A 70,999-nucleotide genomic window follows, 5' to 3' on the forward strand; every position below is an offset into this window, starting at 1 on the left:
AGAGATAAAGAGAAATATTAAAATTGCTTGTGATATTAACAGAGTTTATCTATCGTGTAATAAGTCTTGTGGGTTGGAGAGTTTGTCTCAATAGCTATTAACACCATCAATTACTTATCATAGATTGTCATGGATTTGACTATTTTTAAATGTTGAAGTGGCTATATTTTTAGATGATTAGAAAGAGAATAATTCTTTCGATTATAATGTGTGTAAGAAAAGAGGATGACACAACATTACGTGTAATTGTTAAGAAGGAATAACTCCTTACATAACGAAAAATAGTGTAATTTCCATTCCAAAAAGTATAATTTTCCTACATGTGTATGGGGTCCACCCGTATCTCACCTGATTATTGCCAAACGCCTTCTGTAGGAGATTTTACAGTGTGCTAGAATTATTTTGCATGCATGTTTAATTCTCTTGGTGGACAGCAACTGCATGAAAATTTGTTTTTTGTTTTAATGAAAAAAAAGTTAATTACTGCATTAATAATATAAGAACCACCTCCCATTGTGAGTGTTTTAGCACTTTATTCAATTCAAAATATTGGTGTCATTGAAATAGATTTATTTGAGGAAAGTCTGATCATTTCTGTTGTCCATGTCTTTCTGTATGTGTGTGTGAGAGAGAGAGAGAGAGAGAGAGAGAGAGAGAGAGAGTAACAAGATTAACTACCGGCTATCACAGGGATACATTATGAAGACTAAAAGGGAATTTGTAGAATAGAAAGAGAGAAAGGACAAACAGAAAATTGTGAAATTTTGATCACACAACTGGAGAATACTATACTTAATTAAACCTTTAATTACTAACAAGCCTAATTAAGTAGACACCCAATAGGGCTCCCAATACTTTAACCATCCTTTCTCCTCACACTCACCACCACCCTCTTTGCACCTGCTTGGCCTTTTAAACTTGTCCATTCCCTCATCACCCCCAACATTCAAACTATTCCCATCCACCTCCTCACCTTCCATCAAGCACACAATTGATCTCTTCCCTTCTTCTTCTTCTTCTTCTTCTTCTTCTTCTTCCTCCTCCAGTTCTTCTTCTTTATTTTCTCCGACTTCTTCTTGATCTTGTTCTGCTTCCTCCTCATTGATGTCATTTTCACATGCTTCATTTTTACACCCTTCATTGTATTCATGAGTGGCTGCTGCTTCTCCTGAGTCAAAACTGGGAGAAAAGGTTTTTGAAAAGCACAATCGAAGATGGCCATTGCTCCTTTCAGCTTGGAAGAATGTATGACTTAAAGGGGCCTTGACAGCCTTCATGATCAGCCTACCATCTTCCCTGTGAGGCCTAACTTGTAGAGAATCCTCACCACTTATTGTTGTCAACGGAGGTGGGAAACCATGAATATTATTCACCTTTTTTCCACCCGAAAATTTAGGTTTATGTTGTCGCTCCCTTGGCACAGCATTCGATTCTGATTCAGGCATTGGTGAGAAAATGCTGAAGCTTTCTGTGATAATGGCGCCGGTCTCGCAGGCTAAGTCTTCGGTGCACATCTCCAAGCTCTTCTCATTTAGCTTGGTAACTGATGAGCTCCTGTAAAACCTAGGAGGGGTGTAATTATTTTCTTCGTCCACCTCAGCAGTAGGGTTTTCTAGTGAGGGTTTGGAGATAGCTTGGAGGAAACTCCAGCCACCCACCAAGTCAGATTTTTCGGAGGTGGCCTTATTGCTGTTGATTTCCTCATAATTATTGCATTTCTCTTCAGAGAAACAACCTCTGATTCCTAATTCTTGGGTGGGAATTGGAGAGATGTGATGAGCTACTGGTGCCGAAAACTTTAGCCTTAGGGTTCTTGGCTCCACAAGATGATGAGACTCCAGGCATGACTGCAGACCTTGGCACACGATTGTCGCCATATACGATGACAATTTTCACCAAAATTTTAAGTGGGAAATGACGTCTTTAGCTGGAAAATGCTATGAAAGAAGAGAGAGAGGGGAAATAGAGACTTCAGATGAAAGGTCTTGTTGTTTTGTGGTGTGTGAGAGACAGGGAAAACAGAGGACTCTGTTTCGGGTGTTTGGAAATTAGAAGGAAGAGAGGTTTCTGTGTTGTTTGGGGAGAGAGAGAGAGAGAGAGAGAGAGAGAGAGAGAGAGTGGAGAGAAGAGAGGAAGGAGGGGATTGAGCAGAGTGATAAGAGAGGGTGTGGGGTGGGTATTTGTAGTCCGAAGTGGAAGGTATAGAGCTCAGAAGGAGAGGTGACCCAGGTGGGCAGGGGGCCTTTTTTGCACCACTTGAATTATACAAATTTTAATATGGTAACACACTACAAATAGGCAAGAAAAGGAAATTTTAAAATAGTCCTAACCTTTAAGAGAGTGATTCAGGTTCACTATTTTTTATCTTTTGTACATTCCTCTTAATTTCAGTTTTTGTTTTTTCTTTAATTTGTTCAATCTGTCATTGTTTCAGAGGGGGGGTCTTTAATTTGTTCAATCTGTCATTGTTTCGGGGGGGGGGGGGGGAGGGGGGGGGTGTGGGGGTGGGTCTAGCGGTCCAATATTAATGCTCGTTCCCAACTTATTCACTTCCTAGCCTAGCATGTGTGAGGTTTTCACAAAAAGCTCTTGTGCAATTAGAAGTGAAACCGAAGTTACATTCTGTTTTGTAGGGTTTCCAAGATGGGACTTTTCACATTCTTCAACATACCCCCTCACTGAGGTCACTCTTTAGTGAGCCACATGTGCATCCAATCTTACACTAGTCACCTTTATGTTTTTTTTACTTTTGTTTAGGCAGCAGAATATGAAATGCTCACAATTGGAAGGGTCAGGTCAAGGTCGAGGTCATTGTTCAAAATAGTAATCATGCTGATATTATTGGGTTGTGTTTACAGTGCAATAAAGAATGTGGTTATTCAATATATGTTATTATTTGTCATGGCTAAGTTTTCAATGTAGGATTACATTATTCAATACTCCTCACGTAGAACTGTGTCTTTACTGGGCCACACAAGCAACTAATTTCACATCAATGACCTCTTCTTTCTTTATTCTCAAGGAGTGGAAAATTTATGGTCAGCTCTTGGTCATTATTGGAATGGTATGTCAAGTCCAGCTCAGTTATCATGTCATTGTTTCACCATCGGATCAACGATCCATTACTAATTATATCGATATTGTCTTAACTCAATCATCTATACAAATTGGCAAGTATTGAATTTTATCATAAAAGATTTCAGTGTAATTAGAAGTGGAACCATTCAATATAGTTGTAACTATCATGTCAAGTTTCCAACGTAGGATTACAATCTTCAACCCACTCCAATTGCTAGAAGCAAAAAAAGCGAAATGTGTTGGAGGTGAAAAATAGTGTACATAAATCATTTTCCAACTTTTTTTTAAAACTCCAATTAACTTTTTTGCTTTTAAACTTTGTGTTTTCTCTTTATTAATAATATTAAAATTTGAATTAATATGAGGATTTCGAAATTTTCAGCAGAAGATTTTTTTTTATTCTTTCTCAAATCTCATGTAGACTAAAATGTCCTTATATGGGCATGCATGAATGAATATAAAGAGAGAGACAGATGGAATTTATCATTTCTTCAAACTTAACATATTTTCCCATTCATTTCCAAATGAAAGCCAACAAAAGGGCAAGGGAGAAAAGGAATCCTCCAAAAATTTATTGACAGTGATATTGCTTTTTCTCTTTCTGAAATATAGTACTTACCAATTAAATACCTGAAATCACTATCTGCTGTCTGGTGACCAGTTTTTTTTTTTATGATCCATATGCCACACAAGTCTGGCATTAATAGTATGTAAATAAAGAGGAAAAAGAAATATATCAGCACACACCCTTCGACATTACTAGATTTGCACATATTTATATATTATGCTGACCGCAGATTGTATACACACAATCAACTTAGGAATATAGGGGGACATATTTTCTTGTACCAGATAACTTGCTATACTATTATCAGGTATCAGCTTATGTTTTATTTGAATGTGTAGTCCAAATTGACAATTTAACGACATAAAATACTAGACTTCTTGTCTCTTAAGATGCTCTTGTTGTAGAAAGGGATCACTTGTAGATACCTTTGGGTGCTAAAGGGGTGTCCTAAACTAATAATACAATGTCATAAGAAAGTTAAACCACATGAAACTATAATATTGGCTCGAAATGCCACCGTAACATTTTACAAGGGTGGGTGGGTGTAGGTACGTAAGTTTCCCCGTATTGCGAGATGGTAATATATAATGTACAGTTGTTCATAAGGGTTGATTCTTGATAGATGATCTGACCACAGAACATTACTATTATATGCATGTACAAGTAAAGCTCGACTTATAAACAATTAGTCTAACGAGAGAACATTACCCTAGATCGAAATCTACGTGTTATTCTATATACCAGGCCTAGATAGGAAGATTCATACTGCATGCATCAAGAGGGGGGGAAGACTGTCAGCGCAGCTGCATACATCAATAATTATGTTTGTAGAAATACAATTTAATTAATGTCAGCAGGGAGACACAATCCCACGGGCATATTTTCCTATGGATCTTTGAAACAAGGAGAGGGTGATGGAGTGAGTCCCACTTCAATATAACCCTGCAAAAACTAGCCTATCTTGTTCAAATAATGTCATAATATTGCCTCATGCCTGCCTGGTCGGAATATTTGTCAACGCAACCACTGAACATCATATTTTCGATTCGAAGTTTGCGACCTACCCACCACACAATTTCATTGAAATCATGTTTCAATTTGATTCAAACCTTGAAACTTGAAGGAATCTCTCAAAGGTAAGGCCTTTAATTAATTTTTTTTTTATTTTTCAATTTTAGTTTTTGAAAGGCCATGTGGTTCCAGTTTTTTTCTTTTCTAATCACCCAACTTGGTGGATTGTCCAAAAAAATTGGTTTGTGTTAACAATTATTATGTTCCTGCCGTCACTTTGCATCAATCCCACAAGGCCATAGAACCTGTACATGAATCTTAACTCCCTGTAGAGCCACTGAACTAACTGTACGGCCATCTTAGGTAGACATGTTAAAAGCTAGCTAAGTCCACTAGGTTACCCTTTTGTTTGTCGGCCGGCGAGGCTATGTTTGAATAAGAAAATTTTAAATTTTAAGGGATTGAGTCTAAATTAGTACGATGGATCAAAATGTAGATAAAGGTGATCAGTTACGCTTTTTATATGAACATCTCTCACATGTTTATGTATTGTAGATAAAGTCTTCTTTAGGATCGTAGGGGACTTTTTTCGCCAAGGACGGTTGCTCAGAAAGCACCTTGGGATTGCCGACGAAGGAAGAGTTGCTTGACCGCGAGGAAGGCCCTAGACAAGTGATAAAAGCGTTGCTAATTTACTCTATCTACATTTTACATTCCATTTGTTACTAATTTGGACTCAATCTCTTGAGACTTGAGAAATTCCTCACTCAAACAAAACCTAAATGTATCTCTCTCTCAAAAGAAAAACTTGAGTGGAGACTTTCGTGCCAAGTGGAAAAATGAGGAGAGACAGAGCTATGTACAGGCCATAAACTAGCATCCTCCTAAGCATGAAAGTCTAGCTCTGCCACTAAGCAAGAGTGGTTGGTACTACCTAATTAAACATAATATGCGTTTCAAATTTAATTCTTTATTCAAACTTCTTAACATTTTATGTTTTAACTAAACATTGCATGTATGTCACTCATCTTTCCACGTGACTGGAAAGTCCTCATGCTGAAACACAAGCACAACTGCAAAAGTAATCGATGTTGCCTATAGTTAAAACATAATGTGTTTCAAATTTCTGGCTATAATTCAAATTGCAAAGCACATATTATTCTAACTAAACACTGCATACATTTTGACCTAAAAAACACTGCCTAGTGCATACGTATCACTCATCCTTCCACGTGTCATGATGAACACTCTTTATATCAAAGTCCCCCAAGAAAGGTCTTAGATGGCTATAATTCAAATTGCGTAGCACATATTATTCTAACTAAACACTGCAAACATTTTGACCTAAAAAACACTGCCTAGTGCATACATATCACTCATCCTTCCACGTGTCATGATGAACACTCTTTATATCAAAGTCCCCCCAGAAAGGTCTTAGATCTCTCTTGGTCTAAAAGATCAAAGGCTTGCTTATTGACCAAATGGAAAACCAGCCCAAGCTAAAGAAGCTATAACCACTTGTGCGCGCGCACACAAAAACCCTAAACCATGTGGGAAGACAACAAGTGACCTACCCTAAACGCTAAAGCATACCTAGAAGAGTCTAGGACCATTGCCTAAAAATGTTGCTTTTAGGAGTACTGGTTGCTCCTACTAGAGGGCGTTTTGTGGTGGTGAATGATGTGGGTTTCCCAGTATAGAAATGCTGGACCAGAAAGCTGCGCAATTGGAGGAAAAGTAAAAAGGAAACCAGCAGGAGCATCGGGCAATCAAAACTTTTTATGTGTACCTGCTGACATATTATGCCATTTGCATGTTGCCTTGTGTGCTTATAACTTATATGTATAATATTATCAAAATTAGATCATACTGACGTCAAAAGTGTACTGTTTAAAACCATTATTTGTTTCATATTAATATATACCGACCTCTTCTGTTCAAGTACATACTATAAAAACATGCGTTCTCGTAATTTTATTTCACTATTTTTCTTTATTATTTTACATATAAATTGATATGAGATGTCCAAGAGCCTGAAGAGGCCAAGACTTTGCATGAGAGCGCATGCTGAGGTCGTCGAGCTGACTTTCTTTTAAATTATCAGTTGACAGATTAATTAACGAATAAATTCCTCATTTAATTACTAATGGGAGGATTAATTAAGTTAAGGATAGAAAAAGCATAATAATACAAGAAATCACTAGATGCTTTCCGTTTAGCTGTTTAGTGTATTGTTTAATGTTCTATAACGTCATTAGTTTTGTTTTTCTATTTAATTATTTTTAATTGCCATATCAAGTTAATTAACTTAATTCGGTGCATGTCTTGTTTCTCTCTTTTCCATGATGTAAAGAAGGCAATATCTTCCCGCAATTTATAAGAAAATGATCAGCATATGAATCTATGATTAAGAATCTAAGATAAAGCTAAAAGTGAATATATATGTATAAAATCAGCATAATACGTGGAGAGCATCATGCATTACTGTTCAAGTAAAGTTAATTTAGAAGGAATAACCAAACTCATGGATGCTTTCGTCACCTTTGAGATATTTTGGATCAAAAGTTGGAGCCATTTGTTCATGGGCAAAGGTCAAATACCATGTGCTATGATCATCAAATGCTGTTAATCCAAAATTTGAAAATTTGACCATCTATGTCATCTATCGGTTCAAGCTTATCTCATTTAAAAAAAAAAAGGTTAAATGCTCATAAAAAAGTAAATTATAAAATATATCTTGAGGTTGAGAGACACCAGCTGTATCAACCATTAAAAATTACGTATAACAAGAAAGAGTTTGTTCAAAAAATAGACGCAGCGGGTGGGAGAGACTCAAGTTGGCTAATTCATTGACAACAAATTTATCTCACAATTGATATATATGTCGAATACTACAATTTCAATTATGACGTATCATCTCACGCTAATCTTATTGCACTGTAATTTCATAGATTTCTAGCTTGGGGGCGTATATATGGCCATATGTAATTCGATCTAGTAGTAAATAGTCCCACAAAAACCAGAAAACTTAATTAAGAACCCTGATTAATTTATTAATAACCTTTTGGTATACCTCTAATTGATCGTACTTTTGTGCTTTCTGTTAGTTCAAAAGTTTCCTCATCAGCAAGCTAATTGAATAACAAAAAGGCCATCAAGTGTGTATCAGAATCTGTTTTTTTTTTTTTCCCTAATTAATTTTGTTGAGAGAAAAACAATAGTTCAAACTTTCTGCACCTAAAATTTTATGTGACATTTATGTGATCTATCTATTTAAGTGACACACGGAGTTTAAACCCACGTCATTATGCAAAGACTCAACTTCTTTCCATCATTATGGTAAAGAGCCACTTGCACATGTTCTTTAACTTAACTTATAATTAGTTTTTAATTTTTTTTTATTAAGGAGATAAGTTGAAAAATTAATACCGTTAAGTAAAATTTAAATGAATGACTAGATCTCAATAAATAAGATAGGTCACACAGAGACTACATAAATTTTAAATGAAGATTTGAAAACGAAAAACAAAGAGAAAAAATTGCATCAGATTCCATCATAGCTTTTTGAGATTTTGAATTGAAGAGAATCTTTAACAAAGAAAACGTTATCTCCCCTTGGCTTTAAGTGAAAGCCTAAAGTTAAGCCTTTGATTTTTCCAATAAACATCATTTTTTTCGGCTAAGTTATGCAAAGGTCTCTGATTAATATTGTGAGTTTAATTTTTTGTCTCTGAACTCTATTAATAGTTTTTTTTTTTTTTTTTTTTTTTTTGTCTTTGAATTATTTCATTTGTTGTATAGTAGTCATTTTCATTAATTCCGTCAACTTTTTTCGTTAAAATGAGGGATAAAATAAGGATTTCATCCAAAAAATAAGAAAATAAATTTTTCAAAGAGAAATACTTGGCTCCTCAAGAATTGAGGAGGAACCCTTAAAGTACTTTATAACCTATTCATAGAACTTCATGCTTATAATCGAAACTCCTTAAGAATTGACTAAATGATCTTAATTTTAATTGATTTTTTGTAGAAATGATCTTTAGATAGTGATTTATAATTTGAACAGTTCTGATCACAAGCATGAAATTCTACGAATAGGCCACAAAGTATTTTGAGGAGCAACTCCCTCCTTAAGGAGCCAACCTCTTTTCATTTTTAAATAAATTAGATTTTTTTTTTTGTATTAAAATACCACTATATCCTTAAATTTGACGGAAAAGAGATATATTTGATGGAATGACTATTCATGCAATGTAGAATTAAATTAAAAAAACTTAACAAACAAATATAAGAGTACAGAAACGAAAACTAAACATAAGATAAGTTAAAAAAAAACATTGTTACCATGCATTTTTTTAATTAAGGCTTTACTGAGAAAGACAAGAGGACCCAGTTCGTGGCTTAAACAAGCAACTAATTAAATGAAGCACTCACACACATACATACCTTTTTGACCCATGTTATCATGTTGGTGCCACGCCTTTCCCCTCCATTTTCAGTTTCTTCAAATTAATTATATACTTAAATAGCAGCTGAATAAAGCAATGAAAGCCTACGTAATCCATGCAAACATGTCATGCAAGTAATGGTCATAGTTTATTTTATTGCTAATCTAATGACAAAGTTAACAGTACACAAACATCAAGCCCATGAAAAAAGCTTTTAGAAGCACGCAGTAGTTAGTACACATACATAAGCATCGGAGTCGAATGTTTGGCTTTATTGATGGTGACTAAATAAACTTTTGACTTTTAATCTCGGCTTGCATGTTTTTCTCTTGGATTTGGTATTAAATCAACATGCTTAAACTAAAACAAGAATCGAAGAAAAATTGAGATATCTTGGATGCATGATATCTAGATTTATGTTTCTTAGTTGGTTTGGGATTCGGTTTTAGTATTGGATTTGGTATTCTAGGGACTTTATGTACCCATGACATCTATTAGTATAAATAGATGTATATGGGATAGAGTTTTGTGTGAGAGTTTTGAGAGGCATAAGTTTGTATACTTGAGAATACTTTGTGTTTGTGAGTTCTCTTGTATTTGTTGGTAATCAATAAAGTTTCCGTTGTTAAAGAGGTACTCCTATATTGAAGAAACTCTGAAATCGTTTGTGTTTTGTTTATTGCTTAATTGTTTTGGTTTAGTTTTCAACACTTTCTAGAGCTTGTAGTTGTAGTTTCGACTTTTAACTATGTTATCTGTTGATGCAAGGATTTAAAGAGTAATAATAGGGAGATCAATTTTTTTAGAGAAAATTAGACTCTACCACTTCTTTTTCACATTTTTTAAACTAAACATATTTGTAGGTTTTTAAGTTTTGATTAAACTTTTAAAAATTTAATTAGGGTGCTTTAATTTATGTCCACATCCATTTTCTAATTTAATTCATTTATCTGTTGTTAATGTACTTTTCTCAAAGTAAAAGGATATATACTCCTCATTTCTAGTTTATCCTTTAATATCACTTATTAATTCTTAATTATCTCCCTAAAAATCATAGACCATGTTTTCTGCTTTTTCGTTTCTCTCACCCAGTTCATCAAAAGAGAGATACATGCATGAATACTTTTGCAGGGGAGAGAGAAAGAGATAGACATAGAATAACTACTAAACATAAGCTGCAATTTGTTAGGGGGTATAGAGAGATTAGACGTTCATAAACAATGATCTATTTTATTGGCTTATGAATGTTCCGCAATCTTTATATCCACCATTATTGAATATGCACACATATTGCATCTTGTATCTCTTGACATGGATCACCACAATTTATTTTTCAAATAGAAACGTACCAATGTCAAATTAAAACGTACCAATATCAAATTAAAACGTACCAAAGTTAAATTAAAACGTACCAATGTCAAATTAAAACGTACCATGCAATTTGAAACGTACTCATGTTCAAATGAAACGTACCCACTATAATATCTAAAAGGAAATTGAGTCAATCGAAGAGAACTTTCCAAACGTACCATGGTATGTGAAAAATTATGAAAATATCGATACAAGGTGTGGTAAAACAAAAGGCTTACACTTTAGTGTTAATATTCAGATTTGAAGGTGTACAATATATCATACCCCACCATCTTCGATGGCAATTTGACATTGACATGTGCTATCAATTAATATGGTGTGGAGTTGGAAGAAAAAAGGTACGCAAGAAGCAGAAGAAAATATCAAGTCGTTTTTTTAAATTGTAAAAGAATTTCTATTGAAATTGAATACTGAATCATAACCACTAGAGATTTTATAGGTAATTGGTAAAGTGCATATAATGGCAAATCGTGTGGTTTTGTATTAAGTGGAACCTAAATTGTAGGAAAATGTTTAATCAAAATTCTAAAAGGCATGGATGTTTAATCTCAAAATTTCAAAAGCTAGGCATCTGTATCAAAATGCCCCAATTTTTTAATCAAGTTTGCAAACCAAATAATGTGTCACCAATAAGAAATAAACACGTTAGTCGACACTTAATTAACATTCAATCATCTATAACCATATCATTTGGTTTGCAAATTTGATTTAAAAAATTTGGTCTCCCTAGCATTACCTGAATTTGAATATCTCTTATATATCTGTAAATGGGTTGCTAATAATGAAAGAGAGTGAAGTGATATCTTTGCAAGATTTCTGCAAATTTTCAGATATATTTCAGCAATATCGATAGTTTCGGTAAAATTTTGGTACAAATTTTGGAGATTTTAGAGATATTTCAGTAAAAATTTAATAATAAGATTCTTTATAGTTGCTAGTCGGTATCTTAATTGTGTAATTTGAAATTGAGAGGCAATCAAAACAACATAAAATTTGAAATTGCCCCTAAAAACAATTCTTTCAAGTTTCAACAACAAAAGGAATAGAACAGATAAAATGTATTTTATACAACTTAATTCAAATTGAATTGGATAAAACCGTAGCATTGTGCTTGAAGTCAATTTCTTCCAACTTGCTTTCACTTTTTCAACTTTTATGCTACTAGTTAGCTTCTGTCATTAGATAATTTTAAACGATATTTCCACCGATATTGATTTATGTATGAATATTTCTCTAAATTTGGACGGCATAAGTGCCAAAGAAAAAAAGAACCTCCATGCGTCATTTGGCACTTTCACTTCCACTACCATAGCATTATAGTGGTAATAATTGAACTAAATTACTTGTTAAATTGTTAATATCCTTTTGCAGATAATATTAGGGTTTCTAGATGATCAAAGCCCAGCTAGAGTTTCTGTATTTGGCCTTAAAAAGTAGCTGTAGCTATTTAAAGTTTTATTAGAACAAAAGTAACGTTTGTAAGCACACTAGACTAGCTGACTGATGTGGAATAACACTACTACTATGTTAGGAAATTTCCCTCATCGAGTTATCCAAAAATTATAGACTTGGAGGATTAACTAAATATATGTCAACCAATCATGATTAAAAAATAGTAATAAAAAAAAATTAAACATTCCAAAGATTGTAGCTAGCATTAAGAAAGTCAAGCATATAATGTGTGGAGAACATACATACATATATATATATATGTGTGCACGCGCGCGTGCAAATGCTCGCATTCACAAAAATGACGTAGTTAACTCATAGCCTCATAGTTACTCGGTATGCAGGGTTATATATATATATATATATATATATATATATATATATATATATATATATATATGGTAGCTGCATCATCTGATGTTGTGATTTTTGTTTTGGTTGATTTTATGGTGTGACTAGCGATAGCAATTGATGGTGGAATGAGGGTGAAAGCATTGCAATGCTGCAGCAATGGAGTACATTTAAACCAGCTGCCACACACCGTAATCCAGAAAATAATAATAATAATATTTTACTTGAGAATTGTTATTAGCACTCTAAAAATCTCATTTGGTACTCCAAACTTTCTATAATTAGAAAGAAAAATACACTTGTGAGGAGTGTAGAATGAGATTTTTGAAGTGCTAATAACAGCTCTCTTTCACTTTCCAATTCTTTTCTTTCTCATGTTTGCTGATGCATATTTCACTTTCACTTCAACAACGAAGAAGCCAATGATAAGAAAGCAAAAAGCCCCTTCCATGAGATATTACTCCTTGCCTTGGATAAATAGAATCAAATGAATTGATATTGGTACGATCCGACCGCATGAATATAAATAAAAAACATTTTTCGGGTAAGCTTCGTCGCTCCGTGGTCTTCATAATAGAAGAGATATTTGTCGATATGTCTGCGCTATTTTGGAGAGATCGTCATAAATGATTGAAGTGTGTTGTTTATGGGTAATAAAATATTCAGGCAATTAAAAAAAAAAAAATTGTTATCAACTCTTCAAAAATATTATTTGCATTAACCACAAGGTGTGGTGCTATTGGCAAATTACCACCTTCACTTGGTGCATCATCTAAGAGCACTTTGTTGAGGCTTCAAAAATTAAGAAAACCCGGTAGCACCGACCCTAGCCTTGGTAGCTGTTTCCTACCTTCTCTATTTTTTTTTTCTCTACTCTTTGTTTCTACTGCTCTTTCCTCTTGCCCTTTACCCTGATCTATTCTATCCCTCTTGCCCAGTTGGTATCCCTCCTCTTTGTTCATCTTTATTTCGATTCTCAGCCATGAATATCGTGGAGATCGTGTGTAGAGCTCCGACGTTTTCATCGACTCAGGTGTTTCTAACACCACCACCTTCACCTGGTTATCTGCCTTTACCGGCAGCGTTGTTCACAGGCTTCCACAGACTTCATCCCGATAGTTGGCTTCCTTTGATCAGTTGCTAGCTATCCTTTCTTTGTGGTTATGCTTGTGAAGCAGATTGAGGTAGAATGCTGCATTTGAAGAGGTAATGCTCGACTCTGGACGAGGAATTGAATGACTCGAGGTTTACTATGGCGGTGGCTGATGCAGTTGATGTTTCTAGAGTCTGTAAATTTGTTTGTGTGTTTGGGTTTCAACGGTTAGTTGGACCCTTTGTACTCTGTTTGTCTTGGCCCAGTTTTTGCTTGTCCATATGTTAACTTTGGGCCTTTGGTTATGTTTTTGTTTGTTTCTGGTTTGTAATAAAAGTAGCCTTCAGCCAAAAAATAACTCTCCAATTTCAAGACAATATCGTCCATTTTGCTTGTTGATAAACAAATCTTACACGAAAAATATGTAGGCCTTGCATGAGACTTGTTTGGTAGGTAAAAGGGAGAGAGAGAGAGGGAGAGAGAGGGAGGGGGAGAGAGAAAGGTAAAACTGTATCTATTAGATTTTGGGATCTGAAGAGCGACGAAGGTGAAACGTAAGAAAAGAGAAACCTAGTTCTGTGTTGAAACTATAACTTATATAACTCATATCAAGATTCAGATTTACATGCGATCCTAGAAGTATCAAAATCTAAGAAAATTATAGAAGTATTATCCTTTGTTCGCACAGTTCTAGCCTCACTCAACAAAACATTAGCATTCTTCTCCGCCAAATTCTCCCCGTCCATCGAGTATCTCTCTTTCGTCTGTACAACACCAAGTTCAAAAACCCAGAAAACAAAAGACGTTAAGCGAGTAAAGAATAAAATATTGATACTTCTCACAGAAAAATTAGTAAAAGAAAAAAATATATACCTGAAGGACCAGCTGAATCGCCTTCTTCGGACTAATTACATCCCATAAGCCATCACTGCAATTCCAAATCCAGAGTTAATTTCCATCATCCATAAGCATTGTATTTTTCTCTTGTGCGGTATTGAATTTCAGAATGTAAGCTTTAAACAAAGTCAAATCGAAAGGCGCCCTAACCTGGCCATTATCGCAAAGGCATTGCTAGCTTGATTGATATGCACCACTGGGCTAATGTATGGTTCTGAACTGAAGCGGGAATCCTGCTGTTTAAGAAATTTGTCTCCAAGCATCCGAGCAAGGTTCAAACCTGAACATGTGAAGAAAAGCGTGGGCAATCCCCAACAACTAATCATGTAATTCACAAACAAAATGAAGTAATCATTACCACATAGTCGTGTTTCACCCTCTTTCAGAGGCACTCCCGTTTCCTGGATTCGGAGTCTTTCACCAGAACTACTAATTCTATGATCTTCGGTCATCTTAATCAGCTTCCCATCAACACTGCCACAATTAAATCATACTCAGTTTAAAACAGGGAATCACAGGTTTACTTTTATCCTAATGGAAAGACAAATAGACAAACACATACTTCATAACACAAGCTGAATCTCCAAGATTTGCACATTGTACAAAGAAACTGTCACTACCATCAGTCCAAACTAGAAGCAGAGTCGCAGTACAGCCCTGCAAAATATGGTCCCTTATATTTATGCAAACCGCAAACTTTAACTACTAGTAACAGAAACATCTGAAATGTATGAGAAAGGAATCAATTTTAGATGTGTGCGAGTCAACTGCTTTAGTTTCTAATAACACAAAAAGTGCAAACTAATGGACCAAGGTGAATCAAGTGAAATGGGAAACCTCGTAATGGTGATTCATGCATGTTTCTGTCTGTAAAAATGACTCCCTGAGAACATCTGAAGCATCACATACTGACAAGACCCTCTCCCTTTTTAGCGAATCCGATAAAATGTTGGCAATGATCTGAGGAAGAAGCCTGTAAAATAAAAGGACTATAAGGCAACTACAAAAGAATCCAGTACAAACATAGGACACTAAATTGTAAAAGAAATACTAACTTGCTAGCAGATATGGCGGCCTCTGCTCCACCATGTCCATCACAGATACCAAAAAGTCCGAACTGAAGGGCAAGAATTTAGGTGATATTAACTCGTTCAGAAACTTACAAAAGTATTTCAATAGAAGAAAACACAATGAGATAAGCTCTGAAACCTGATCAACCCCAGGAACAGGCCATTGATAGTAGCACACATCTTCCATTGGAAGCTTCTTCCCTCCACGACGCAGAGCCATGGGATCTGAAGCCATGCCAACTCCAAACGGGACCTGACTCTCAGTTTCCGATGCTATATGAACCTATAGGAAATTAGCAAATGTTATGTCAGCTATACAATACAATTTGTAAACACTAGATATCCTCGTTATAAAGCCAAAAACTAAGCGAATTAGGATAATAAATATAGAATAAACAACTATGATATCAAACAAAGCCTTACCCACAACAGAAAATAATATTCATATACAGACTATAGATCAGTTTTCTAAAAGGAACCTGTTTGTTATGTTCAAAAAAAGAGGCGCTTGTACAGAAATGAAAAGAAATCATTAAGGGGGTCATCTAAGTAGCACAGAATTTAAGCCTCTGTATCATAGAACGTTATGATGTAATGGTAGGTTTGTCCTATTATATTTACACAGGCAGGGTTAGAACAAGCGATCTTGGGTCTTGCACCTATTTTGTATACCATATGAATCCAAGTACTTGTATTCATTGAAACTTATATTTTCTGATATAAATTCTTCTCAGTTGCAGAAACAACATACAGCCTAAGTAAAATTAGATTAATGTGAGAAATTCACGGTAAACGTATCTATGTACGCAGCCAGAATGTCAGCTTTTCTCAATTACGTGTATGTTCTGCCTAATTATATTTAATTAGCATGAAAATGATCAATATTAAGAAAAAAAAAAAAAAAAAAACAGTAATGTTATACTTTCTAAATGCAGATATACATTTTATTTACTTCACTCAGATATAAGGCGCATTGACTTACAAACACTTTTGAGGTCGTTCCGAGTGTTAGTATGTCTCCACTTGCAAGCTCCATGGGGTTACCCCAATGTCTACTTCCAGAATCAGGATTATTGATTGGCTGAGAGTTCAGAAGTGTTCCATTCAGGCTGCCCATGTCTACCAGCTCCCATTTCATTTTCTGCAGCCAGTGATCAGGAATAACATAATTATTATACCACAAACACACAGATGCAATGCCAATAAGTTCAAAGAGGTAGTTGTTGTTATGCTTACATTTGAATTCCAGTTTATCAATGCATGCTTTCCTGACACCTCCGAGTCCTTCAATAATAAATCACTTGGAGGAACCCTTCCTAGGGTCATAGGAAGCCTGGAGGTACTTGTTGACTGTATGGAACAACGAAGTCCATGGGAAGGACCAGATATGACCTCCAGGTTGAGGCAGGTTCCTGCACTTCTAAAAGAAGAATATGATCACATGTTTTACACACTCAACTGTATAAAAAAACCATTAGAAGAATAAACACTTCAAACATGTGAAAGCGATAAGAAATTACTTTGATTCAAGGTATCCTTGGGCAGAACCTCTTGAAATCTCTCTTGTTCTGAACTCTGGCTACCGTTCTTCTGCTCTTCCACTAACTGCTGGATTGCAAATGGACGCTTCAGTGTCTGACCAACCAAAATATCCTCTGGAGCATCAGAAATCACGTCCAGGACCAAGCTATCACCTGAAACAAGTGAAGCATAAATGTCTGGTTTTGCTAAGGAGTGAAATTGCACTTAAATGCAACTAGTAAAAGAATTATTTAAATGTGGAATAACTTGATAAACTTAATTACCTTGAGCCAAAATGGGAGCTGCAGTGGGAAGCCTCGGCTTATGCACAAGTCCTTGTGGTCGGGGTGAGCGAAAATTCCCTTCACTTGGAAAGCATGCTCCCTCTAGATCGTAACCTCTTGGAAAATCAATGCCCTGGTTCCGGACCAGATCCGCATCATCCGAAACAAGGGGTCTCTCAAGCTCACCGACCTAAACGGAATTACAAGGTGTGAAAAAGCTTACGAACCATAGGGTAAACCAAATGATAAATCATATACCCAAGAAGCACTTGGTATTCAGGTATTCATTGAGAATACTAATAGAGACACGAGACAACAAATCATCTAGTGGGATGGCTTGGGTTTTCGAAGGGTCACGTAGCATCTGCCCTTTTCACCCCTTGATAGAGTGTGTAGTTTTGTTACTTTCTAGTCTCTTGTATAAAGCTCGTGCGCTAGAGCACCACACCTTGGCACTCGTTCAATTACTCTTTTCGCAATGTAGGCTTCTGATTTCATTACTTTATTGAATGTGACAAACCCAAAGCAGAAGACTAAACAATAGAAAACATATAATCATAGAATTTTCAACAATAGAAACCATCAACCACTTGAATATGAAATGAAGTAAACAGCTCTATACATAACATCAGCAAAAACACAAAACAACAACTAAGTTCTAACATTAACCCACAAAAGCTCAAATTCCCGGCTTCAAAGTCTTCAACTTTACCAAGATACGTAATATCAAACCCTAATAAAACTAGAGGGCACCAATGGAAGCACGAAACAAATTCAATTTTACGCATCAAATCATTGATCACGCTCAAATCACCACAAATGCTACTCACACATTCCGAGCTAAATTGATCAAAGTGGCACAAACCTACAAATCTTAGGCTCTAAGCTTTAACTCAAAATCCGAAACAAATAAGAAATTCCCATTAAAACGGAGGAAAAAAAAAAAAACCCGAAAACCAGTGATAAAACAAGGTCAAATCCGTCGCGTCAAAAAATTCAAATTTTCCTTCCTTTTTTCCTACGTTTTCTCAGCAGCCAAACAGAACATTACACTAATGGCGCGCTCTCGAACGGAAAGGAGGATCGAAACCGAACCTCTGAGAATTTCTGAATTGAAAAAAATTGGGGGAAAAAGTGGAAAGAAAAGAGGGGAGGAGGAGAATACCTTGATAGTGCGAGAACGAGAGGAGGAGGAGAAGAAGCGCCATGGTTTGCAGGCGAGGAAGATGAGGAGGAGGATCAGAAGAAGCATAAGGAGAAGAAGACCGACAATGCTCACTAGCATCGTCATCGTCATCGCTCTCTCTCCTCTCCACCAGATAGAGATTGCCTTTGAGTTTGCGAGAAGCTCGCTTTGAAATGGTCGCACATTTTTTCCTTCTTCTTTTTTACTTTTTCACCTTCTTTTTATTATTTACTTTTTTACATAAAACCCGTTGAGCAAGTTGTCTCTTATCATACAAAATGAGTTAAGTTATTACGTGAGAATATGAATTCAAACTTCGTCGGTGACTAGTTTAATAATTAATCGAATAAAATCTATTATTTGACAAAACAAAACAAAAAGTATAAAACCCAGTGAATAAAAATCGTTTATTCGGATTCGATCTTCATCGATGCCCCTTCTCATTAAAAGTAAAATTTAACTGTTTACCACACACGCAACTGCTATACTATAAAAGGTTCGATGTTTTAACATTAAGTATATTTCTTTTACGAGCAATAATGTGATTGTTATGACTCGAACTTGAAAGATAGTGGATTGAAGATTTTATTGAAAATGTTGGAAAATAATTTCAAATGTGAAAATAAATACTCTAAAATACAAAGGAATTTATATAATTTTTTGTGTTCACCGTAACAAATTTTTTATTAAAAAATTATGTTTTGATTTCACTAAACGAAATAATCATAAGATAAACAATAACTAAGCTTAAACTAATGATCATCGGACTAAAAGATCACTAAATTAACATTATAGTTCACAATCCTACTTCAAATGTCGAGGCGTTGCTTTGAATTGAAAAAAACCATTGTAAGAATTATATAATGATAAAAAAAAAAGCTCAAATAACAAAATAAAATTTTGAAAACTAACTGCAGAAACCGGTCCAATCCGAAAATAAATAAACAAATAAATATTGGTTAAAATAAAGAATGCATTTAATTTTGTCACACAGAAAGGGATGTGAGTGGGAAGGGCCGGTGGGGGATATTCTAAACTTTGTCTAAAGCTCCACATCACTTTTGTGGATAACCGGCACAATTGTCAGTTTAACAGGCCTCTCCTTATTTCGGATGGGGAACTTATATAGAATGGTTTACCGTTCAAGAACATATTGTCATGTTATAATAATATATTAGTAGATCGAGATGTTATGTAGCGGTTAACTTATTTTTGTAATTTGTTCTCCTTATTTCAAGAAAATTTTCAAAACGTTTGATATTCAATTGAGAACTCAACTTGTCATAAAATAAATTGAGGTACACAAAAAATATATATCATTTCCTCCATTTATATTATGGCATGTGAAATACCGCTTGAATACCGATACTGAGAAACAATCCGTCCCTCATTTCACACCCACCTCTTGGCTGCTTTGGACCAATTTGGCTTCAACTTTTTCAACCTAACCATAAGATAATCTTTGATATAATGTAAGGCAAGTTAATAGAATGTTATCACGCTGATATTTTGTTTGTGTTTCGAAATTAGATATGTAAGAGATACCAAGGCTAAAGAAGAATCCTATATTGTAACTTCATGTTTGGAAACTAACGACACAATTATCTTACAAAATAAAGGTCATTTTGGTTTAGAGAACGTTTGGAAATGAAATTTTACATGCACTTATTAGACATGCTCATTATCTCGCCTCATTTCACGTAAACCTTATCATATAACAACGCTACAACCCATCACGAGGTAGTTCAATAGCAGATGACGAATTTCATGTTCATATTTCATACGGCGTGTCTTGGGTTTCATTTTTGGCGTTAGTCAATCACACGATGGTAGCTAAAGAGAGACTAAAATGCCTCTGTGACCTGGCCCCCAAAAGAATAGACTACCGTGGTGAAGACTTACAGAGGCATTTCAGAGATATTTTAGAAGAAAGAACATTATAAATCACACAAATGCCTCATGCATTAACTTTCAAATGCATGCAATGGCATTATTTGCCATGAATTCCAAATTATGTATGCATGCACTCCTAGATCTCGTTATTAAGAAATTAAAAGGAAAATTAACATATAATAAGTATGATTAGTAATGTTCAGAAATAGTATTTATATATAGTTCACAAAATGTATGTAAATTGTTTAGTACCGAATGGGGAGGATATGTGGAGAAAGATGCAGCAGCTTTAGACATTTCCTTGTTGAGGATGCGCATAGAAACACAACGTTTCTTCTTCCAAACTCGATAAGCAACAAGTGTAGAATACTAAGATGAATGTTTAATGTGGAGAGAAATGCAAAACTGGTTTTAATTTATATTTAAAAAAAATTAAATACCTAAGGTGTAATATGGCCTTTATATAGAAGCCATATCGCCAATAATTATTTACATTCTAATATTTTAGATTTGATTTTAAGTTTTGCTTCCACTAATATTTGGTAAATATATTAGTTTTTATAAATAAAAAATTAAATTAGTTAATTTATTTATGATGAATATAATATAATTAGAGTATTTAACCTATATCTAATGGAAACAAGTTCACGGTCGAAAGTCTTATATAGTTATATAACGCTTCCAACGCTTACGATTTTCGATGTGGGATTCAACATTCTTTGTTAAGTTAACAAGAAAAATATAACCGTAAATAAACGCTCACTACCACTAACGTGCAATCCCATAGTCAAATGTGTGTTTGTTGTTGGAGGATATGAAAGCGAGTCTGCAGTTAAAGATCTCTCGCCTGACAATTTGGTCATCCCATCTCCGTGTACATTCTTCATTTCAAGATCAGACATTTTTTCTTCTGTTATCTCATCGAATTAGAATTTTATATGAATTTTGAAGGAAACAAAATGTCAATAAGACTTCCACCCACCCAACCCACTTCGCTCCGCTGTCGGCAAACCGTCAATAAAACTTACACCCACCCAATCCACCATTGGCACTCCGATATCTCCTTAGTCCTCACCCAGCCAAGCCCCTTTCTTTCTTCTTCTAAACTTCCACACTAGGTTCATATAAGAGGTTTTGATTCAACTCACTGCTTATCACCACCTTTCAGATTTCAAATGTGCAGGGAGACATCAAAACCAAGTTTGAAATGTGCAGCAAGGCACGATGTTTTAATTGGAATCTCTTAATTGGTTTATAAAATTAAACTGTAAATTATATAAAGAAAGAAAAATTAAGAAACGAAAAGAAAAAAATGGGTTAGTTTGGTAGTGGTGGTGGAACCACTTTGGTTGAAGGTGGAGACTGTGTTGCAATCTTGCATAAAGATGGTGAAGGGTGATGAAGATGAAAACAATGGGCCCAAAATGGATAGTTTTGCAGTTTTTCTTATTATTATTTTTCACTTAAAATGGCTCCGCATTGCAATTAAATGCTTTAAGTTGCGAAACAAGTGTCCATCGATTGGTGAACTCTCTTTAGCGGCAAGTCTTGCTAGCAATTCTCCTCTTTACATTTGCAATGATGAAAACAAAATATTTATATTTACAAGTTATACTGATTCTACAAAAATAGTTGAAGACAGTTAAACTAATTTTGCAAAAATAATAGAAGATGGGTTAAACTGATTATGCACAAAATGCAAAAATGGTTGAAGACGAGTTTAACTGATTCTACAAAAATAGTCGAAGATGGGTTGAACTGATTATGCAAAAATGATCGAGGGGTTGAACTGATGTTGCAAAAATGATTGAGGACGGGTTGAACTGATTCTACAAAAAATAGTCGAAGACGCGTTAAACTAATTCTACAAAAAAGGTCGAGGGGTTGAACTGATTTTGCAAAAATGATCGAAGACGGGTTCAACTGATTATGCAAAAATGGTCGAAGAAAGGTTAAACGTTGAAGATGGGTTGAATTGATTCTGCAAAAATATTTGAGGACAGGTTGAATTGATTATGGAAAAATGGTCAAGGATGGGTTAAACTGATTCTGTAAGAGTAGTCGAAGACGGGTTGAACTGATTCTGCAAGAATGGTCGAAGACGGGTTGAACTTGACACGCCCTGATCCCAACATTCCCCGAACACCAAGATGGACATGTGTTGCCCGACACCCGAGGGTGACGAAAGCCATTTATTGAATGCAAATGATGAGAACCATGAGTATATATGAGCCATTTATTGAATGCAAATGATGAGAGCCATAAGTATATATGAGACTTATAAATTTAAATATAATGAATATGCATTTAAGGAACGTGTTCAGAGCACACATCTAATTTAGAACACTAAAAGAATTAATATAAAAATTTAATGAACAAGGAATGGGTCCTACAACGAGAGGACTTGAAGATACCAATGTAGAAGTGTCTTGATGCCAAGATTGTACGCCTCGATTCTAAGTCCTGAAGGGGCGCAAAACAAACATGAGTGAACCAAGTTGATATATATATATATATATATATATATAATAAAACAGTTATCAACATACTAACCCCCAAAGTTTTATGAAAATATCAATAACATAATATGTAATAGGTATTCCGAAAACCCTAGCATGCCATAAAACCTTTCATAAAACGTATTTCGTATCTAGTGTACTAACTAGTGGTATCATAATCGACCCGAATGCCCCTACATCACCCAACCCGAAGGCTAATATAATAATCTTCATTCAACCTGAAGGCTAATATAATAATCTTCATTCAACCCGAAGGCCCCTACATCACCCGACCCGAAGGCCAATATAATATCTCCCGACCCGAAGGCCCCTACATCACCGACCCGAAGGCCAATATAATATCAGTGCTTAGAGGCAGAACAGTGACCACTAGATACGCACAAAACATTTGAATATAGTCTTTCCAAACATAGGTACATATATATCTCAAAAACATCTTCATAGTATAAAGTCATCCATCATCTATACTATACTATAAAGAAGTGTGTAAAAATATGTTCTAAATAGTATATCGTCATCCATTAGATACCCTACAAGAACATGGGTTCAATAGAAATATGATATTCCAAAATAATCTCAATATAACATGATAACCAATTTCTCATAAAACGTTCACAAAACGTATTCAGTAAATCATGATTTTTCATGTATGCATTTCTACTATTAAAACATGCATTTTAGAAGGGGTCCACTCACAGATACTTCGCTGTCAAATAGCCATGCAAACTAGCGAAGGCGGAGATGCCACAATGCATGCACCTAAGCACATAAATGATCCAATTAATAAAACTATATTAAAATGATTGAATTAGGGAAAACGGACGTAAAAAATGGATTCAGGAAGTCGAATTACCCTAAGAAGGGTCTCGGGTAAATTTTGAAAAAGTCAACACTGAAATATTCCGAGCAATATTCCTACATATATCAACTTGGCACACTCATGTTTGTTTTGCACCCCCTCACGACTTAGAATCAAGGCGTACAATCCTAGCATCAAGACACTTCCGCATCAATATCTTCGAGTCCTCTCGGTGTAGGACCCATTCCTTGTTCATTCAATTTTTATATTAATTCTTTTAGTGTTTTAGATTAGATATGTGCTCTGAACACGTTCCTTAAATGCATATTCATTATATTTAAATTTATAAGCCTCATATATATATATTCATAGTTCTTAGCATTTGCATTCAATAAATGGCTTTCGTCACCCTTGGGTGTTGGCCAGTACGTGACTATTCTGGTGTTCGGGGAATATTAGGATCGGGGCATGTCAAAACTGATTCTGCAAAAAATGGTCGAGGATTGATTGAACTGATTTTGCAAAAATGGTAGAGGACGAGTTGAGTTGATTCTAATAATAAAAGGATATAAACTGAGTCTGCATATAGTTTCAAAACTGATTATGTAGAAATAGTCGAGGATAAGTTGAGCTTTTGGCACATATTAATTTTGTTAGAGTTGTGAGGGTTAGATTTTATTACCGGGAGAGGATCTGGTCCGGATCTCTCCCATCAAAGGCCTAGGATCAAGTGATCTAGGCAGTTGAAATTTGATCCCACGACTACAAACATGGGTGAATGTAATACCCTGAAAATTTAAATATATGAAATATAATATTAATAATTATGAATATGTGGAGAAAATCGAAAATAAATCGATTTATGGTTATGAAAATTTAATTGAGGAATTTAAAAATTTTGTTACCGAAATTATTAGAATTTATGTAATTGTATTATTGAGATTTTATATTATTTTTCAAGAATTTATATTAATTTATTTGAATCTAGTTTCAAATTAAATTAGTTACGAAGTTTGAAGTTTGGAAATTAATTATCTAAAATCCGTAGACCTTTCGAGGTCACAATTTGTATTTTTGAATAGAGCTCGATCTCACAAATGTGTAGGCACAAACCGTTTGTGAAATGGAATTATAATGAAGAAGTTATTAACATCTAAAGTCAAGGATATTTTGGTAATTTTAACCTTCTTTAGAAGGCTCCATATTTTCTGGAGCCATGTGATATGCCACGTGTGTGGCTGGGATGAAAGGAAAAAAAAAGAAAAGAAAAGTGAGAGATGGACTGTTGAATGAGAAGGAGAGAAGAGAAAGGAGAGAACGGAGGAAGGGGACCGGCCAATCAGAAAGAGAGGAAATGAGGGGAAATGAGGGAGAAGAGAAAAAGGAAACCTAACCCCTCTTGGACCCGCCAACCCAACCCAGACATATCTCCCAATTTCGGCCACCGTTGATGACGGGACTGGTGCCAAAATGATCCTTACCTCAAACCCAGTCGTTCCCTCTACCAATTTCACCCAAAAATATAGGGAAATTGGCCTTGAATTTGGGAGAAACAGCATGGTGGGTGCGGGGGTTCTTACCATCGATCCTCCCATTTCTGAAACAAATTCCTTCAATGACCACCACCTATAGCATCGTCTTGAGCCCAAGAACAAAGCCCAAACAAGTTTGAGGGCGGCGGAGCTGTTTTGGAGTCGAATCAAGAACACTTAAATCAAGGGTTTCTGGAGGTTCAAGGGCGATTTGAGGTGTTTCTCGGCTGAATTGGATTTCGGCCCAGGTATGAAAGTTGTTCCTCTCATTGAACTCTACTTACCTGTAAAATTTGGTAATTTTTAGAGTTAGTCAGAAGATTGGGTTTCTGTTCACTGGAAACCGCCACCTACGACGGCGCGTGGCCAATGGACCGATGCTGCAATTTAATTACAAATTTTGATATTTTAAATATGATTTTGGTACCCATTGGATGTGTTTCAATCATTATAACTAATGTAGGATATTTCGTTTATTTGGAATATAATCGAAAATAAATTAAGATTGAATGGTGAACTACGAAATGCTTGATCTCGTTCATTGGTACGTAGGCAGTCTAACAGGGGTTAGATGCAGCCTTAGATAATCGAGACAAATCTTTGGTTGAAAATTTGAACTAAGAAAAGGAATTTGGTGAATAATGTGAGATTTAACCTTATGTTTTGGTAAATAAATGTTGATCATAAATTTTGTGGGGGAAAAATAAATTAAGGTAGAGAATCGTGATTAATGGTAGTTAACTAAACAAGAGTTTAGTTTGGGCCTCACCGATATTATTTTCCGAAATAAATATTTTAGGGCGAGGCGTTACAGGAGGCCTTTCTAAAAGTTATAATAATTGTAGCCGTTTGATCAAATTTCAACGGTCCGGATCACTTGATCATGGGCCTTTGATGAGAGAGATCCAGACCGGATCCTATTCCTTTATTAACAACCATAAAGCCTTGGGGGTATGACTGATATTTTAAAATATTGTTTAAATGTTGTTGGGCTGGGCTTTAATAGTTTTTTTGTTCTTATCTCTCAGTGACATGTTTAAAAACTAGTGGAGTTCCTTGAAATATAATCAAAATTTTTGTTTCTCTATATAAAGCTCCCTTAGGAGTTTTGTTATGTTTTTCTATTATTTTGTATATCTCGTGATGTTAATCAGGTCGCTTGTCTTTTTAAAAAATATTATTCTAGTTTTTTATATCCAAGTTTGGGAATGAATAGTTTTGCGTTGTCCTATGTACTATCTATGCATATTAATAAAGTGGATAATTAAAAGCTAAAGAAAAAATAATAATTTTAACGAAAAGTTCCCGGTATTGTTCACTTTAACGAAAAACTACATTTTTATACTAAAAAAATCAATCATAGTATTATTCACTTGACCCTTTATTTTGTTATTTTCGTTAAAATTCAAAGTTTTCAAGCCATTTTCATTAGTTTTCCTAAGAAAAAATGGTTTTTTTTTTCTATGAAAACAAAATAATTATTAAGCGGACATTAGCACTGTGTTTGGATAAAGAAATTTAAGATTATTAAGGAATTTCAAATTGAAGGAAATGGAACTGATGAAATTTTATTTTTTAGAATTTGTGAATTTTCTTGTTTGGTTAACCTAAAATAGCACATAATTTTTTATTCTTAAACTCTCACTCATAAAAATGACACATATTTACATAAAATTTAAACTTGAGAATTGGAGGTCCCAAATTTCAAGATATTTTTCCATGTTGAAATTCAAAATTTCTATATTTATGAATCTAAATAAGGGAAGTAATGCATTTCAATTTATAAATTCTAATTTTTTGATCAAAATTTCAAATTTATTTTTCTTGTCTAAACATACATATTGTAAGTTATTGGCGAGTGCGGTATTTCAAAAAGAAATGTGGGGTACAGTTAGAATTTCCCATTTACAAGCTCCAAACTCTATTTTTCAAGGATAATGCTAGAGAGATTAAATTTACAAATTTTATGATGCGTCATCAATAAAAATAAGCATGTTTATTAAACCTTAAGTAATAATTCAGTCATCAACTTCTATGTCATTTAATTTATAAAATTTTATATATAAATTTAATTTTTCTAACGCTATTCTTTATTTTTCGAGTTTATTTGCTTTGGACCAAAAACCCTGAACTATCTGTCAAAAAAAAAAAAAACCCTGAACTCTCAAAAAACCCCTGGAAAGGCGCGGTAAGGACCCAAACGACCACGTCGAACAGAAATGGGGAAGAAGAAGAGAGCCGAATCAGAAGCAGAAGCACAACCAGAAGATAACAAAGTCGACATTGCCAATGGAGATTCTCATAAGAAAGAGAAGAAGAAGAAGCACAAAGTCGACGGGGCCGCCGTGATACCCACCGTGAGCGTCGCCGTCCCCGGTTCAATCATCGATAACACTCAATCCCTCGAACTCGCCACCAGAGTATATTTTCTCTCCGTCCAAACGGATATTTGCTTTCTGCTTATCGTTTCACTTCCTCTTCAATTTGCTAATTAATTAATTTTATTTATTGCCAAATATTTCTCAGTTGGCCAGTCAGATTGCTCGTGCTGCGACGATTTTCCGAATCGACGAGGTTTTAATCTTTAAACTTGTTTATTTGAACTATGATTACCAAAATTAGAGGTTTAGGCTCTGTTTGGATTGCTTCGATAAGGGCTAAAAGCGCTTCTTGACAGCCATAAGTGCTTCTGTCTGCGTTTGGCAGAAAAGTTTAGACGTGCTTATGGCTCAGAGAACGATTTCTGGAGAAGTACCTACGAAAATGCTTCTTCAGGAAGCACTTCCAAGCTGGAAAAGCACTTGGATTGTAAACAAAAATTTTATCTTGTTCATAAATGAAAGCACTTTTAGCAAAAGCGCTCGCGCCATTAGTGGTTTCTATAGAAGCAATCCCAAAAGGCCCCTTAGTTATATCAGTTGATGTTTAAATGAGCATATTAGTCTATTTTGTTGTTGATTATTGTGTAAACAGGTGGTGATATTTGACAATAAGAGTGAGTCTGGCTCATTGCCAGAAGCTGATTCGGATGAGAATGAAAGTGGTGCTGCTTTTCTTGTACGAATCTTGAGGTACCTTGAGACACCTCAGTATTTGAGAAAAGCTCTGTTTCCGAAACACAACAGCTTAAGATATGTGGTGAGTTCTTCGATTATGCGTCATATGTTGTTTTTGTTTATTATCAGCTTGTATTCTTGACTTACATTGGTTTGATAGGGTATGTTGCCCCCGCTTGATGCTCCGCACCATCTGCGAAAACATGAATGGGGTCCGTTTCGGGAAGGTTAGATATTGAAATAATGCTTCTTCTAAAATACAAAAACTTGTCTGATACTTGCTTAAAAGATGACAATGTTCAAGATATTGAACAAGAACCAACATGATAAATGAAATGGTCCAGACTTCGGACTTACATGGGATGATGGGATTGTACCACTTAGTTTTGTTTAGTTGTTTGTTCTTTCTGTTTAGACCTATGACCAAATAACTTTGAGAGCTTGCGTTAAATGTATAGGTGTCACACTGAAAGAAAGACCTCCCAACCTTGTGGGAACATCAGTTGATGTGGGCTTGAGTAAGGTACTCTCTCACATTCTAGTTGTACTGCAACTTGATAGTTTCTTCCTCGCTTTTCCCTCCCGACTTAACCATTAGTTAATTTAATGGTGGAATATGCAGAATGTCATTGTTGATCAAGTACTTGATCCTGGAACCAGAGTTACTGTGGCTATGGGGGCCAGTTGGAACTTGGATGCTGGTAATGATTTTGTCCTGAAATTTTTTTTTGGCCTTTCCTATTCTCTCTCTTGACCATTAGTGGAGGCTTTTGCTGTTGACTATGAATCTTATGTGGGTATTGGCCTTTTCTATTGCATTGATCTAGATATCTCACGGCAGGTTGTCTCATCCTCAAAGCCTAGGGAAGAAGCAGGAACTTATTGGGGGTACAAAGTGCGCTATGCTTCCAATATTACTTCAGTAATGAATGAATGCCCATACAAGGTATTCATGCATTGACTCTCTCTCTCTCTCTCTCTCTCTCTCTCTCTCTCTCTCACTCTCTCACAGCCCCCTTCCCTTAAATACATGGTTTCTTATTAACCATTCAGATATGGCGTTTCTTTACCAACTTCTGTTATTCAATCACAGGGAGGCTATGATCATTCAATTGGTACATCAGAGCACGGTCAGATTATTAATTCCTATGATCTCACTATACCTACCTTCAGGTACTTTTCTCTGAATGTACTAACCATTAATAACATTTTTTTTCCTTAGATGCTCTGTATTTCGCATTATCTGGGTAGCTGGTCTTTAGCCACTGAAGGCAATTGTTGTTCTCTGTATGCTGTAATTTGATAGATGCCTACTGTAGTTTGTATTCATTGATTAGATTGCTTAGTTATTGGGCAGGCTCTTGTTGTACATGGGATGGAATTTCAGTCTCTTTCAATCTGTTAACCTCTTTCTAGATGCACATTCTTTTAGGGATATGGAGAAAAATAACATGATACTGCTTCCATTTCTTTTCTATAGGTACTTCAATTGTTACCTTACGTGGGTTCTTTAGTTTTCTGGTTAAGTAAGTTCGCCTGGCGGGTCTTCTCAGAGATTGGCTTTGGGGCAACCGTTTCATCTCTATTACAATATTCTATCTGTAAAGTTGCATTAAAGTTATTACACAGAAAATGAAAATTGTACAAGCGTTTTTTCAGTCAATATTTTTTTATTCGAATAGATGACTGTATTCAGTTGTGTTAAAGCATCATGGGTATTTGAATTTTCTTTTATAATCAGTTTTTTAGCAACATATCAGAATTCCTTTGATTTTTATTTTTAGACACTTTATATCTTCGTAGTATTACTTCTTGCAACTATATTACAAAAATTTTTTAGCATGAGGCAAATGTGAAATTAGATACTTGTTAATTGACTGAATGAATATTTTGGTAGGCATCTATTGATTGCTTTTGGTGGACTTGCTGGGTTGGAAGAGAGCGTTGAAGAGGATGCTAACTTAAAGGTACGGTTCTTAGGGCTTTAGTGTGATACTGTGAATTGATCAGGGCCTTGGTTTTACAACTTAAAGTAGATATTGAGTAGTAAAAAACAAACTAATTCGTACATCTGAGCAATCTAAAAGATTTGTTAGGACAGAAAACAGCCCCTTATGGACTTGTGAACATCTTTATGATCTTGGAAATGCTTGCATGAGGCAAAACATCTAGTGGCTAGCTTGACTGAAAGTAAAAATATAGAAAGGAAACAGTGATTGAATTCTGTTTTTATTGGATCTTTTTGCAGGCAAAGAATGTGCGAGAGGTATTTGATTTGTATTTGAACACATGCCCGCATCAAGGGAGTCGAACAATTCGAACAGAGGTACTTATGACGAACTCTTTGCTCTTCTGCTTATGGATGAAAAGTTCTTACTGAAAATACTGTGATACCATTTCGAATATTTGCTTCTTCATGAGCAGGAAGCCATTCTCATATCACTTCAGTATTTCCAAGAACCAATCAGCCGAGCATTGAAGAGAACTCGTTGAAGGACATTAAGAATTCCCACAGTTGTCAGGATCACAGGGAACCTGAAATCAAGTCACGATTCTTCCGCATTGTAACTTGGCTTCTAACGTCATGAAAGGCGGGAATGGTAATTTTGTGGCAGAAGATTATCCTCTTCTTTTTTGTTCATTTGTTTTTTCGCAACTAGTCGACAAGCTCAACCTTGAACTGCGCGATTAAGCGTACAATTTGTGATCCAAATTAAGCTGATAGGTTGGAAGGAAAGTATGGTCAGAAGCTTCAATGATGTTGTAGTCCGGGGTTAGTATTGAAGAGCTTTTGTATTGGCGCTTCGAGTAGGTGGATCGAGCGCAGCTAGTGAATTTCGGAGCATGAGCTCATTCTTTTCTTGTTGTAAACGTGTGAGACATTTTTTTTTTGGGTGCTGAAATGGTTACATCATCTTACAATTTGTTCATCATTTTATTGATGAAATCACTGTCCTTAAGAATATTTATGAGAAGTTTTAGTTAACTTTGATGTATTGTCGCCATCTTATTAGAATCTAAGAAAGCCAATAACCAGCACATGATGTTTTACTGCAGTGGGCGGAAAGTAATTATGTCTATGTATCTTGTGTAGGTTCGGTCTCCCTCCCCTATACAACTAATAATTTAATGCGCTTATGCTACTGTTTGTTAAAAAAAGAAAGCCAATAACCAAATATGGATTTCAAGTATTGTTAATAATACGATATTTTGAAAATAAAATTACTCTAATTTATAGAGGGGGGGGATTCAAAATTTTTTTTTTTTATCTTTTATTTTTGGCAATGGGGGATTCGAACTTGGGTGTGAAAAATGGGACGGTGTGTTTGCCATAACCAAACCCAACTCACATCTACCAAAATGGGATAGGTGATTTGGCTTATTAGTTTTGGATGTGAAAATGCAAAATATTAATATTTATTGTAGAATAAAAACCGAAAACTAAATCGATCAATTTGATTGGTTACAATTTCAAAAATGGTTGCTATCCACACATCATTTTTTACCTTCTACACACGTTAATTTATGTTCTTTGATCATTTCCAATTCATTCGATTCGACGAGAGAAATTTAGAAAGATATGTGAAAAGTAAAAGAGTGTATAGTCACACTTTGAAAAATAATCATTACCAAGATAGTCAGTTTGGGTAACGGTAAAGTGCATATCGAACCGCAAATAAAATTGGCTAAGCTCTAATAGGTCGATTTTGCCACTTCACATGTCTATCACATGATAAAAAGGTCAAATCCCATTTCATGATTTAAACGTCTTGTCCTTAATTGAAATGTTTAGCAAACTAGGGGGCTTCAATTATCAAAATTAAATCTACAAGTTCATAAGTGAAAAAAAAAAACCTTAAAATAAAAGTCAGTTGGAAACAAATGACATTACCCAAAAAATCCTTTGGAAAAAAAGAAGACCTCAAACATGGACGCTGTAATTTCTCCTCTAATAAAAAAAACCAAAAAAGAGTAGAAAAGGGCACAGCCGGTATAACTTAGGGGTGGTTTTGGTGGTAATGTACCAAAACCTCTGTACCAATTATCATACCAAATATTTGGTACGGTAAAATTTATTACCATTACCGTATCAAATTTTTGGTATATCGAATATCGGTATATCAAATAATTTGGTTGGTATGATATGCCAATGGTAATTGCCACTTTATTTTACGTCACTTAGTTTGTCCAAAATCTAATATTTTTTAATTAATGTAGAAATGTAAAAAATATAGAAAAAATATATAAACGCTCGTAATAACAAACTTTACAACTTTCGTGAAGAGCTTAACTTTGAAATTTGTCGTTATAATCATATAAATCATAGATTAAAATTTAACAGTTGATTGTTGTTTACAATTACGCTTCATTTTTCTCATCAAATTTTGTTTTTTTTTTTTTTTGGATTTTCTTTTTTGAAAACATGATTTATTAGAGGATGTAGGAAGATGAACGGTTTGGATTGTTGATATTATGTTCAGAGTTTTACGGTTAGTGAAAATATTACTTGATGTTTATAAAGCTTCTACAAACTATATGATATTAACTCATATTTCAGTTAACCGTAAATATTGAAACGTGATATCAAAGATCTGAACCGTTCATCTTCTTACATCCGCCAGATGATCATGTTTTCAAAAAACAAAATTTTAAAAATGAAATTTAGTAAGAAAAATAAAGCGTAAATGACAATCGACGGTTAAATATAAATTTAAGCTTTATAGATTATAGTGTTGGATTTTGAAGCTGATCTTTTCATGAAAGTTGTAAACCTTGTCACTATGAGTGATTGTGTATATATATATATATATATATATATATATATATATATATATATATATATATATATATTGAATGGAAATCTATGAGATTCATGTGGGATTTCTAGTGACTAGCATGCATATACAATTCAAAATTTATATACGAAAGCAACGGAAGCATGTCATACATTTTATCAAAGCTATAGTCATGCAAATCCCCTTCAAGATGCATAGGTTTATATAAGATGCATCAAAACAAAATTTATAAGAAGAACAAACTAGAGGTTTAGTTTTATACCTCTTGATCTAGATCTTAGACCAAGGATGGACCACCTTCAAGATCTTTGCTCCTCAAACTCCTTGAGCCTAGCCTCCCTCCTTGCTTCCTCCACTTTGTAAAGTAAGTGCTCCTAGGTTCTCTTCAAGTTTCCAAAGATATGAAAAACTCTAAAGATCCTCACCCACTTTGTAATGAGAAAGATGAAGGAATAACCAAAAGGGTGTATAGATGATTAGTTAAATCACCCCCTTGGTGGCCGGCCCTTTGTGTTCAAGAGAGAGAGCTTTTCTTTTCTCTTTTGTTGTTTTAGAACACATAAAAACCCTAATGAATCTTTCACTATAAAGTTCCTTTTATTACATAAAGAAACAAGTCAACAATTGACCTTCTCTCTCCCTCTCTTTGGCCGGCCATATGTGTTTGGTTTGGGCTTTGGGCTTTTAATTATTTCAAGTCATCCAATACTTGAATAAAAGCCCAATGGGTTTTGGCCCAATGAGCCTAATTAAACCCGAACGTTTCTATAAGCCCAAAACGATTTTTATCGCTTTTATGATTTCTTTAGACTTTCTAAATTAATCAAAACACTTAATTAATCCAATTAATTATTTCCTTCATCCATTAGTTACTCACTATAAGAGTGTATTGGTGAACAATCTTTTAGGTTCTAATTAGCAAGGCAGTGAGGTGATTGGCATCAATCCAATTGATTATCCAATCACTTAGTGAATTAAAACTTACTTTTAATTCACCTTCCTTTTGATGACTACATTTAATCATCTAGAAGAACTCACAAGCCATGAGTGACATCTAACCATATATCATGGCTACCCAAGCTAATGTAGAAGTTATTCGGATAACCTATTCAGTTGGAATTACAATGTAATTCGATCCTTCTCTAAAACAATACTCTCAATCACATTATTAGGGTATGGATTTATAATGTCAAACCCCTAATGTGATTATTCCTTCTTATATGATTCATTTGAGACGTATAGGAACGCTTTCCTTTATTACGCTCGATACTTCGGTCGAAGATTCCCGAATCATATCTTAGAGTATTCATCCTCTCTTATCGAGGATTAGAGATTCCTTGTTGTGCATTCACTTGCCTTCATGGCTAAGTGGCTTAACCCCAACGATGCCTTGAACACTCGCGAACGGAATGACTTTAACATAATCAAAGATTAAGTACTTAACCACAAGACAACGACGATGCCTCAGGTCAAAGGATTACTTACATTATTCCAACCATTAGAGTTACTTGCTTGACATGTGAGTAGACCTCCATGCAAGTACTCTCGTTCGATTGTGTTCAGTGAACTCATTCCCTTAATGAGCACCTACATACTTGTCTTAGTGTCGCTACACGAATGGGATGAGACTTTCCATCCTTCCAATTGAAGCGGACATAGTATGTACCGGTCTATGGATTGTCAGTATCCCTCCGACAATCCTATGACCAGGAACCTTTTTGGACATGATGGTTATGAGAAGAAGGTCTCTGTAATCTAACATCATTAGGTTACTTCTTCCATCGATCCATTGTCCATGGATTCACTATTTAGGACATATTTTGTTCATTGAGATAGTCCTAATTAGTATCTTTGCCTTCCGATGTATAAGAGTCATATATACATCAATTCATTGTCCTGAAAGGTTTCTTCCAAAGATTGACTTTCAGGGCATATTTCCAACATATATATATATATATATATATTTTTTTTTTTTTACACTTCTACAATAATTATTATTAATTTTACCCTCAAATAAATATATGAATAAATACATAATATAATATTAATAATATTGGTAGGTATGGTATACCATCGGTACTGGTTTTGGATACCAGTACCGTACCAAAACAGTATGGTACAAGTACCGTACCATTACAAATTGGAACAAATTTTTGATAATAATTTGGTATGGTATGCTTGGTAGGATGGTTGGTACGGTAATTTGATAAAAATTTCAACCGTAGGTATAACTGTCCCTATTTCTCATCCGCCCAGGGGTATTTCCGTCAAACAACAAAAAATAGAACCGTGTTTGGCAACGCCATAAGTACAATAATTCGGTCGTGATTTTTCCAATAAAACCCAAAGGAGAAAAAAGGGAGCGACAAAACCCACCCGAACGCCGAAACGAAGACAACAACCAAAGTAATCTGATAAACAGAGAGAGAGAGAGAGGGGGGAAGAGAGAGTGAGAGAGCGTGTGATATTTGTAAGGCAACATCTCACAGATAAAAATTCGTCCCCAAAAATAATTCATTTCAAAAAACGACCGTTTGAAATCAGATCGTATTTGGGAGGGGGGGGGGGTCCGTGCGTTCTTTCTCTCCCGCCAAGGTCCCCCATGGCCGAGCTGGACAGCAGCAGCGCCAGCCTCGACCACGTGCACAAGACCAAGTCCCTGATCTGCGCCCTCAACCTCCTCTCCCGCAACCTCCCCCTCCCTCCCGACCTATTCGACGTCGTTTCTTCCATCTATGAATGCGCCCCGGATGCCCTTCTCGACGGTGACGAGGGTTTGGTACGGTTTCTTCCCACTCCCTTTTGGCTTTTCCAAGTTTTGGGTTTTGGTTCTTGGGTTCTTGCCAATTTGGCGTCTTGGGTTGGTTTTTTGTGTGAATTAGCGGTTTGGCTTCGTTTCGATTTCAGGGTTTGGTTGAAGGTTGTGAAATATGAGATTTTGGAGGAAAAAGTTTCGACCTTTATGTGTTTAACTCAATTTAAATTGTTCACTGGAATAGGAAGGGGTTTTTTTTTTTTTTTTCTTGCAGCTTGTTTTTGTTTATCTTTTTGCTTCGTTGATTCGAAATTTAGTAACTTTGAGATATGTAATGCTTGCAGGATGGCCCTCATAGTTCTGCTTCAGAAGAGGACTTGTTAGCAGACCTTGAAGATGCACTGTTGGAACAACGTCAAAATTTCACCTCGGCTGCTTCATTAATAGAATCGAAACGAAAACGTTATGAAAGCTACATTCAGCATCGGTTAACCGAACTTGAAGGTGACTAGCTTTTACAATTTCATGAGAACTAATCACTGGTGTTTCACATTCCGTTGCTCATTTGCCATTCCTGCTAAACTTTATGAATGATATTTATTCAGCATCTAATAGCACTTTTGTATGTTTGGTAGAGTGGCGATATAATGTTTTATCAATAGGCTCCTAGTTGTTGTATGTAGAAATTTCTGCGCATTCAAACAATGTGAAGGAAAGAAAGAACAAAAGAAGAAGGAAAAGCTAAATATTTTTTATGATTGATCTGGTTGGCTTCTGTCCTCTCACCCACATTTTAAAGTAGATGTGAAAGTTACTGATTTGATTATAATGTGACCTCTGGGCCTCACCTCCTTTGCTGAAGAGGGCCAAGGTCAGGTTAGACTAGGTCTTGGGTCTGCAATTTTTTCCTGCAAAAGAACCATAGTGGTCATATGTTCATATCTTAACCTGCATTGCACTTAATTCGAAGACCACATCGTTTTTGCACCTTTGGGCCGTGTTTTAGCCAGTAATGTACTTAATTCAATGATCAGCCAGAAATTATTACTTCAACCCTATGAGTAGCGTTCTAAATTGCTTTTGGAGTCTCGTTAGTGTTTTTATGTGCAGTTATTGTCTAGCCTTACTTACTACTGATTTTGAATCAGAATTACCTTCAAGTAGAGGAGAGGACCTGCAGACAAAGTGCTTGCTCGAACTCTATGGGCTAAAGGTAAACTTGATGTGCTGAAATTATTTTGAAATTTCCATTTCAGATAGACACTTTTCGTTTTTGCCTGTGAGTCAAAAACTTTTATGTACCTTTTAGCATTTTCCATTTTCCTAAAATATACAACGGAAAAAGTCATTATTGTGATAGTTATTCAGAATGTTATGATTTATATTTTCTGGTACCGATGGATGACATGCATATGTCCTTGTTGGCAAGGACTTCTATTCTAGCAGCTTGCAGAATTGCAAAAGAAGGTTCGCTCTGAAGTGAGTTCAGAATACTCACTCCGTATGCATTGTGAGCATCCTGACAAAACATTGTTTGACTGGGGCATGATGCGATTGCGTCGTCCACTCTATGGTGTTGGAGATGCTTTTGCCATGGAGGCTGATGATCAGTTCAGGAAGAAACGAGATGCTGAGGTTCTATCCTAATACATGCTTTACTTATTTGAAATGGTCACACTTAGATGGGGATAATGAAATCTGGGTATTTAGAGTAACATAGAATTGACAGAATGGGGTGGCAGTCTTTGATTGATTGTATTTGGCTAGTAATTTTAACACTCCTCTTTTAGTCTTAGGCACTCCGCCTGTGAATGCAGAAGAAATTGTAAAGTATTCAGTTTGGCGTGCATATGGCGATAAGAGAAGTGCCAAAATTGCTGTCCTTGTTTTTTTTATAGGCTACCTTCTTTTGGTGTTAATAACGAGTAAACGTGAGGTTTAATTTTGTTGACATGAAGGCTATAAAATATCCGGGGCATTTCATAATTTTTTATATTTATGTTAAGTGCATCAGTGCATCCTGAAAGCTGCTGATACAGTAACATACCTTTGATGCAGCGCCTCTCAAGGTTAGAAGAGGAGGAGAAGAACAATATCGAGACTAGGAAAAGAAAATTCTTTACAGAAATACTTAATGCTGTTCGTGAATACCAATTGCAAATTCAGGCTTCTATGAAACGTCGGAAACAGAGGAATGATCATGTCCTGGTATGCTTTTTTGTCTTTTCATAATTATTACTGTTTTCTCTTCACCTGTAGCGTCTCGGTTTAAATGTATTGGGATAAACTCATCAAGGATTTTCATACTCAGTTTTGGAAGAGACCTAGGAACAGTCCTTATCTTTCACACAATCTTGATCTCCTACTCAGTGATGAGGCACAATATCCATGCTTACCATTAGATTGAAATCCGGGAACTGATAATTGAATCCGGATAAAGTACTTTATTTTTTGAATGTATGTTAGCTGTTGGATTTTGATCCAATAGCTCGCAAGCATAAATTTTCATGCTCCCCAAGGAGTAGGTGATGACTGTACACACTCACTCACACACACACACACACACCCACACATATACACACCCACACACCCATATTATATGTATACATCTGTATCAGAGATGCTTTAAATGGGGATCTCGTAAGCAAAAGGGATCACATGTGAGCCCAACTTCATCAAAACAGCAGTCTTTTAAATCTTCTTTACATCCTGAAGACAGGACTTGTTATATTAAGGGCCTGAACTAATACAAAATATGTTGGAATGGAATAAGGTGATTGCTATTCTTACTACATATTCATGGTGAAAGAGTCCTTTTATCATTATCTTATTTTGACAGAGTTGGCATGGAAAGCAAAGACAACGAGCCACACGGGCTGAGAAATTGAGGTTCCAAGCCTTAAAGGCTGATGATCAGGAAGCATACATGAGAATGGTTAAGGAGAGCAAGAATGAAAGGCTGACAATGCTTCTTGAAGAAACAAATAAACTCCTCGTTAATTTGGGAGCTGCTGTTCAACGGCAGAAAGATTCTAAACATTTAGAGGGTACTGAAGAAATGAAAGATTCTGAAGGTGATTTGACTGAGTTGGAAGAAGATGTGGAGCTCATTGATTCTGATTGTAATGATGACAGTAGTGACTTGCTTAAAGGTCAGCGGCAATATAACTCAGCCATCCATTCTATTCAGGAACAGGTAAAAGATAAAGTGTTATTCTTTGCCATTATAGGTTTCTTTTTTCTTTTTCACTCCATTGTTTATATTCCACTGTTGTACAATTTGACCTTTATAATTTATTTGTTTTAACTACTTTCTTGAATGGTATTGGTATCGGACCTTGACAGCTTTAATTTGGGCTTCCTAGGTCTTAGCATAAAATTAAGACACAAATCACTCATGTGGAAGTTCTTTTTGTGAACTTTATGGATTTATGAAAGCTCATGTTAATCAAATGAGCAACATGGCTTGAGTTACTTAATCTGTATGACAGGCATATGCTTTCTTTGTCTTAAGGATATTGAATTGACCCTTCTTTGGGAATTTCCTTGGCCTTCGACCATGCTTTCATTGTTAGTTTCTTGGCTATTATATTGTATGTGGGTGGGTTATGCTTATGAATTAACTAGTATAAGGGGTGGTCCATTTGGCTCATTTTCCGTGTGATCTAATTGAAAGCTTTTTAAAAGTTCTATTTGTGACAATGTTCGAATTGCTGAGTGCTTTGGAGTAGAGGATTTACTAATAATTAAATTCAACAGGTGACTGAGCAACCCTCCATGCTTCAAGGTGGAGAATTAAGGCCTTACCAGGTTGAGGGCCTACAATGGATGGTTTCCTTGTTCAATAACAATTTAAATGGTATTTTGGCTGACGAGATGGGTTTGGGTAAAACCATACAAACTATATCATTGATTGCATATCTCATTGAAAACAAGGGTGTTACTGGACCCCACTTGATAGTGGCACCGAAGGCCGTACTACCAAATTGGGTTAATGAATTTGCAACATGGGCTCCTAGGTATGTTTACAGGGTCTTTAAACAGTGATCTCTCTGTCTCTCTGTCTCTCTGTCTCTCTCTCTCTCTCTCTCTCTGTGTGTATATATATAAAGATATGATATATACCTACCTACATTCATGATAACATGAAAGAAGAATTATAATGGATCATTTATGTATTTTCTTCTTGACCAGTATTGCTGCCGTTCTTTATGACGGACGTCAAGACGAAAGGAAGGCAATGAAAGAAGAATTATCAGGGGAAGGAAAATTTAATGTGTTGATCACACATTATGACCTTATTATGAGGGATAAACAATTTTTGAAAAAAATCAACTGGTACTACCTGATCGTTGATGAAGGGCATAGATTGAAGAATCATGAGTGTGCTCTTGCACAAACACTTGCAGGGTACGTGCTACATGCCAATAGAGGCCTATTTTCTTTTGATGCTTTATATAAGTCTATGTTTCTTCTTTCAATTTTTTGTTTTTTACCAATTCAGTAGGGCTTATATATTAACCTTGTTATTGCCCCTCTAAGTGTGAGAACACTTGCTTCGATGCTTCATTTTATGCTTTTGCTTTCCAAATGGTGGTCATCTTGTCCACTCCTTGAGTAGTTTAATAATTTATGGCAATAAAAAATTTTTCGTTTTAAAAAAAGAGTAAATTGTAGCTATGGTCCCTTAACTTTAACTCAATTGGAGCAATGGTCCCTCAACTAAAAATCCATTACCATTGGTCCCTCAACTTTAATTCAACTGGAGAAATGGTCCCTTAACTTTAACCCAATTGTTGCAGTGGTCCTTCCAACCTAACTCGTTTTGACAAAAATTTTGATGTAGTTGACGAAAATGACCATAATTACACACTTTGATGAGTTGAGGGACCCTTATTATATAAATGGTCATTCCAACATAACTTATTTTGACAAAATTTTGACGAAATTGATGAAAATGACTATAGCTACACATTTTGATAAGTTGAGGGACCAATGATAATGGATTTTTAGTTGAGGGACCATTGCTCCAATTTGATTAAAGTTGAGGGACCATTGCTACAATTTACTCTTAAGAAAAAGGATTTATTTATTTTCTGTTTTTGGATGGGCAGAAAGCTGCTGTTTAGCTATTTATATCCTAATCTGATGATTCAAAAAAGCTGTTTATCCTACCTTTGGGTGAACAAACTTTAAAGATGAAAAGAAAAACTTTGTCCCGTTTTTCTTCTTTCCGAATATTTTTAACTTGGGTGTTTTCCGAATATTCTTAAACTTTGTGGGAATGCTGCTTTGTAACGATACATTTGTGGTTAAGTTTAAAGGTTGGTTGTAAAATTGGACTGAGATCATCAATGTACTTCCAAAGAAACAAAGAAAGAAACAAAGTTTTCGTGCAGATCATGTAAAAATCTAAAATGTATCTGACGGCAGCCAGAGCATTCCTAAACTTATCTAAATTGGTGGTTGCTCTCTGTTGTGTCATCATATGATTTAACGAACAAATCTAATAATACCAATGTGATTTTTCTCTGAGGGTGTGGTGTAGTTTTTTGTCCCCACTTCGTAGGCTCCCTACACTCATGAAATGTGAACTGAGACTGTTTACTTTGCAAAGGGCTTTCTCTGTTCAGGTAAAAGAAAGTCTCGGTCCTATATTTGAAGTTTGAACTAAGTCTTGGTATACTGATTTGATGCAAGTTTGAACTAAGTCTCGGTCCTATAGGTTCAATAGTGTTTGAGTTTTTATGAAGATTAAATGCAAGTTATTGCCTCCATTAGCAAATACATAAATGACTTGTGTTCCATAAATTTAATAATCTATTATCCTTTGAGTTCTTGACAGGTATTTTGGTTACTGTCTGCTGGTTTCTTTTTTTCCTACTTTTTATTTTTTATAATATGAAGGGTTCTTTAATTGAATTTTTTACTTGTACACAGTTACGATATGCGACGTAGACTTCTGTTGACTGGTACCCCGATACAGAATAGCTTGCAGGAGTTGTGGTCCCTGCTTAATTTCCTTCTCCCACACATTTTTAATTCAGTTCAGAATTTTGAGGACTGGTTTAATGCACCTTTTGCGGATCGGGGCAATATTTCTCTTACCGATGAAGAACAGCTATTGATCATTCGCCGTCTACATCATGTGGGTCTTTGCTCCCAGTTTCTGTTTATTTTGGTTTTGTGGACTTTTTTTTTTTTTTTTCCCTAAAAAAAATTGAAGCATTTCTTTATGTTGTAGGTTATACGGCCCTTCATACTAAGGAGGAAAAAAGATGAGGTGGAGAAGTTCCTTCCTGGAAAATCTCAAGTCATACTGAAATGTGACATGTCAGCATGGCAGAAAGTATACTATCAGCAAGTTACAGATGTGGGCAGAGTTGGGCTCGATAATGGTTTGTAGCTTTGTTGGAAATCCTCTACATTAATGTTAATGCGTTTCACCATTCTTCTTACCTGAATATAGGTTGAAACATTGTGATAGTTAACGTCCTTGAAAAGCAGTCTAAAATTGCAATGATTATTTATTCTGTCATAATTTACTGATGAGAACTTGTTTTTAGGTTCTGGAAAATCAAAGAGCTTGCAGAACCTGACAATGCAACTCAGGAAGTGTTGTAACCACCCATACCTTTTTGTGGGAGATTATAACATGTGGCGCAAGGAGGAGATCATCAGGGCATCGGGAAAGTTTGAACTACTTGATCGTCTACTCCCAAAACTCTACAAAGCGGGGCACAGAATCCTGCTTTTCTCACAAATGACTCGTCTCATGGACATTCTTGAAATTTATATGCAACTTCACGACTTTAAGTTTCTTCGACTGGATGGTTCAACAAAAACTGAGGAAAGAGGGACTCTGCTTAAGAAATTCAACGCTCCAGACTCTCCTTATTTCATGTTTCTCTTGAGCACTCGTGCTGGAGGCCTTGGTTTGAACTTACAAACAGCAGATACGGTAATAATTTTCGACAGTGATTGGAATCCCCAGATGGACCAACAGGCAGAGGATAGGGCTCATCGTATAGGTCAAAAGAAAGAAGTTAGGGTATTTGTGTTGGTTAGTGTTGGATCGATTGAAGAAGTAATTTTAGAGCGTGCTAAACAGAAGATGGGCATAGATGCCAAGGTCATCCAGGCTGGACTGTTTAATACAACTTCCACAGGTTGGTTGTACTTCAATTTCATGCAATTTTTTCTGCTATGATGTCATTACTTCTAGCAAGAAAGAACTAGGTTTTATTGACTGCTTCATTACGTTGCTTGCACATGCTTTCTACACATGCATCACGTTCGTACAAATGTAGTTTCATAATACACATGCATGTCATTCCAAAGTCAGAACCACTGCACTGAGTTGCAACTATTATCGATCTTGAGCTTGCTGTTGAACCCCGCATAAACTACAAGGTCAAAACTGTGTTTCTTTTTTCACTCACGGTAATGCAACACATGTGCATCAGAGATTGAATGGAAGGGATGTCTTGCACCTTGCACGGTTAAGATAAACTCATTTTCTTTATTTTCTGCTCCACTATGGCTGTATTCTGACGAAAGATATACCTTGTGTTTGCAGCTCAGGACAGAAGAGAGATGTTGGAAGAAATCATGCGCAAGGGTACAAGATCGCTTGGGGCAGATGTGCCAAGTGAGCGAGAAATCAACCGCCTTGCTGCCAGATCAGAAGAGGAGTTCTGGCTGTTTGAGAAAATGGACGAGGATAGAAGGCGAAAAGAGAACTACAGATCTCGCCTTATGGAAGACCATGAGGTTCCTGAGTGGGCATATTCAACACCTGATAAGCAAATTGCTACGAAAGGCTTTGACAGTGGCAGTATCACAGGAAAGCGCAGGAGAAAGGCGGTACAGTCTTATTCTGATGGCCTTAGTGATTTACAGTGGATGAAAGCTGTGGAAAATGGAGCAGACATATCGAATCTTTCAGGCAGAGTAAAAAAGAGAAATCACGCTCAATCGGATGGCGTTGTATTAGTTAGTGGTAATGCAGGAACAGAGGAAAAAGTTACAAAATTGATTCCAAATGTTCCATTGGTGAGAGAGGGAGATAGTGAAGATACCTACGCGTTGACCCCAGCCTCGAAGAGACACAAGTCTGAAGGGCCTAAAATAGAGAAACACGAAAGTCACGCAGCTGGAGGAAGTGGTTTGAATGGGCCCATCTTGACGTTCAAGATACATCGGAAGAAGAGATCAAGCTATGTTAACCCAAGTTCATCCTCTGATGGCAGAGGGCAAAATGCCAATGTCAGAGGAAATGGATGGGCTTAATCGAATTGGCTCAGCTAGTTACCTGAGCATGATTGTAGTTGCTGTCTTGTACATGGTCTTGAGCATTGACCAGCTTGCAGCTGCTCGGTTTACGCAAATGCTTCACGACTTTGTAGACTGATCTGGTCATGTGTGACACTGACTTAACCTCCATACATTCTGGTTCTTGTAAGAAGTCCAGCACGTAGAGCAGCAGCGTGAACTTTATGAGCTCGGAATTATTGATAGCACATTCCGATCTCTTTGTCAGGCTCAGTAGGATAATGTATCAAAGAAGAATTATGGTAGGAAAATGTATAAATTGATAATCTTTTGGTTTACAATTAATTAGAGATTGCATCCGTTTCAGAGAAGTTATTTTACAAGCAGAAACTTCTTCCTCGTAAAGTTTACGTGATTGCTTTTGAAAGCGATTTTTAAGAATAGATAACGCTTATGATGGCTTTTGGCTGATGAAGCTAAAAATGCTTATAGGCCATGAGTACTGTACACTTACCACGTATTTGTACCATCTCTCTTGTAGAAATGATGGTACAAAAGTAACATTTTTTATAGGTCAAAGAAACCTTCTTTGAAAATCAAACGCTTCTTCAAGAACCAAGTTCAAGTATTTTTACAAGTACTTTCATAAAAATTTCAACGTGTTTGTAATAAAAGCACTTTGAGCAAAATACTTACGATAAAAAGTGCTTCCTATAGAAGTAGTCCTAAACGAGCGAACAAACCTACTAGCAGTAAATGGCATGCGTTTAAAGCAACAACCCGCAGACACAATGTGGGAAAGAACAACCGTAAGAGTAAAGCATCAAGGCTGTGTTCCACTTCCATGAGTAAAGCCTCTCAGAGAAGAGAACAAAGCCTTTTCACTCATGGAACAAGGCCAAATCAGAATCATCAAATCACGTCATTTAACAGTAGTAATATCACATATTTCGTTCTAACGTCCCTCTAGGGAGACATCCGATAAAATTGGAATGATATATTCTGTTCTAACACCAGCAGCAATGCTTTGCTGCGTTGCATAAAATAATATCCAGAATAACCCTCATACATAGCAACATCAGAAATCAACTAGAGCCACATCTATCACAAAAAACAGGAACTAACAATGATTAACTGACTACACGACGATAAAAGAAGCAATTTAAACCCAATTCTACAAACACCCGTCATCACACAACTCTAAGAAACAGCTGGTGCCAACTGATGCATAATAAGATTCTATAGTCTTCCTAAAAGCTGCAAATACCCTCATCAGTAATTGATGTTAAAGAGGGTATTAACTCTGCGGAACCTAATCAGGAAAGAGAAAAACACCTAGACATAAGAGAGGACCTCTATTCCTCTTGGCCAACTTCAAGGTTTTTCAGTTTTGATTCCAATTCGTCTTCATTGCCTTCGCCCTCTCCAGATTCTTTGTCGTCATCTTCATCTTCATCTTCATCGTCGTCATCTTCTCCTTCAGGGTCATTCTCGTCCAAAGATCCAAGCATGTCGGGAGTTTTCTTGAATGCATCCTTCAGCTCATCAATGCCCTCATCAGAAATGAAATTTGCATTGATGTTGAGCAACTTAAAACCGGGCTTCTGAACCACAGCCTGCGCCAAAGCACGAGCCCCTGCTCTTCTGATTTGGTTGGTGTTGAAATCAACTTCCTGCAACTCCGCATGGCCCTCCAACACCTTGCTGATCTGAATAGTGCCTTCATCCTTAAGGCTGTTCTCACCTAAATTCAGCTTGGCCAGATGTGGTTTGGCTGCTATACAAGCTGCTATAGCAGGAGCAGCTTTAGCTGTTATGTCGTTTCCAGCAATGTCAAGGACTTCAAGTGCAGGAGCTGATTCCTTGAGAACATTGGCAATTGCAACTGCACCCTCATCTTCTAGGTTCAAGTAACTAAGGTAAATCTCTGTCAAATTGTCATGCTTGGAAAGAGCTTTACTCAATGCGACTCCACCTTCTACACCAAACATGTTGTCCCGCAAGTCCAGCTTTTCCAAATGGGTACAAGTCCCAAGTGCTTCAGATAAGGCAACTCCTCCCTCAGAGCCAACCCTCGTGGAGGAGCAACGGAAATTGTTCAATAGGGGAGAACGCTTGACAACCTCAGCAATAGCAATTGCCCCCTCATCTCCTGTCATATTATTATGAAAATGGAGGACTCTAAGCTTCTCTGTGGAAGGAATCAACTCACAAACTGCTCGAGCAGCTTCTTCTGAAATGCCATCATTCATCAAATAGAGTTCCTCCAAGTCACTTTGTGATTTCAGGAGTGCCCCAAAAGCCCGAACACCTTTCTCACCCAAGGCATTGTTGGAGAGATTCAAATACTTCAAAACACTACCTTCTAAGGCAGCGGCAAATATATTCATGATTTCAAGAGCTTCTGCCTCCGGTCTTCCTGCTATAAAATCTGAAAGGTCAACTTCTTTCAACTGGTTCTTAAGAGAAACCAATATGGGCTCAGCAACATGGGCTGCTCCGAGACCAAAGCTTCTATTGCTGAAGCATATTTTGGTGTAAGTGTTCCCTGGCTCCTTCAGTGACTTCAAAAGCTCCTCAGCTTCCTCAGCCTCTATAAAAGCCCGTTGGGCCTTCGATATATCAAACAAGGTCTCAGTGGGTGTGGTACCAGATGTCACTTTTCCATCCTCCTTGCTTCTAGGTCCTTTTTTGAGAACTTCAAGCAGGAGCTTACTGCATTCCCGGGCATAAAGCTGCACTGCAGAACTTCCATCCCCATCAGGTTCATTTTCATAGTTTTGATCTGCAGTAGCAAAAGCGACATCCTCAATTCGTTTTGCATTTTCCTCAGCCTCTTCCTTACTCAGACAGCCATACTTCTCAGTGAAAAGGGATTTAGAACTAAGATTGTTTATCATCCGCTCCACAAGCACTTTCCTTGTATTTTGGCTAGGAGGCCATAGTTTAATTGAAAATGGACGGCGTTCTGAATTCAGAGTTGTGGCATCCATTGCAACAAAACCTACAATTGCAGGCTGCGGTTATGTAAATGACACTCATAAACACTAAAATGAAAAGATAAGCAACCTACTTATGACATACATATAAAGTTCCAAGATATTAAATGATAACCATCAAGAATTTTCAGAATGAATGTTTCAGGATATGAGAGATAAAACTCCTATAATATCAGAAACAACATCCTTTACCCAACATAATTCTTGACAACAGAAAAAAAAAAATTAAGTTAATAAATGCAGATGATAATTATTGACCTAAAAACTGCGAAAGAGACTCGGAATTTAGAAAATAACAATGATGCAATAGAACTTCTCTTCCTCTTCACGGGAGGAGAAAATTTGTAACGCAAACAAAACTAAAGCACACAATTAAAACCTTCTTAACTATTATCATGCAACTCACTTCATTTTTAACTTTTAACCAATTTTTTCCCATATATATAGATTCCCCATATGTTATGTTGCCCCTTAATAAGCATTACCAATCAAGTTTCTTCACTTTCCCCCCCTTTCTAGCAATCAGAGGGTTTAGAGGACATTTCACTCAGACCAAAACAACGAGGAAATTTCACAGTTCCATTTGGTAAAAGGTACTGTCAACAAATGCAAATGATAGAGTGAAGCAGTGACTTTTCTGCTTCTTATAATCTAAAACATTGAAAACATTATCATACAATTAAAGAATCACCATACGGAAAATTTTTCTTCCATTATTTTCGGATAACTTTTCCCCCTACAACACTCTAGTCCAATCTCCATCTAGAAGGGTCATCAAAAATTGAAACCGGTCAATACGGCACACTCACAACAGATGTACTCTCTCTCATAAAAACCAAAGAGAGAACCTCACTGGGCTGCTCAATTATCCAATTATCATACTAGATCCAAAAGTTTACAGCCCTGCAGTCCCCGGCCACGGGATTGATTCCACTGCAGACCATGTCATTCATTCTCTCTTTTCTCATCTCCAATGCACACTCATATATATTACGACAAAAAAAATCATATCTGTAATTTTGGCTATAGCCGATGGATCCAACAATCTCATTGAACCAACCCCATTCTCCAAAACTAAACATAAAACTGTCAAATAACCAATGTCATGAACTTATTTATTGGATAAATGTCAAGGTACCAAAGAACTACCAATAAAAACCCACAAAGATTCAAACTTCCACAGTAAATATAATCAGCAACAAATATAAAATTATCAACTAGAAATCAAATATGCCAAATGAATCTGAACCCTCCAAGCAAAACAAAAAACAATCCAGAACAGATAATCAGTCAAAGAAAACGAAATGGGGTTCAGTAGCTTCATAAATTTCAAATTAAAGCCAGATTATCAAGCACAAAACGTTACCCTAAAACTGGAAAAGTAGGTAAAACCGAAGCAAAAGTTGAAGAGAAAGAAATGGGTACCTTTCTTTTTCTCTCCCGCTTTCTGGGTACTTTGGGATTTTCAGAGATTCAAACGGAGCCTTGAAATGGAAGAAAGCAATAGAGGGAAAAGAGAGTGGAGGGAAAAACTGAAAATTAAGGGCAGCGGAGTGCGTGTAGGTATTTTGGATTTATAAATATTTAGGGGAACATTGTGTCAATTATCATGCGCGTTTCCGGCCGCCACTTTTGATGTTTGGAAGGCAAGATAGCAATGTGACATATGCGGATAGGGTTTGGTTCCCAAACTGAATCAGAGAGAGTAGTATTATTTGGCAATTTCCTTTTTCTTTTGTTTGACGCAAAAATGAGTTTGTTGCAATGTTCTTCCCCCTTTCTTCATGCTTTTAAAGAAAAGTGTAAATACGTTTGGAAATACATGTATAAAATATTTACTATAAATACTTTAAAATTCAAAATACTATTGAATTGGCGGTCAATGAGTATAGGTCATCTGAATTTTTAAAAAGCGAGCGCTTATCTTTTCAATAGTAATATTCCATACGAGTGCAAGTGAGAGTACGCGGTTAAATTCTCATTTCAACGGTAACATTAAAAGAGTTTTTATATATATACGTAACAACTGCCGAAGAACGGTCAGCGAGATATTTACAATGACAAACCAAATTTTACAAGGAAACACATGAAAAATTAGATAAATCAACTACTGGAAACAAAATTTAAAAAAAAAAAAAAAAAAAACGCATAACAGCAGCAGCTCCAAATGCAAACCATCCTTACCAGTTCCACCGATATTAGTGGCCTCCCATGGCCATGCTCACCCACTCTTCCCTCTCTATCTCTAGGTTGCAATCATATTGAGTTAGCATGACAAGCCTGCAGTGTATGAGTTAAAATAAAATAACCCGATCTACGTAATAAGGTATCGTGTGCTTTGGGGCAACACACACAATATTGATGTAAGATGTTGATTTTTGTGTGGTACAAGAAAAACTTGCTATATAGGAGTGTTGGGAGTCGTAGGTAATAAAAGTAGTAGCTTTTCCAACTACATGTCATAAAAAGCTTTGCTTATAAAGCAATAATGAATCTATACAAATACGTATAACACGACTCCAAGTGGGTTAATTTTCTCCAAGAACGGGCTTAGAAACAAGGACCACGCATTGATAACGATGAGTTAAAATGTTAAACTCGTGGGACTATCATTTAGGTGCATTTGTTGCCAACTTTTCTAAAGTTCTTGAGAAACAAGCTAAAAAGAACAAGGGGAGCAATCGAAGGAGAGGGAAAGTTTGGTGTAACTGAATTTCCATCTTTTCTATTGATGATGGTAATTACAACTGTGGCATTTATAGATCACAACATAAGCCACTCTTATAACCGCCTTAAGACACAAGTACCCTTCTTTTAGTTTCACTAAGCTTTTGAAGCACCAAAAGAAGGTGTAAGATTATCTCCCCTCCTATTTGAACGATTACGGCTAAGGCCTGCAATGCTGCAAAGAAGCATTCAGGAGGCGGTTGATAACAAGGTTTTGAAAGAGGTTATGATCTTTGGCAGGTTTTGGTAGATGGACTAGTCCCTGGAAATGCTGCTTTCACTAAATTCATGATATCTGGGTTTTGTAAGTAGAAGCAATATACTAGTGTCCCAACTCCTGCACCAATTGCAAAGAACCGTGTCCTAGATAATTATACGTATCAGGAGGTAATCAATTAGGTGTGTAAGAAACGAAAGCGAAAGGGGCTTCAGGGTTTTGCGGGATTTCAGCGATCTAAAGGAACATGGGTATGATCGAGAAGGGATATCGTCCAAATGAGTACACGTACACAGCAATGCAATGACGCGAGGGCGCGTTTACAAGTGACCTAAAGTTGTCGTTGAATCGGTTAAATGAATTTTCTCTTATATGGTCTCCAAAACATGCCTGACAGGTTGATACCTATAATTTTTGGGCATTGTTTTCTGTGGGTGAAATGTATTTCATGTTTTGGCAAGGCCGTCATCAGCATTGTTACATGAGCGATGACATGAATGCGCCGTTCCCTCTTCATCCCTTATGCACAGAAAACAGTTGCTAACAGGTTGATTGATTTCTGTTATTCAAGTAAAGGGGAAACGCTTGCTTTGGATGTCTGGAGGCGTTACTTACACTTCATCTACTGGGATGCTCTCTCTACCCGACATCCCAGTCGACGAGTTATTCACAGATGTACGGTGGCCAGTTGGTTATATTCTTTGGGTGGAGGTGTTTGGGCGGGTTGGGGTTGAACAAGGTTTGGGTAGATGGTGGGGGAGAGGTAAGGGAGGTGGTGCAGGACAAGAGGGATGAGCTGGGCAACTCTGGGTTCCAACTTTCTGATTAGTCCGAAAGACCAGTTGAGATTGATCAAACGGCTACTTAACAGGGGTGAACTTTGATATCTGATCAAGATTTCCCAGAAATTTCTAAAGAACTTCGTTAGGCACATGAAAATACAATCATCAGACAATGGCACTTCGTTATCGAAGGCAAGCAGATGCAAAATTAGCATTTCGAAAACTGAGCAAGAAATCATGGCCAATTAAAGCAAAGGTTACAAGGATAGTAGAAGCTGGCTATACCATCTGCGGCTATAAAAACCCAAGACCAGGGTTTGAACATTACAATAAGCAAATGCATTTCCAATTTCTTCTAGGGCAAAGATCAAATGAAAATCATACCCAATTGACCCTAACCTTAAATACTCCAACTAGGGGTGCAACTTGGGTTGGGCCAATCCAAACCCGCCCATGTCCAACCCGACTTTAAACTGAACAAGTGGGTTTTTTTTTTTTTAGTTAATAACCCGCCCGAACCCAACCCAATTTCAACCCGTTCCTTGATTGGGTTGAGTTGGGTTGATCATTTGCCCGTCCATCCCCAACTCAACCTAACCCGACTAACCAAACCCAATCTAACCAAATTGTAACCCATATCAATTAATGCTCATACTACACCCAAGTGTGCCAAGTCCAAAAACCAACGCCCTTTCTAATAATTTTTTAATAAATTACCCTTTATAATTTACTTAAGCTTTTAGGGAATAAGAGGCTTTGATTAGTCAGCCCATATTCATAGTCTCTAAATCCTAAGCTTTATAGTAGATTGATTTATGAAATTAGAGTTAGCTAGCTTTGATGCTACTTGGTTTAAATTTTTTAGGAATTCTTGGAAACTAAGTTGTTACAAGATTAAACTTGAAAAAGTTGGGCGACCCAAACCCAACCCAAGTAAACCCTAACCCAATTAAACCCGACCCCAAACAAACCCGAATGAAACCCAACCCGAGCCTGAGCCCGAATTGTAAAAGTTGGTTAGGATTGGGTTGACCTTCCAACCCACCTGAGTTGCACCCCTAACTCCAACTACCCTAAACATGTTTGGTTCATGTTGTCCCGATTCGAGAAATACGGCATCCTGTTCCAAGTTTGGTTCCATAAAATTACAACTTCAATTGTAATTTCATAACAGCGAATAAGCTAATTAGGTTCACTAAACCTAAGCAATAAAAGGATGCCTAAAGTTAAAAGCTTGCCTAAGTTTATTTCTAAATCTCAAAGCAAAAACCCTGCCTCAATCAACTATAGTAAGAGTAAGAGCAACATTCTCTAAGCAAAGAATCGAAAACCCGAAAAACCAAACCCGGAAACATTCAATCATTCTTCAAAATATCACCAAATTATAACTAAGCATAAACATCCAGAACACTTTCAAAATCCATAGCAAATATTAAAACTAGGAATTAAAACAAAACACCGATTGAGATCAATTTCGATACGAAAGCGATAGAAATAACATAAATTGAAAAAGGGGCAATACTCTCAACGGTAGGACTTCTGGAACCTGGCTCTGGCACCGCGACCACCGAACTTCTTGGGCTCGCAGCGCCGGGGATCAGCGACGAGGAGAGTCCTGTCGTACCTGACCAGGATGTCCTTGATCTCCTTCTTGCTCTGCTCGTCAACGTACTTCTGGTAAAACGCCACGAGGGCCTTGGCGATGCTCTGACGGATGGCGTAGATCTGGGAGGTGTGGCCTCCGCCTTTGACTCGGATCCTCATGTCGACGCCGGCGAAGCGCTGTCGACCGAGCAGCAGGATCGGCTCGTAGGCCTTGAATCGGAGGATCTCAGGCTCGACGAGCTCGATTGGGCAGCCGTTGATCTTGATCAGGCCGCGTCCGCGCTTGCAGTAGGTCACTGCCACCGCCGTCTTCTTCCGACCGAAGCATTGCACGGACTCGATAGCTGGGGCCGCCATGGTGTTGCTCTCTAGGGTTTGGGGTCTCCTCTCCTGGGGGCTCTGTGTGTCTCTGCGCGCTACGAGCTTGGAGGCGCAAGACGGAAGTGTGGGAAATCTTAAATGAGAGAGAGATAGGGTTTTTGGTTGATTGGACGGCTGAGATTGTTTTGTGAAGCAACAGTAAGATGGGTACCGAGGAAAATGTATTTTTTCTGGACTGAGCCATTACATCGTTTCCGTCCGGCCCATCGTTAGAGGTCCATACTTTATGTTGGGTTGTAAAATTATGAATAATTCACACCAATGCATGCAACTTTTAATTTGGATTTTGTAAAACATGGTGCAAATGCCACTCATATTAATGTATCCATTAAAATTGACTAGATGAGATGTAGATGTCACTTTCTTTTTGGATTACACAACTAAACGAGATGTAGATGGAGCATTCTCAATGCAAACTGAGGATTAAGACGAAAATGTAACGAGAATATTAAGAATTTAGACACATTCGATCATAACAGTCCAAGATGAAAGCATAATAGCTCTAGCAATTAATAAGGTGAAGATGGATACAACTACTTTTGGATCCGAAATTAAAAGCTCTAGGAGTTCATTTTTCACAGGGATAAGGTATTTTCCAACAACAATTTTATGTGTGGTCTTTGTACTAAAAAAACAAACAAAACAGAGAGGAGCTGAGAGGAAAAGTAAAAATAACCATTCAAAAGATCGTTTGGGTAGGGCCTCTACAATCTATCTCTCGTACACCTCTGTACAAATGGTCCAAGGCATAGGTCATAGCGAGGGACAAATGGCATATCAGGATGTTGATGAATTGGTGGTTCACTTGGAAAAATCCATGGATCTATCGACTATGGAACATAGGGTCAAACTGGTTGGTGCGGCCCTAGTTAACAGACATCTGAACAAGTGGGATGTTAGAAACATTCTTCGGTCCCCTTGGAAAGAGCTTGGGGAGGTTGATGTCAAACGGGTCCGGGATAATACTTCTATCATAATAGTCCAAGATGAAATTACAACAACAAAGATCCTCAGCTAAGTACCTTGGGCAGTGATGAAACAAAACTTCTCTGTAAACAGATGGCCTCCAGAACTTGCCTTGGAGGAAATAAAGATGGAAATGGTTCCTTTTTGGGTTCAGATTCCCGAGGGGGGGTGCCTCTCTGCCTCACTTTAGAAACTAATGTATGACGCCTCTCTAAGGATATTGGTGAATTTTTGGAATTCGAGGATCCATCCAAAGCACGAGGGTTTCTATGGGCGAAGGTATTTGTCAATACCATAAACCCCTTAACCACTGGCTGTTGGCTACCAACGGAGAATAATAAGGATACTTGGGTGGAATTTCGGTATGATATGTTGCAAGATTTTTGTTACCAATGTGGGAGAATCAGTTATGCAAATACTAATTGCTCTTTCAAACCAATAAAGGGAGGTATTGCTGGGTTTGGGGAGTAGACCGAGATGACTCTAATTCTGGATGTGGCGGAATCCCCCAGATTTCTGACTATTGGTGTAGGGGAAAAAAGACCAGCAGGTCTAGTGAGAACTGGTACGAAGTTAGATACTCAGTGGAGCAAAGGTGCACTAGAGAAAGGAGAGAACCGGGAGAGTGGTAGTAGCTCTGCAGGTCTTGGGTCTAATGAGATGGCATAACACACCAACAAAGGAATGAAGAGATGACACAGGTTGGATAAGTCCGGGGAAGAGACAGAGACATACAAATCTTAGCGGATAATGACTGGAGGCTATCCTCACATGATCCATGAGTACTTATGGGCTTTAGGCTTGCAAGCTCTCCCCAATCACACATCCTGGCCTTACAACAAAGACATGGGTGTAATCCAACGGTCACTATACAAGAGATCTAGGAGGAGGATCTCAGAGATGGAAATCAGAACTCACTATTCGAAGAAAGTCGAGGCAAGCCAAATGAAGCGATGAGCATAGCAAAAGGACCTAGAAATGACCCAATCTCCTCAGAAAAAAGGTCAAGAACATCAAAACTAGGGATGAGAGAAAAGAAAGAGCGGCAGAGAGGCTGTGAAAAATGAGTATCACAGAGAGATGCTTGATGATGAAGAAAGTTATATATGTCGAGGAGGAACTCCAAGAAGTCCTAGTTGAATATCAGGATAGGTGGGATTATATGGAAGAGGTTTCTGAGATGAAAGGAAATCACGTTTTGCAAAAAGAGCAGGAAAGTCTTCCAAAGAGATGGTGGCTGGCCTTCAATAGTTGTTCACCATAATACAACTATTTGGAACTGTTGTGGTCTTGGGTTGGACACAATAGTTCGAGCCCTACATAGGTTTATTAGAAAGTATAGGCCCTCTATGATCTTTCTCTCAAAAACTAAGATGAAGGATTATAGAATTGATGGTGTGAGGAGATGGATTGGGTTCTCAGGAGGATTCAATGTGCCTTCAATTGGGAAGGCATATGGCCTTAGCTTATGGTGGGATGATCTGCTGGAAGTTGATGTCACTTTTTCCTCAAAGCATATCATTGATGCACGTGTGCGTGATGTAGGGAAGCTTCGTTGGGTGAGGGTAATTAGGTTTTATGGTGACACGCCTCAACCCAAATATCCAAATGACACCTGGATGGCACATGCTGGCCGCCACTCGAGAGTGACGAAAACAATGAATATATGAATTTACGGAAACATGAGGGAACAAGTAATCCAAAAATTATGCAGCAAACAATAATCACAAGGAACACATAAACAATGAAAGGCAATAATAATGATCCAAATTAAGCATAAACAAAAAAAATATTCAACGGTGACAAATCTAAAATAAAAGATGTGCCAATATGTCGAGAGCATACCACAAACGGAAATACTAGTGAAAGGAAAACATCAAGTTACAATTATTCATGAAAGAAAGCCATACGCAAATGGAAGAACGCTAGATCATTGGTAGGGAAATGCCTTGATGCTCGGGTCGTACTCCTCGTCACTATGTCTTGAGTAGGGCTGGGCAAACGGGGCCTGGACCCGCGGGTAGGGGCGGGTCCGAGTGATTCGGGGCGGGTACGGGGCGGGTCCTGTTTTTAAAATCCTGAAACGGGGCGGGGCGGGGCGGGTCCATGTCATTTGCGGGGCGGGACGAGTCTTAATTGCTGAGGAAACGGGTCCCCGACCCGAACCGTTTCCACCTTCCAAAAATTTGAGATTTAATCTGATCCGTTGGTTTAATCCGATCGCACTCAAGTAAGAGTCTCAGACTCTGCCTGCCAGACTCCCACAGTCGACACCCCACTCCCCAAATCTCCTCTCCTCTCTCGTCTCAGACCTCGCTCGAGCTCCCCATCTTCCCCCTCCCCCTCGTCCTCTTCCCCGGCGCCATCCTCCCCCTCTAGATCTTCGAGTTCCGCTACCGTATCATGATGCACTCCCTCCTCTAGACCGATCTCCGATTCGGGGTTATCTACAATGATGCCGTCTCCGGCACCGCCGACGTTGGCTGCGTCGGCGAGGTCATCAAGCACGAGCGCCTCGTCGATGACCGGTTCTTCCTCATCTGCAAAGGCCAGGAGCGGTTCCGGGTCACTGACCTCGTCCGTACCAAACCTTACCTGGTGGCGGAGGTCCAATGGCTCGAAGACCGGCCGTCGAACGACGGCGAGGAGGACCTAGAGGCGTTGGCCAGCGAGGTCGAGTCGTATATGAAGGATGTGATTCGGTTGTCAAATCGGTTGGGCGGGAAGCCGGAGAAGGATGTGCAGGACCTGCGACGGAACCTGTTTCCGACGCCGTTTTCGTTTTTCGTTGGGAGCACTTTCGAAGGGGCACCGAGAGAGCAGCAGGCGCTGCTGGAACTGGAGGACACGGCGGCGCGGTTGAACTGGAGGTAAACCTCTTTGTATCCCTTTCCCCTGCCTCTAATTCCTGGAGGACTCTAAATGTTGATTTTTCCAATACTGTTTATTGGTTTTGAATTTTATGGATCTGCTTATAGATTGTAGATTTTAAGTTGTTTGGTATTTAAATTTGCAGAAATTTAAGAGTATTTGATTACCATAGTTTATTGGTTTCGAGTATTTGAAGAGAGGCAATCTGTGCAGTTTTGTGCAGATTGCAATCTGTGCAGTTTGCAATCTGTGCAATTTGCAATCTGTGCAATTTTGTGCAGATTGCAATCTGTGCAGTTTTTGTGCAGATTGCAATCTGCAATCCGTACAAATTTTTTTTTTTTTCAAACAACCAAAAAAAAAAAAAAAAAAAAAAAATAAAGGACCCGTGGACCCGGCTCGAACCGGCCCGTTTCAACCGGGCCGGGTAATGTCCGGTTCTTATATTAGAAAATGTAATCCCCGGCCCGGCCCGTCCCGTTCTCTTTGAACCTAGGTCCGGTCCGGTCCCTTCAAAATTGGGCCCGGCCCGGCCCGTGCCCAGCCCTAGTCTTGAGGGGGACGGAAAAACAGAAAAGGTGAGTGGACCACAATTTATATTAATACTAATAATACGAAAACCGATTTCTTTCTGAACATACTAACCCTCTGTTTTGAAAACACATATATAGACTACATAATAAGCTTTTTGAAGACTCTAGCATGCCATGAAAAATGTTTGTAAAAATAGTACGTATAAAACAATGCTTAGAAATGGTAGTATAGCTGCTTAAAGGTAAATCCATAAATCTCATCAATACTGTACTCACTAAGGGTATTATAGTCGCCCAAATGCATAACCTATCCATCACTCGAAGGTGAAGCTATACGACACTGGATGTGCTGTATGATAACCCACTGCACCGAACACATATCTCAAAAACTCGTATTAAATTACTGGAGCTCAAAAGCTCAAAGCCTCATCTCACAGAATTGCATATACGAAAATACAATACTTCATAACGTTTCGTAAAACATAATTTGATAAACCATAAATAATGCATAAAAGCAATTTTAATAAATCATAATTTCTTCATAAAACATAAATCTAAAAACCCATAAATCATCTCATAAAGCATAATCAATTCAAGAAATATGAAATCCATGCAAGCCTAATATTTTATAAAAACATGCAATTTAAGAAGGGGTCCACTCACAAGTATTTCGCTACCGGAGAGCCACTCGAACTAGGGAGGACTGGATTACTTCCAACTGAGGCATCTAAATACAAATGGAGACCATTTAATAAAACTCTACTAAAACAATGAAAATTAATGGACATCAGATTCATATTCGGCACATCGAAAAACCTAAGGAGGGACACTGGGTTCCCCCTCGCATCGCCACGAGGCGGCAGCTAGGGAGGCTATTCGCCACAACATGCACTGAGATGGGTCGTTAGAAAAGTCATCGGCGCCGTCATGGTTGTTGCCAGGGATGGCGGTGAAGCACAGTACCTCCGACGGAGGCACGTATGCTTTATGCACCGATCATGAGGCATATCCATGCGCAACCTACATACCGACTGTGGAAATTGAGATTCGGTTTGGGTCGGGTTAGACCCGGGTTGGATTTGGGCTTGAGTTGTTGGATTGGGATGGGTGCATGACTAGGCTTAGGTTAGGGTTAATGGGTTGAGCCGGTTATATGGCCCAAAGGTTTGGGTTGATTATTGGGTTGGGTTTTCAGGTTGCGGGTCAGGTTGACCAGGTTTCAGGCTGTGGGTGGCTCGGATTCCCTGCGGAAACAAGTTGGAGCTTGTACGAGGAGGCCGGAAAACTTCAAAATGCTATAACGACTTTATTTCTAAGTCAAATCCAAAAATTTAAAAGCCAAAACGAAGATATGAAGATAAGGAACAAGAGTATACCAAGATGAGGTTGAGTCGAGGTTGGGATTGGCCGGAAAAAGCCTACAAAGGTTGGGTTCCTCGCCGGAAAACTAGGGAGTGTTTTCCCCGAGTGGTTTCTGCATCCAAACACCATCAAATTGTCTCAAAAACTACCTAATCGTAGTTCTAAACATGATCTATGAAGATTTGGAGTAGTTATTGAGCTTAACTTGTCGAAAATGGTGAGAACTCGCCAAATTAGCTTTTTGCACAGTGAATGTACTGTGCAATGAGGGAGAAAGAGAAAATGAGGGGTTTCTCCCTATTCTAAGCTCCTAGGACTCGCAAGGGAGGGAATGATGGTGGTTGTGTCACTGGTGGTGGCCTCGGTGGTTGAGAGATGAGAGGGGAAGATAGTGGTGAGGGAGAGAGACAATGAGAGAAAGAGAAAGAGTTCTAGAGAGAGAGATGTCACGGAAGGGGAAATAAAAACACCCTAAAAATGGGGAGAGAGTGTGCCATGGGTTTGCCAAAAAGAGGCCCAAAGTGGAGAAATATCTTCGATAGTAAAATTACCAAAATGCCCTTGGCGTTCAAAATTTCATAGAAGCTTCGTTTTAGCTCCGAATTTGATTTCGTTCATGCTTACGCGTTTGTGTCGACGAAAGCTATGAAAATAAAATTGTAGACATCAAAATTTTGGTGAAATGAATGTTGACCAATAAATAAAATTTCAACGCTCACGTGTCACATAAATTTTACACATAGCGTGTGACTCAACGAAAAATCGAAATGAATCAGAAAAGTCATCAAATAGGACATGTGTCAACACCTGGCAGAAATGATTTATTTCATCTGAATATTATATTCAGAATTAGGCCTTGAAAATTTCTATAAATAGAAGCCAATTTCATTCATTTTTTTTCACCAATACACATTACACCAAAACCTTGAAGCTTTGAAACTCTAAAGCTCTCAAGCAAATCCCGAAGGATCAAGAAAGCCCTCTTCATTCTTCCTCAAAACCTCCTTCAAGATCAAGCCCCGACGACCCTTGAAGAACTTCCACCAACTCAAGATCAAGCCCCGACGGCCCTTGAAGAAAGTGTTCATCGTTCATTATCCGTTCATCCTAAGATCAAGCCCCAACGGCCATTTGGATCAACAACATCAACAAATCCACACATCTAACTGTTTTTCAAGATCAAGCCCAAAACCCCTTGAAGATCCGTTCATCAATCGTTTATCCCAAGATTAAGCCCCGGCGGCCTTTTGGATCAGCAAACACACGTTCTTCAAGATCAAGCCCAAAAACCCTTGAAGATTCGTTCATCAACCGTTCATCCTAAGATCAAGCCCCGACGACCCTTTGGATCAACAACATCAATAAATCCGCATAATTGTTCATCCCTAGACCAAGCCCCGACGACCCTTTGGATCAACAGCCCATCCACATACCTACATTTTACGAAGATAGAATCAGAGGCTAAATTCATAGAAGAAATTGTAACCCCAAAATCAATACAAAATATATTTTGTACACGTGTTCTTATCTCAGGAATTTTCGTGTTTACAAATTTGGCACGCCCAGTGGAACAATCTCTACCTCTCATCTCTATCCTCAAATCCGCAAAAAAAAAATAAAAATAAAAATAAAAAAGCACAAATGGCATCAAGAAAGGATCAAGTTGTTCCCGCAATCAAAGCGAAGGACAAGAACATCCTCGCCGCAAGTGGTTATATTTTGGGCATCACAACCCGAAGCAAGGCAAGAGCTCTTTCTGCCACCTCTTCCATCTCTGCATCAACTTTGCCAAAGGAACAAGAACACTCGAGGCACGAGCCTGTGATCACCCTGGCCTCGCTAAGGGTGCCAAGGGAGGAAAGTCTAAGGAATGACTCCAAGTCCATGTCTTTTGATGCCGACTCAAGCGGCAACTCAGCCATGCAAGTCATGACCACCGGAGCAACTTTAATCGATGAGCAGTTGGCTCGAATGAATGAAGCGATCGTAAGGCTACCACGGACGGTGGAAGAAAAAGACTTGCAAATCGCTGCATTCATCAACCGACTAGAGACGCAGAATGATGAGAAACCCGACCCAAAGGTTAATCCACTGACGAGAGGAGCCAATGAAGAAGAAGAGCCTCCGGTGGAGAAAGTCAAAGAAGAGCAGAAGCCAGACCAAATGGCAACACTCATGGGATCTCTTTCTATCCATCAGCTGCAGGAGATGATCACCAACACCATCAAGGCACCGTACGAAGGGAGCTCACACACCTCCATGTTGTACTCGAAGCCCTACTCCAAGAAGATTGACTCCTTGAAAATGCCGAGAGGTTATCAATTGCCAAAATTCATGCAGTTCGATGGGAAGGGAAACCTAAAGCAATATGTTGCCCATTTCATTGAAACTTGCAACAATGCTGGGACGGAGGAAGACTAACTTGTCAAACAGTTCGTGCGCTCGCTGAAAGGTAACACATTTGACTGGTACACCGACCTCGAGCCCGAGTCTATGAACAGTTGGGATTAGCTATAAAGGGAATTTCTCAACCACTTCTACAGTACTAGTCACATTGTAAGCATGCTGGAGCTAACCAGTACGAAACAGTGGAAGGATGAACCTGTTGTCAACTACATCAATAGATGGCGTTCATTAAGCCTAGATTGCAAAGATTGGCTTTCTGAAACCTCCGCCATTGAGATGTGCGTTCAAGGCATGCACTGGGGGTTACATTAGATCCTCCAAGGCATAAAACCAAGAACATTTGAGGAGCTGGCAACTCGTTCCAACGACATGGAGCTGAGTATCGCCAATCACGGGAAGAATGAGCCGATCATCGAGTTTAAGAAGGATAAGGTGTTCGCCCCAAATGTGGACAAGACTGTTAAGAAGCCTACCAAGGAAGCTTTCACCGTCAACACTGCGCCCATCAAGACCTCATCTGCGCTCATTAAGATCTCTTCCAAGAACAAAGCGAAGGAGATAAAACAAGGTGAGCCTTCTTGCACCCAAGACAGGTATAAAAACACCTTGAGAGAACTGAAGCAAAAGACGTACCCTTTTCCTAACTCTGACATGGCTGTAATGTTGGATGACCTGCTGGAAAAGAAGGTGATCGAGCTACCCGAATGCATGCGTCCTGAAGAGATGAATCGCATAAACGATCCTAAGTACTGCAAGTACCATCGTATTGTGAGCCATCCTGTTGGCAAATGCTTCATCCTTAAAAAGCTCATCATGAAGCTAGCACAACAAGGGCAAATTGAGCTCGACCTTGAAGACATGGCTGCAACGCATACCACTACGATTGTGTTTGGATCGTTCGATCCCATGCCTCTCCAAGTGACATCTGACCATTCCTGTCAATGCTCAAGCTGCACGGCACCTTCTGCACGACTCTTACTGGGGGTAAGTGACCAAGATGCACATGCCGATGATGAAGAAGGATGGACATTGGTGACCAACAAAAAGATAAAGAAGCCAAGACCATAAGCCACAAGGCCAAAGGGGAAGCAAGGGAGAAAACACCGCCGCCACAACAATAGGAAACCTAAAAGAAATATAAAAGCTGCTAAGCCAACATATGTTAGGGAACCTATGGAGCAAGAGCCACGTATTCCCGTTCTTGCACGAGTACTTCCCGGAAGACTTCTTCCAAAGGTGTACTGCCGCTGTATGTCACATGGTCGAAGTGGAAATGGAAGAACCCTTAAAAGGCAAAGCCACCGCAGTTGAGGAAGAAAAGACCCTCACACCCAAAGAAGGTCTGTTAATGTACTTTAGCATCGAGGAAGCGCTACGAATGCCAAAGAAAATGCGAAGAGCACTAGCAGCGGTCTTGGCAAGTCCTGACGACCATGAAGTACAAGAAAGTAACAACAAAGGCTTGATGCTTCAGCCACGTGAATGTGCCACATGTTGTGCCACCCTTGATGTAATCAACTTCACCGACGAAGACTTACTGCTGGGATTAAAGTCTCATAACCATTCTCTCTTTATCTCGGGGTACGTAAGGGAGCACAAAGTCAACCACATGTTTGTAGATGGTGGGTCGGCCATAAACATCATGCTAAAGTCAACAATGACCACAATCGGCATCAAGGTAGATGAACTGTCCTTAAGCCATATGCTGATCCAGGGTTTTAACCAAGGAAGACAAAGGGCGAAAGGCATGATCTGAGTGGAGATGACCATTGGTGAAATCAAATCAAGCATGATATTCCATGTAATTGATGCAATAACTTCCTACAGCTTGCTCCTAGGAAGGCCTTGGATCCACGAAAATGAAGTAGTGCCATCCACCTTCCACTAATGTTTAAAATTCTACCAGGAAGGAGTAAAGGTGATCCAAGATGATACCAAGCCATTCATCGAAGCTGAATCACACTTTGCAGATGCCAAGTTCTTCATGGATGAAGACATGGTGCTCGAAGCTCTTCCAGAAGAGATCAAATCCACCGGAAAAACAACATATAAAAAAACAGAAGTGGCAAGCCATGCCCAAGAAGCAAGAAAGGCAAACCGTGCCATCTTCAAGCAAAAATGATGATGAGCCCGCTAAACCTGCAACGACCAAAGGGAGTAGGATGCCTTCAAAAGGACCAAACATGCCTATATTCCGATACATCCCGATATTAAGGAGAAAGAATGGTCAATCACCATTCGAAACTGGAGCAAGCAAAGTCCAGACACAGCGACACAAAGGTGATCTAAAATTGCTTAAAACAAATGCAGTTTTGACTCTGACACAACTAAGCGATGCTAAGATTGCAAGACGACCACAAGGTTTCATAAAAGCTCTGCCAAATGGCGTAGAACCAAACTTTCTCCCAACCACGAGGACCGAAGAAGGTTTTGATCCAAACGCCTACAAACTCATGTCGAAGGCTGGGTACAGCTTCGCTTCCTCTTTAAATCCTGGAAAGAAGGTTGCAAACATCGTTAATGACAAAGAACGTAACCTCACCGAGACTCAAAAGAAGTTGAAGAAGCATGGTTATGGAGTTGACAACAACAAAGCTGGGCTTGGCTTCACACCGAACGCACCCATGAAGATTTCAAGCAAAGTAAAGAACGCTAGCGCTCAACACATTAGCGTGACCATTGAACAAGATCAAGAAAAGCCTAAACCCACCTATCGGACGTCAGTCTTCGATAGGATGAATCATTCAAGACCCAGAATTTTGGCACTTAATCACATTGGTGGTCAAGAGCAAACCTCCGTCTTCAAGAGGCTTAATACACCAACATCCCAAAGCTATGTTTTTTAAAGGTTGTCAAAGCCTAAGAAACAAAACAACACGGCTAGCTCTCTTCCGCGACGGTTGGTTTTGGAAAGACTTGAAGAAACTAAGAAGCTTTCCTGAAAGAGAAAGACAACGCCAAAAGAAGAAAAGCTCGATGGTTTGGCAGAAAAAGATGACGTTCGAAGCTCTATTCCTTCAAGGATGAAGCACTAAGCAATCTTGGAGGTTAACACAAATGGACCACTGAAAGTAAAATGGCGCACCATCATCCACATTGGACAATCTTCATGCCAACACACTAAAGATGAGGTTCAGGATGTTTTCCACATCACGATCCAAGAAGGCAAAGAAGACGAAGTCCCTGAGGAAGATGTCACTGATGCACCACCTCAGCTCGAAGATGGGGGGCAAGCCACGATTGATGATCTCAAGGAACTCAACTTAGGCACAAGCGAGGAGCCCTAACGTATCTTCGTAAGTGCGCTGCTGAGTGCAGACAAGATAGAGAAGTACTACCAACTACTATTAGAGTACAAAGACGTCTTTGCCTGGACATACAAGGAAATGCTTGGCCTTGACCCTATCATCGCTGTGCATCATCTTGCAGTTAGGCCTGGAACACGATCGATAAAGCAAACTCAAAGGCGCTATCGATCTGAGCTCATCCCACAAATGGAGGTCGAGATTAATAAGCTAATCGAAGCAGACTTCATTCGAGAAGTGCAATACCCCAAGTGGATCTCCAACATCGTCATTGTCCTTAAGAAATCTGGACAAATACGTGTTTGCATAGACTTTCGAGACCTTAACGATGCTTGCCCGAAGGACGACTTTCCTTTGCCAATCATCAAAATCATGGTAGACGCAACCACCGGCCACGAGGCACTATCATTCATGAACAGCTCTTCTGGATACAATCAAATTCGCATGGCTCTCAAAGATGATGAACTAACAGCCTTCCGCACCCCAAAAGGTATCTACTGGTACAAGGTGATGCCCTTTGGTCTGAAAAACGCCGAAGCTACTTATCAACGCGCAATGTAGAAAATCTTAAATGACATGCTACATAAGAACGTAGAATGTTACGTAGACGATGTGGTGGTCAAGACAAAGAAAAGATCAGATCACTTGAAGGATTTGCGAATAGGTTCGAAAGGTTGCGAAAATACAACCTCAAAATGAACCCGTTAAAGTGTGCATTTGGCGTCACTTCTGGAAAGTTCCTCGGCTTTATTGTCAAGCACCGTGGCATTGAAGTGGACCAATCAAAGATCAAGGCCATTCAATACATGCCTGAGCCAAGAAACCTGCATGAGCTAACAAGTTTACAAGGATGGCTAGCTTTCATCAGACGTTTCATCTCCAACCTTGCAGGGCGTTGTCAACCGTTTGGCTGACTCATGAAGAAGAATGTTTCGTTCGTATGGGACAAAGCATGCCGCAATGCTTTTGAAAGCATAAAAAAATATTTATCAAGTCCACCTGTCCTGGGGGTGCCTGTGCCTGGGAAGCTACTCATATTGTACATCACCGCTCAGGAAAGTTCAGTTGGAGCACTCTTGGCGCATAAGGACATCAAAAAGAGTTCTAAGATATGTGCAAGGAACACTTGATTATGGCATCAAGTATGAAATGGGGAAGTCAACTATTCTAATTGGATTTTGTGACAGTGACTGGGGTGGTAGTGAAGATGATAGCAGAAGCATATCGGGCTATGCTTTCACTTTTGGTTCAGGGGTTTTCTCGTGGGCCTCTGTGAAGCAACAAAGTGTTGCACTGTCCACAGTCTAGGCAGAGTATGTGAGTGCATCAGAAGCTACAGCTTAAGCTATTTGGCTAAGGTTTATACTTAAAGACTTTAGGGAATTGCATGTTGATGCCACACCACTTCTGTATGACAACACCTCTGAAATCGCCATGACCAAAAACCCAGTATTTCATCAGAGAACAAAGCACATCAAAAGAAGATATCATTTCATCTGAGAGGCATTGCAGGATAACACAATCAAGCTAATTTATTGCAGCATAGAAGATCAGATCACAGACATTTTCACAAAAAATATTACTGAAGGAGAGATTCAATTACCTGAGGGGATTGCTCGGAATGACTCACCAAAGTAGTTTGGAAGGGAGTGTTGGAAGCTAAACAGCTCCTGGAGTCGAGGGATCAAAGGTAGCAAGGAGCTCCCGAGCATGGCTACTGTCTGCATTGAAGAAGAAATGAAGGGTTTAGGTTCAAACGACTAGTTTTTCACTTTAAATGTATGTGTGAGTGACAAGTGTACACTCCAGATTAGATCACTTAAAACCCAAATGAAGGGCTATGATTCAATCTGGGGTAGTAAGGCTGAAATGGTTGTTAAACCTCTTGGCAATCACTCTCTTAAACAAGTATGGGTCATGGTAATGCGCCATACCCTAGAAGATTTCCTCTACTTAATGAAATCAGTGCTGCTGCATTTTTCACAGCCTTTGAAGCCGTAAAACACACTCCAAAAGGTCGTCTCCATTCTGTGTCAAGTTCAACCAAAGAAACTAATCCAAACAAACCAATCAAAACACCAAAACAAACAAACTTTATCAGGTTCTTTGGGGCAAGTCTGTACTGAACAGAGACAGCTACAACTTTGGCTTCTGAGACCAAGTGGTTGAGATAATGTTGGTGAAGGAATGAGAAGGCAGACGCCATGCAAAAGGCACCACCATGGTAGTGGACCAAGATGGAAAGCTTTTGGGTTTGGTTTTGAGGGAGATTCAGGAGGAAAAGGCGAGTTGAGAGTTTGGGCTTGTCAGAGATGGTGATTTCCTTGGAGCAGACACCAGTTTCTGGATCTTGATCAAAAGATCGGGGCACATATGAAGAATACAGAAACGGAATGCGCTCCACAGTGCCATCTTCAAAGATTCTGATGAAAGGATATGACTTAAAGGCTAATTCTTTGGCGATGGAAGCCATTAGAAAAGATTTATAGATAACTAAGATGTGTGAAAATTGAGGGTGTAAGTGGGACTAGTAATGCAGGCAGCGTTTTCCATTAACTCTTAGAAAACGGATGAAAGAGATGTCACGTTTGAAACTTGATGTCATGCAGAACGTAACAGCAAGCAAAGTAGCAACCAATATGTCTTCGTCTAGTTAACTAACTCTGGTTCTCACCCTTGAAACTTTTTGCTTTATGTTTTCGGGAAATTCACACTCGAAAAAAGTCATCTAACACTCTTTTCATACTCATCAAACCAAATAGATAAGTGATTACACCATCACAGAATTTCTTAGGCATTGAAAGCTTAGTTGTGTGATGGATTGGTGATAAGTTTGTTGTTGGAACCATCCTTATAAAATAAAGGTAGTGCACCAAGAATTTGATTTACTTCTCATATAAGTAATTGTGCGAAAAGCAAATGAACTTAGATTCTTTGCCACTCTTACTTTAACAAGCTAAATAATTGAGTGAACCGATTTCTAAAACAACCTCATTAAATTAGAAAACAAAGGAAAAATGGAAAAAACCCACCGTCCAACAACAGCAAGAAAATAAAAATGCTTTGCTTTTAAGGAAAATTGCATTTGAGGCACTGTCTGTTGCATTGGAAGATAACTCAGACACGTTTCACTGCAGTAGTGTATTTGCTTGTCAAGTGAAACTAACGATGACATATTCGGAATAAACTGGCTATGGTATCACTTGAAGCAGCTCAATTGAATGACGAAAGAAATGAAATATTGAATAACAAAGGTAATTAAAAATATTGATAATTAGCAATGCCGATTGAGCAGTTAGGATTGAAAGAAATTGCTGACTTCAGTAATATTTCGTAAGGAGTTAGGAGAGTACACCAGAATTAGGTCACTTTTTATTTTACTTCCATCAACAAAGGCAGTTGGGATACTTAATGCATTCTAACAAGATACAATGTATAAATTCAGATTTAATTTTATTTATTTATTTGCCAAACAAAGTACAATCATTCTCTACATCATGAAGAAACTTATCAGCATGATACAAAATTGACGAGAAAAAGCCATGCGTCTGCTTCATGAGGAAACTTAGCATGATATAAAATTAACTAGACAAGAAAAGAAACCAAGCGTTTGAACACCTTCTTAACATTCTCACTCTCAGGGTCAATCTCAGGTTTGGAAATGAAAGCAATGATCCTCTCCTTCCACTTCAAACAGCTCCACTTCTCCTTTCCACCCACTCATTCACCAAATTGTAATACCAAACACCTCGATCCCTCAGCTTATCCTTTCCAGCAACACACACGAGCAGCCGAGAGCACGCAAGCCCAGCCAAGCTCGGTGCATCCTCCCCAGCTGGATTCACCATTGGATTATCAATCCCTCCAGGAGCTGATGGATAAACAAAGTCCCAAAATTAAGAAATTGGATTGTTCTCAAAATCTTCACCTTTTGGTTCTGACCCAATTGGCTTGGAACTCCAAAAAAATGGGTGGCCCAAATATGCACCCAAAATTTTGACACACCACCACACAAGCTTTCAACTCCTGCCTTCATCGCCAGGTTATGTCCAATATTTCCACCTGCACTGTCACCACCAATATAAAGCCTATCAAAATCTCCGTAGTTGACTAGCCATGGCTATTTGTTGCCTGCCTGAGAAGTAACCCATTGAAGAGCATCCCAGCAATCTTCATAAGCAATAGGAAGTGGGTTCTTTGGAGCAAGTTCGTAGTCAACAGAGACAGCTACCGCTCGAGCTTCCGAAACCAAGCGATTGAGATAGCGGTGGTTGAAGACTCCGAAGGCAGAAGAGTCACAAAACCTACCACCGTGGAAGTAAACCAAAATGGGGAGCTTTTGGGTTTTGTTTTGATGGATGTTTGGGAGGTAAAGAAGAGCGAAGATGTTGGGGTTGTCTGAGATAGTTATGTCTTTGGAGGAGGCACCAGTTTTCGGATCTTGATCAAGAGATGGGGGCACATATGAATCGAAACTGCCAGTTCCATTGTGCCATCATCGTAGACTCTGAGGAAAGGGTGGTTTTTAAAAGTTAATTCAAAGGTGATTGAAGCCATTAGAGAAGATGGATAAGTTAAGAAAATGTGTGAAGCTTGAGGGTGTGAATGTGCCTATTAATATAGGGAGCGTTTTGCATTAACTCATTAGAAAACAAGTAAAGAGAGATTCCATATGTGACAATTGGTTGCCATGCAGTACCATTAAACAAATTAGCCGTAAGGTCATCATCTGCTATTCAAATCATATTTTTGTACCACATGTTCATTCCATTTTAGGTGGCATTTGATATGAACAGCCGAGTAATGCTATTCATACCATGTTTTTGTACTAGCATTTGATGTCGATAGCCAAGTAATGCTATTCATACCATGTTTTTGTACCACATTTTCATACCACCTTAGGTGGCATTTGATGTGGACAGCCACATCATTTGAATTAATTAGATTTTTAAATTTAGTTCATTAGTTAATAAACTGATAATTAAGAAAAACTAGTTAATTAAATGATGATTGTGGTATACGATGAGTCTTTCTCCTTTCTTTCCTTGAGTTTTGCATATATTTCAAATGATGTGGCTATCCACATCAAATGTTACCTAAGGTGGTATAGAAATGTGGTATAAAAACATAATATGAATAACATTACTCAGCAACATAAACTCTGGAGCTCTCTAAATAATTATACTCCAATTACAATCTCTAATTCAGGAGTCATAATAATTGTGGACCAATAGGAATAGAGTTTTTATTTAAAATATTATTAAAAGATTAGTAGTTAATGCTTGGAGTTTCTTTGTTTATATATATATATATATATATATATATATATATATATATATATATATATATATATATATATCAGAAAGTCAACTTTTATTAAGATAAAAACCAGTACAAGGCCCAAAAAGGATCTGGTAAACAACTACAGGGAAAGTAAAAGGTCCAAGCAAAATAAGAGTAGCAACCCAAGATACAACAAGAGGCCCACATAAGCTTAGGCACGAAGGCAGTAGAAAACCCTAATCTTCAGTAGCAAAGACCACATCACTATCATCATCACATCCTCGGATAAAGCTAAACTCCGGATCGAGAAAGAAGACACCAAATCCAAATCTCCTTCACGAACCCCTGCAAATATATATAAGAAAAGTATCATACGGGTAGAAGGGTGGGGCTAAAAGGGTATGTAAAATACCCAACACTTGGCCTTGATGGGGATCCGGCATAGGTATGTCGGTTGAGGGAAGGGAAGTGAAGAAGGGTAGTAGATTTGGTATCCTTTTCCTGATCAGAGCCCGCCTATCTGGGTACATGTTGGGATGCGAATGTAGTATCACAACTAAAGAGGAGGGAGGATAGAAAGTTAAAAGACAGAAAATCGTAAAATTAGGCAAAAGATGCCAAATAAGAGGCACTGAGCCCAGATCTGAGACAAACTTAGGGGATAGTTGAGACCCATCTCATGGAAAACTAAGATAAACTCACAGAGAACCAAGATTAAAACAAAATAAGGAGACTGCAAAGAGGGGAGGAAGATATGGTTGAAGGGAGGGGATGAAGTAGAGGAAGTGAAAGGGGAGGCAAAGAAGAAAAAGGCAAATGAGGGAATGAGAGAAAGAGAGAATGATGAGGTAGCGGGTTGCCGCCTACCCCAAGCAAGAGCAAAGGGCGGTGGCTGAAAGTTGAAGCTGAAAAAGAGGCTTTGGATCTGGGTTTCTAAAGAGAGAAACTAGGGGAGAGAGAGAGAGAGAGAGAGAGAGAGAGAAGGCGTTTAAGTGAGATTCAGGAACTTAGAGCTTCTTTCTTACTCACTAGATTTACGAGATCTTTGGAGAATTCATATCTTAGGTCATCTCCAACCGAATAGGCTATCTTTAGCCCCGTCCAAAATTATAGCCTACAAGATATTATTTTTAAATGAACAGTGTCAGACCCCTCAATAATTTATTATTTTTAAAGATCTTCTTTAACATTATTGGTTAATTGAATTAAAATACCATTTTGAGTGACACTTGTTGCTAAATGAATAAGGTTATCCGGACATATTTTGAGTGTCATTTGAAAAAATATTGAAAATTTTAAATTTAGATTATCGGAAGAGGTAAGAGAAGGGTGTGTATGAAAAAAGTGTTTAAGGTGAACAAAATGTGAAGAATTGGATTAAAATGAGATAAGATAGTATGGAAAGATGAAAAGGATATGAGAAATGACGTAGAAATGGCTTAGGTATTTATATGAAAAAATAGAATAAAAAAAACCAACAAATGGGTTGCCAGGCAAGCTCAATGACACGCCCTAACCCATATATCCTAATGATACCTGAATGACATGTGCTGGCCGACACTCAAGGGTGATAAAAGCCATAAATATATAAATACACAAGAATATAAGAGA

General features: G+C 38.0%; 6 protein-coding genes and 2 pseudogenes across 7 annotated transcripts; 3 read left to right on the forward strand and 5 right to left on the reverse strand.

The window, feature by feature from the left end:
- Nucleotides 1–824: 824 nt before the first annotated feature.
- Nucleotides 825–2,031, reverse strand: LOC137730718 (protein FANTASTIC FOUR 1-like). The gene has a single exon (XM_068469677.1). It carries the CDS (start codon nt 1,875–1,877, stop codon nt 825–827), a length of 1,053 nt encoding a protein of 350 aa, XP_068325778.1. The 5' UTR covers nt 1,878–2,031.
- An 11,765-nt stretch (nt 2,032–13,796) lies between these two features.
- On the reverse strand, nt 13,797–18,501 carry LOC137731793 (protein phosphatase 2C 70). The gene is made up of 13 exons (XM_068471011.1): nt 18,307–18,501; nt 17,142–17,331; nt 16,857–17,030; nt 16,573–16,748; nt 16,319–16,477; nt 15,476–15,619; nt 15,322–15,383; nt 15,104–15,239; nt 14,829–14,923; nt 14,625–14,740; nt 14,417–14,546; nt 14,243–14,297; nt 13,797–14,133 (listed from the first exon to the last, which is right to left on the reverse strand). Exons 1-13 carry the CDS (start codon nt 18,436–18,438, stop codon nt 13,978–13,980), a joined length of 1,725 nt encoding a protein of 574 aa, XP_068327112.1. The 5' UTR covers nt 18,439–18,501; the 3' UTR covers nt 13,797–13,977.
- Nucleotides 18,502–27,201: 8,700 nt separating this feature from the next.
- LOC137732079 (uncharacterized) lies at nt 27,202–31,122 on the forward strand. The gene is made up of 11 exons (XM_068471376.1): nt 27,202–27,490; nt 27,597–27,644; nt 28,044–28,208; nt 28,287–28,353; nt 28,585–28,649; nt 28,749–28,827; nt 28,954–29,072; nt 29,220–29,299; nt 30,024–30,093; nt 30,375–30,452; nt 30,551–31,122. Exons 1-11 carry the CDS (start codon nt 27,290–27,292, stop codon nt 30,617–30,619), a joined length of 1,041 nt encoding a protein of 346 aa, XP_068327477.1. The 5' UTR covers nt 27,202–27,289; the 3' UTR covers nt 30,620–31,122.
- A 4,188-nt stretch (nt 31,123–35,310) lies between these two features.
- On the forward strand, nt 35,311–44,316 carry LOC137731537 (probable ATP-dependent DNA helicase CHR12). Its single transcript, XM_068470661.1, has 12 exons — nt 35,311–35,701; nt 36,022–36,181; nt 36,826–36,890; nt 37,124–37,312; nt 37,736–37,885; nt 38,517–38,873; nt 39,437–39,696; nt 39,872–40,087; nt 41,618–41,825; nt 41,922–42,075; nt 42,244–42,846; nt 43,257–44,316. Exons 1-12 carry the CDS (start codon nt 35,525–35,527, stop codon nt 43,967–43,969), a joined length of 3,252 nt encoding a protein of 1,083 aa, XP_068326762.1. The 5' UTR covers nt 35,311–35,524; the 3' UTR covers nt 43,970–44,316.
- Nucleotides 44,317–44,698: 382 nt separating this feature from the next.
- Nucleotides 44,699–48,697, reverse strand: LOC137731548 (RAN GTPase-activating protein 2-like). Of its 2 annotated transcripts, none has more exons than XM_068470679.1 (2): nt 48,376–48,697; nt 44,699–46,968 (listed from the first exon to the last, which is right to left on the reverse strand). In XM_068470679.1, the coding sequence occupies exon 2, from the start codon at nt 46,942–46,944 to the stop codon at nt 45,307–45,309; it is 1,638 nt and encodes a 545-aa protein (XP_068326780.1). In that variant the 5' UTR covers nt 46,945–46,968; nt 48,376–48,697; the 3' UTR covers nt 44,699–45,306. The 2 variants fall into 2 exon arrangements, with proteins under 2 accessions (XP_068326780.1, XP_068326778.1); XM_068470677.1 differs by having other exon boundaries at nt 44,700–46,955.
- A 3,341-nt stretch (nt 48,698–52,038) lies between these two features.
- Nucleotides 52,039–52,733, reverse strand: LOC137730566 (small ribosomal subunit protein uS9). Its single transcript, XM_068469550.1, has one exon. It carries the CDS (start codon nt 52,636–52,638, stop codon nt 52,201–52,203), a length of 438 nt encoding a protein of 145 aa, XP_068325651.1. The 5' UTR covers nt 52,639–52,733; the 3' UTR covers nt 52,039–52,200.
- A 1,372-nt stretch (nt 52,734–54,105) lies between these two features.
- On the forward strand, nt 54,106–56,502 carry LOC137732693 (uncharacterized; annotated as a pseudogene).
- Nucleotides 56,503–67,690: 11,188 nt separating this feature from the next.
- Nucleotides 67,691–68,662, reverse strand: LOC137732274 (2-hydroxyisoflavanone dehydratase-like; annotated as a pseudogene).
- Between the last annotated feature and the right edge of the window lie 2,337 nt (nt 68,663–70,999).

Source organism: Pyrus communis, chromosome 4 (genome assembly GCF_963583255.1).
Source record: "Pyrus communis chromosome 4, drPyrComm1.1, whole genome shotgun sequence".
In the NCBI taxonomy this organism is placed as follows: domain Eukaryota; kingdom Viridiplantae; phylum Streptophyta; class Magnoliopsida; order Rosales; family Rosaceae; genus Pyrus; species Pyrus communis.

What these genes read in the sequence shown, in the direction of transcription:
- LOC137731793 (XM_068471011.1), bottom strand. Translation starts at nt 18,438, where the DNA reads ATGACGATGACGATGCTAGTGAGCATTGTCGGTCTTCTTCTCCTTATG. An exon ending in TGATAAACTGGAATTCAAAT is followed by an intron (nt 16,478 to 16,572) that starts GTAAGCATAACA and finishes CACTGGCTGCAG; the next exon opens with AAAATGAAATGGGAGCTGGT. An exon ending in GGGTGAAACACGACTATGTG is followed by an intron (nt 14,547 to 14,624) that starts GTAATGATTACT and finishes TCACATGTTCAG; the next exon opens with GTTTGAACCTTGCTCGGATG.
- LOC137731537 (XM_068470661.1), top strand. Translation starts at nt 35,525, where the DNA reads ATGGCCGAGCTGGACAGCAGCAGCGCCAGCCTCGACCACGTGCACAAG. An exon ending in TCGACGGTGACGAGGGTTTG is followed by an intron (nt 35,702 to 36,021) that starts GTACGGTTTCTT and finishes TAATGCTTGCAG; the next exon opens with GATGGCCCTCATAGTTCTGC. An exon ending in GTTTAATACAACTTCCACAG is followed by an intron (nt 42,847 to 43,256) that starts GTTGGTTGTACT and finishes TTGTGTTTGCAG; the next exon opens with CTCAGGACAGAAGAGAGATG.
- LOC137732079 (XM_068471376.1), top strand. Translation starts at nt 27,290, where the DNA reads ATGGGGAAGAAGAAGAGAGCCGAATCAGAAGCAGAAGCACAACCAGAA. An exon ending in ACAACAGCTTAAGATATGTG is followed by an intron (nt 28,209 to 28,286) that starts GTGAGTTCTTCG and finishes TTGGTTTGATAG; the next exon opens with GGTATGTTGCCCCCGCTTGA. An exon ending in AAGAGGATGCTAACTTAAAG is followed by an intron (nt 30,094 to 30,374) that starts GTACGGTTCTTA and finishes ATCTTTTTGCAG; the next exon opens with GCAAAGAATGTGCGAGAGGT.
- LOC137731548 (XM_068470679.1), bottom strand. Translation starts at nt 46,944, where the DNA reads ATGGATGCCACAACTCTGAATTCAGAACGCCGTCCATTTTCAATTAAA.
- LOC137730718 (XM_068469677.1), bottom strand. Translation starts at nt 1,877, where the DNA reads ATGGCGACAATCGTGTGCCAAGGTCTGCAGTCATGCCTGGAGTCTCAT.
- LOC137730566 (XM_068469550.1), bottom strand. Translation starts at nt 52,638, where the DNA reads ATGGCGGCCCCAGCTATCGAGTCCGTGCAATGCTTCGGTCGGAAGAAG.